We start from the raw sequence: 67649 nt of genomic DNA on the forward strand, positions 1-67649 counted from the left end.
AGAATAACCATGGAGATACCATGTAATAACCAATATGTACTACAACCACATGGTCTCTAATTGTATCGCAACATAATAACCATAGTTCTTATGTTATCTTCTGTATTTCTATAGGTACACAAAAATAACCATGGTGATACCGTGGTTCAACAACAACATATCAATTATGATATTCTTATAGCTTAAAGGGATTGTACAGTATGGGCACTAGTTGAGATGAGGATTCAGGTTTATAACATTTTTTTCTGTCAGATGAGAAACCTCTTTAATATGAAATATGAAAGAGCATAAAACAGCTGTAATTTCAAGAAGGATTCAACGTTTATTGAAGAAAATTCGTCTTGAAATGGCTGAGATTACAAAAACAAACAACAACCCAAAACATACCTAATAAAATTTACAGGCCCCATCTTTTATCAGGAGCTCTTTGTTTTACTTTGTTTTTTAGATATCTCAGTCATTTCACAACCTGTTTTCATTAAATAAACGTTTGAGTCCTCTTAGAATTGTATGCTCTTTATCATTTCAAAGAGTGGTTTCTAAGTATGTCGCAAAACGTTACAAGCTGAATCCTCATCTCAACCAGTACTGCACAGTCCCTTTAAATGTCAAATAACGACAAAAAAAAGTTACATTCTCTACTGGTATATCATATGGAAAAAAAAAACCAACTGGTCCCATTATAGCGATCCGTTTGACCCAACTTGTTCAAATAGTTGCAAACTGGAAGTAGGCCGATACTCGTTCATATTACCATGGTGTGAATTACCATACAATTAAAGATGAAAATCAATACCAACTCACACCATTCCAGGTGACACTAAATTGAATGAGCTGGCACACTCTGAAAAACACTGATAAATTCCAGTTGAATATAGGCTCTAAATTGATTATGAAGTTTTATTTTTACCAATTGGAAACCATGCCACTCAAATGGCAGATTCACTAGATGACTCCACTTAGACAAGTTGACTGAACTTATAAATACTCCAAACTAGTATTTCATTCCCACTGAAACAAATAAAATAAACTGGGCAATTGTCTACAAATTAGAATTCCTTGACATAACTGACAGATTCACCACTTGATTCCAATTGCAAAAAAAGGAATAAAGTGTCATACTGAAATATCAACTACCTGATTCCTGTATAGAAACAGCTGGACATAAATGATCCCGTAATAATTGTATTGAAATTGGATAGACGCAACTGGCAGATTTACCGTTTGATTCCACTGGAAAGCGATGGAAAGGACTGGTACACTGAGAAAACATAGCTGACTCCAGTTTGAACAAATGGACCAAACTGAGTGAGTTAATAACAATACACGTAATAGTAGTAGCATAGTAATAATAATGATGATGATAATAATAATAATGATGATAATTATAATAATAATAATAATAATAATAATAATAATAATAATAATAATAATAATAATAACAACGATAATAATAATAATAAAAGTAATAATGAGGTTTTATCCAGGACAGCCTCTCCAGTGTTGCCACTGCTCTATTCCACAGGGCCGTGCCATGCCACTACCAGTTGAACTGTTCTGGTGAAAATGACAGATTAAAAAAAAAAAAAAAAAGGTCTATCGTGTCAATTGGAACATTAAAGCCTATTGGTTGATTCCAGTAGAAAAAAAATAGACCAAAGTATACCCTTTGACAAAGTGGGATCAACTGGACACAACTGGCAGATTTTCCAGTTGATGATCCACTTGAAAGAAATTTTATGAAATGGCATACAACAACCAGTTGATTCGATCCAGTAGAAACAATGCGTGCACATAATGAGTTCGACACCCACAAATCATACAGCCAACAAATCAAACAACCCATGAATTCGACACCTAGCGAACAAGGCCCATGACCGCGATACTAGGTAAATAAGGCCCACGACACTTTTACAATAAGCCCCATGATGCAATGTCGAACTCGTAGGCCGTATGACTTGTGGGATGACCCCGAAACAACTGGACCAAATTGGTGCAGTTTGAATCGACTGGACACAAGTGGCAAATTTACCAGTTCATTCTACTTGTAAACAACGGTAAAAACTGGCATACTAAAACATCAACTCCATGATTTCAGCAGGATCAACTGTATTGAACCAGGCTCTTTTATACCTGTTGCAATTGACTTGACACAACTGATAGATTTATTCAAATTGAAAGCAATGCAGATTTAACCTGCACTTTGATAAAGTTTAGGCCGTAACAGTAGAACCCAGCTGGGATAAATGGACCAAACTGGGGAAGTTCATACCAGTTCGTCAAATCTGCCAGTTTTACCAGTTGATTCCACTTTTTAAACGATTATAAACGTACCAATACAGCATCACAGTCAAAACTAGTGGACCAGAGTACTTGCAACAAATGGGAAAAATCAAAATATATATCAACTGATCCTAAAGGTAAACCCCTTAAACTCTAAGGGACGTGGCGGGAGGGGGAGGGGCGGCACCCACCCCCTCGACGTTTCGAGTCTGCAATGGGAGAGACGTTGTCATGAGACATGTTGACTTTTTTCAAGTTCAACTTTAAATTCATTTGTTGTTTTTTCTACAGCAAACAATCTATTTGGTGAACATAAATCTCGCTTTCTTCAATGAAAGTATAATGCATGTAATTTGTACAGAGAAAGCAATAAATGAAAACCTAAAATAGGGATACAATGCAATGGTTGCTGAGGTAACAAAAGTGAAATAAATGAAATATGCATTGTGTGAAAAAAGGAGGGACCCACTGAAAAGACAAAGCTTGTAAAGTGTGGTCCCTTTTTCGATTTAAAAAAAATCGATACAAAGGTTGATTGAAAACAGCAACGAAGCAGCACAGAAGGTTTAGGAGCCCATTGAGAAATCGACTGACGGACAAACAGTTACAAAACAACAACAAAGTCTCGCCAGCAATTTTTAAGACTAAATTTGCAAGGTCTGCTCGTACCGCTACGAAGCCACGCTTATTTTTGTAACTGCATGTCACCCGGAACAGCCACAATTTTGTGATTTGTGTGTGTGTGTGTGCATGTGTGTGTGTGTGTGTGTGTGTGTGTGTGTGTGTGTGTTCACCTTATGGAAGAGTATTCTGTCATGAAACTCATTAAAAATCTGATTATTTTGTACCCTTTAATGATTGAAAAGCGCCAATAAACACCACCAACAACAACCCGGGCGGATCCAGGAATTCCGTAAATGAGGGGGGGGGGGGGGGGGATCTGTCATGGTGCCACTTCCGGAATTAAAGGGGGCGCACACGCCCATTTTCATTTTGTTTTCTTTTTATTCACTTATTCTATTTTACCAAAATTAAAGAAGGGGCCCCCTGGATCTATCACTGTTGTAACATTAATCACTGCGATTGATTGATCTTATGCTTATTATGGTATAAAAGTGGTCAATGACAATCTCCAATAAGAAAACAAAGGAACAAATTAAAAAAACAAAGAAATACATTTGAAATTCCAAAAACAATTATATACAGAAAGAAAAAAGGCTTTTGGAAGTCCAGTAGTGTCTGATGCATATACAGTTTAATGTCAAATCAGACTTACAAATAACTAAGAAAGAGACTCTTAAATGCTTTTAATTAGGCTGAAATAAGATGTTGGGCCTAATTTGCACAAATAATTAATTGAGTGATCAATTTAAATTAGAAATTGATAATTAAAAAAAAAACTTAAGACATATAAGACATAATCTTGTAGATTACGATGTGGTTGTCACACAGGCCAAATTTCGGAGCGATCGTAACACTAATGGTCAAGATCTCGTGGGCGGGGGGGGGGGAGGCGAAATTCCCTCCCAAAATGCAGGTTTTAGCATTTATAGCCAAATAATGCCCGGCCCGTTAAAGATAAGCAAACTAATTAATTGTTATATAACAGTTCATTCATTTTGGAACTCACTGACATTGTGTTTCATCTCATACAAATTCCAAACACGACCCAAAATATTATACCAAACCCCTCCGAAACGCACCCTCACAAGGGTGCGTTTCGGAGGGGTTTGGTATGTCTCCCTCTTACGTCAGGTTTGTAGAGGGATCATAATCGGGAGCTCTATGTTTTATGTCGGGATTGAGGACACCCCTACACAAAGGGCCAGACTGGACTAGGCAGTTTGTCAATCAGTTGCAAAATCACAGCAGTACGGTAGTACGACTCCGTAATAGCTGATTACTTATGCTTTTTTTTTTTAATAGATTTTATTGACTCTTCCGACCCCATTCCGGGGTAAGAGAGTACAACACATAAATACAAGATATGGTCATTACAATATTAAAGAATACATGTTTGTGATATATTACAATGATGTATATAAAATAGTCTATACCTACTAAACATAAGTGATATACACATTGGCAAGCAAGGTTAACTAATCGTATGAACCATTCGACCAAACAATCGTAACATACAACTACTATAGATCGAGTATCACTGGATGCTTAATTTTTCTACCACTGCGAGTTACAATATTTTCTTTCTTGACTAAAGTACACTCAACTTGTTCAGGCTTCTGCAAATTTGCAAAATATGACATGATCAGCCTCACTGGCAAATAATACTAATCTTTTAAGCTGTCCTAAATGCGAACATAAAAATAATCTGGACATGTGTACTGAGCAAGGACGTTCAACCAAATAATGATTGCTTAAATATAACTGTCTTTCCTTTTCAAAGAAGGGGCATACGAAAACATAGTGAAATTCATCACCTGTTTCATGTCTATCACAACAAGGGCATTGAACATCCCTTTCATCAAATGACTGTACAAATCTTCTATTATCAACTCAGTGGCAACTGATTTGACCTACATCTAAAACGGCTCAATGAAATTCTATCCCTCTTACTCAACTGGACTAATACCTTTCAAAGCGACTATTCGCCTTAAAAATCCTATAATTCAAACATACCCCGGTACTCTATTTGACCAAACATTTGCCATCAAATCCTGTTTAGACATATCACTTAATCTCAGCTTCAAGGTGCTCAGATCCAGCTATTACTATTAAATCCTTCCCCTTTTCTTATAGCCATACAACACCAAGACCAGCATGGTTTAAAATTTCCTCAATATAGGATATCCAAAGGTCGTGTCCTGTTGACTTATTAATCTTTGGAATGTATAAAACCTAAATGAATATTTAGCAGAAGAACCCTTTACGATCCTCAGCCAGAAGCTAACCATACGATATTTAACAGTATTATAGCCAGTCGTGTTCTCCCAGTTTCTGCATATACCATACAATCTGGTGTAAATTTATTTACACATAACAACGATTTCAAGAATTTCCTATGAACAATTTCGATTTGACTCAAATCTTCAAAACCCCAAACTTCACATCCATACAATAGTATTGGTAACACTAACTGATCAAACAGTTCGCATTGAATATCCACTGGAAGCTTGAGTTTCTGAACATAGAAAAAAGTACTTTCCTTGCCTGTGACACCTGCTTAAAAATAGCCTTCTTAAAACTTCCATTGTAATTAGATTGAATACCTAAATAAACAAAATCATCCACTTCATCAAGTTTGTCTTCACCAAAACTGAACAATGGAAAGTTACGCACTTTTCCTCTTGAAAAAAATCAGGACCTTATAGTTTCTTTTTAACTTCAAATCTTGCATTGTATCCATGAGCAAATGCGGGGAAACTGCAACAAGGCGCATGGAATTTAGACTTGAGAAAAGAACTATATATATTATTACTTTTTTTATTCAAAATAAAATGATTCTTTGGACTAAAATAACCCAAAAATATCTTTTATTACACTTTCTAAATATATAATGAATATATGAGGTATTTTTAATTGCAATTTTATGAAAAATTAGAATTATTACACAAATATAAATACTAGACGGGCTGTATAATGAAGGCTAATTTCGCCCCAAGAATCTGCAGCCCACCGTATTTCATGCATTCCTGCCAGGGAGGTGGAAAGAGCTCTTTCCACATGTACCTCCCTGTTCTTGCCACACTCTCATATCCACTTAGTGCATGCACATGTTCGCATAGAATACAGTTCACACACTGGCGTAATAGCTAATTCACCGATCTCATTCCTGATCTCGTGCGAGAAAAACCTTCAAAGTGTAGAATTTCCTCTCAAAACTAAGCCAAACATGATTTTGGAACAGACATTACAGTGTCAAGACCTTTTCAGTGGATTTTGATTTCGCTATTTGTTTGTTTTAGCTCTTGAATGTACGACTTCTTACGTCCGATTCGTTTATAACATGCCTCGTGCTGCGTGGTCTTTCAGCCCCACGTTTCCCCACACACACACACGCCATCGCGATCGAAGTTTGAGCGATAGCGATAACACGTGCGGAGCAGACATGCGGATTTCAGCACAGGGTAATAGGTGAACGTATCACGATTGTAAAACAAATCTTTTTCTATGTCTCTGCAAATTTGAATTAGGTTATCTAAGTATAGATAGATTATGATACATCATAAAATAGATTAGCAATACCAAGAACTTGCTTACATTAGAGTTATTTGATAACGTTGCAAAATAATAACCCCGTCATTGAATGGAATTGCGCTTGCATACATATCCGTAAATGATACGGGAATTTCACATTCAGTGCAGTCGCCAAAGTCCATCTTGGCTGCGAGAAATTCAGCTTCGGGTCAACTAGCCTAATTTGCATATGAAAGTCGCTTGTACGCATGCGCATCTACTTTCAAGCCATACTTTTTTATGAATATTAATAAGCCCATTGGTTTCCTGCCTCGCTGTGGTACGGAAAAATAGACGCCTTGTACGCCCTGACGTCTTTTTTTCCCGTACCAGAGCGAGGCAGGAAACCAATGGGTTCATTAATATTCATGATGTAGCGATCTTTGCACATGCGCACTACCAGAAGACTCCGGTTGCTCATGAATATACATGATGGTGCTCGAGCATCGGAATAGCATGGCTGTGGCTGAACTGGGAGGCTATATGTATGCCTAACAAAACATCATTTATGCACTGACATAGCAACGCACCTGGCTCATTGCATAACACAATGAATCACCTTATGTTCTTCTTTGTAAGCCCCCCAGTTATGGCCGACATGAGTTACAAATACAGTGTTTTGAAACTGAATGCATAATAATCATGAAACATACACACACATACACATTCGTCGAACAAATAGCTAGCTCTCTCCTCTCTCTCTGTCTCTCTCTTTCCGCGCCAACCCTCCAACCTCTGATCCCCCTTCTTTCTCCCCGTCTCTCACTCTGAACTCTGACTCTCCTTGCATGGTCCTATAATAAAATGAATACATGTAATGGTCTAAGGAATAGACCTGTTTACTAATTTTATGCATGCCTCTTGAACAAAAGTTTTTCTTGACGACTCAAAAGCTTGCCCGAGGCTTGCCTGACATAGCAGCAAGTAATGAATGTAAAATGGATTCCATCCATAGAGATGCCATTATGCATAGCATGTGCACTTAATAGTTGGTAACTAACGGATTCTAGAGAGAAACATGCATAAATTGAAATACATTAACTGGTCTATTTTAGAGTGTAAAAAAGAAAGAAAGAATGTAAGAAAGAAAAATTGTGGAAAGAATATCATAATCACATCACATGTCACATATCACTTTCAATACAGAATAGAAGACAAGTGAAGACAAGTGAAATAAATTAATCCAATGTGTATATGAGGGAAAAAATTGTTAATTTAAAGTAATTACTCTGTGAAATATGCCTGTGATACTTTTTGTTGAGATAACTGCTTCTGTAACAGTACAAACTACTTAAATTAAACATCTCTAATGATACATGTAATTTCAAAAGTCTTATGCTTAAGCAAAGTGAAATTTTTTTCTCTTACCAATTTCAAAAATCATTAAAATGATAATTGATCTCAAACGAATTAAGACGGAGAGTGGAAATGTGTTTTAGATATATAAGCCTAAGTGTGGCATATATTACTCCTGACACCACTGATGACATAACCACACAAACCAATAAAGATACCGTGCAACGTCTGCAATGCAGGTTTATTATGCAATTTAATGAAAACATATAAACATTTGTTTAGTCATATATGTCTCCATTGTTATAACTCTTCTTTCATCATGAACTGATTATGATGTTTGAATTTGTCTTTTTTTTTTATTGGGTAGGGTTATAAAACTATAAACGCCGTCAAGAATATCACATTCAAATTCATAAAATTCTTCCGTCGAGATGCTTTCATTGCAACTGATTGACAAATTGCCCTGCATCGACGTAAATATTATTTACGTCGATGCAGGGGGAAAAAAAAAGACGCCAGGGCTGTGCAGGGTGTCTTTTTTTTCCCGTACCACAGCGAGGCAGGAAAATATTCATGATGTGAAATATTTTTCTTTCAACTCTTTCTTTCATCCAACATTCGGAAAAGTTTTTCTCCGAATGTTTTCCGACAATGAAGCCGAAAACTATTCTTGCGCAATTTGTGCGAACTTCCCACGACGTATGTGCGAATGTCGTGTGTATCATTGCTAAAGTACAGCATGTTACGTACACGAAGAGCACGCGACGGAAATGCGAACAACGAAACATTTTCAATAATATGGGAGAAAATATACCCAAGGAGAGGTGGAAGCTGTATTGAGTTGATTTATTTTTTCTTTCCTCTATTTCTCCTTTCTTTTTCTCTCATTTCTCTATCGTGTGCTTGTCTGCATTTTTTCCTAGGACGTATCTCCACTAGTAAAGCATTTGATCTTTTTTATTTTTTTTTTTTTGCAGTTCCTCCAGCACATAATCTCTATACTTCAAATAAAATTTTACATACTTTAGATTAATTTCAAGTGTATTCTGCGATTTGTTATATCAAACATTTCTTTCTTTGCTAGTCTTTAATTTCTTTTGTTACTATAGTTGTTAATAATTGTTTGATGTTTAGGTGTATGCTACGATTTTTATTTGTAGAAAACGTATAGGTCATACATCCCCCAAACGTGCGCTAAACGTTCGCGAGAATGTCTCAAAAGGTACGCGAACAGTTTGCGATTACGTCGTAAAATGATCGGAAACACTTCGCAGATTTCGCGTAACATACGCGAGACATTCTCCAAAGTTTCGGAGTCTATTTGGGGTTTCACGAACATTTTGCGAATATCGCGCGTGTCTTGCGAAGGTCTTGCGCATATGACGAGGTTTAAAGACACTTTCGAGAACAATTCACGAGCAAATCACGACCAAGTGTGCGGAAAAGGTTCGCAGAAAATTTCAAACTTTTTTGAAATTCTCGCCGAAGTAAAAACGACATTCGCGAACAATTGACGACGCTTCCGAACCCTCACGTTCGTTTGGCGATCTTTTGCAGACCAAAATGCGAATGCTGGATTTTGCCATTCGCGTCCTTCGCAAATCGTTCGCGTGTCCCGTGAAATCCCACCCGTATGGCCGACATGAGTTACAAATACAGTGTTTTGAAAGTGAATGCATAATAATCGTGAAACATACACACACATACACTTTCGTCATACAAATAGCTAGCTCTCTCTCTCTCTCTCTCTCTCTCTCCCTCTTTCCGAGCCAACCCTCCAACCTCTGATCCCCCTTCTTTCTCCCCGTCTCTCACTCTGAACTCTGACTCTCCTTGCATGGTCCTATAATAAAATGAATGCATGTTTGGTCTAAGGAATAGACATGTTTACTAATTTTATGCATACCTCTTAAACAAAAGTTTCTCTTGACGACTCAAAAGCTTGCCCGAGGCTTGCCTGACATAGCAGCAAGTAATGAATGCAAAATGGATTCCATGTAAGAAAGAAAAATTGTGGAAAGAATATCATAATCGCATCACATGTCACATATCACTTTTAATACAGAATAGAAGACAAGTGAAGGAAAATCATATCAATTAAAGAATAATGAAATTCCTTTTTTTTATTCTTCAGTGTGACATGCTATTCTCCAACTTGTTGAACAATATGGAACTACAATAGCAAAAACATTTCAACAGCAATAACAAGAAAATTAAATTTGCTGGACCAATGTCAATACTTTAACCTTCATGGCCATGCAAATTGTAATTTGGCAGTCATTTAGTGTTGATATAACACCGGCAAATAAATTAATCCAATGTGTATATGAGGAAAAAATTGTTAATTTAGAATAATTACTCTGTGAAATATGCCTGTGTTACTTTTTGTTGAGATAACTGCTTCTGTAACAGTACAAACTACCAACCTCTTTAAATTAAACATCTCTTATAATAATTTTAAAAGTCTTATGCTTAAGCAAAGTGAAATTTTTTTCTCTCACCAATTTCAAAAATCATTAAAATGATAATTGATCTCAAACGAATTAAGACGGAGAGTGGAAATGTGTTTTAGATATATAAGCCTAAGTGTGGCATATATTACCCCTGACACCACTGATGACATAACCACACAAACCAATAAAGATACCGTGTAACGTCTGCAATGCAGGTTTATTATGCAATTTAATGAAAACATATAAACATTTGTTTAGTCATATATGTCTCCATTGTTATAACTCTTCTTTCATCATGAACTGATTATGATGTTTGAATTTGTCTTTTTTTTATTGGGTAGGGTTATAAAGCTATAAACGCCGTCAATAATATCACATTCAAATTCATAAAATTCTTCCGTCGAGATGCTTTCATTGCAACTAATTGACAAATTGCCCTGCATCGACGTAAATATTATTTACGTCGATGCAGGGAAAAAAAAAAAAGACGCCAGGGCTGTGCAGGGTGTCTTCCCCCCCCCCCCCCCCCCCCGTACCACAGCGAGGCAGGAAAATATTCATGATGTAGCAATCTTTGCACATGCGCACTACCTTTACAAAAAAAAAAACACTCCGGTTGCCCATGAATATACATGAATGGTGCTCGAGCATCGGAATAGCATGGCTGTATGAACTGGGAGGCTATATGTATGCCTAACAAAACATCATTTATGCACTGACATAGCAACGCACCTGGCTCATTGCATAACGCAATGAATCACCTTTAATTTATTATGTTCTTTTTTGTAAGCCCCCCAGTTATGGCCGACATGAGTTACAAATACAGTGTTTTGAAACTGAATGCATAATAATCATGAAACATACACACACATACACATTCGTCATACAAATAGCTAGATTTCTCTCTCCCTCTCTCCCTCTTTCCGCGCCAACCCTCCAACCTCTGATCCCCCTTCTTTCTCCCCGTCTCTCACTCTGAACTCTGACTCTCCTTGCATGGTCCTATAATAAAATGAATGCATGTAATGGTCTAAGGAATAGACCTGTTTACTAATTTTATGCATACCTCTTGAACAAGTTTCTCTTGACGACTCAAAAGCCTGCCCGAGGCTTGCCTGACATAGCAACAAATAATGAATGCAAAATGGATTCCATCCATAGAGATGCCATGAATGCATAGCATGTGCACTTAATAGTTGGTAACTAAGGATTCTTGAGAGAAACATGCATAAATTGAAATACATTAACAGGTCTATTTTAGAGTGTAAAGAAGAAAGAAAGAATGTAAGAAAGAAAAATTGTGGAAAGAATATCATAATCACATCACATGTCACATATCACTTTCAATACAGAATAGAAGACAAGTGAAGGAAAATCATATCAATTAAAGAATAATGAAATTCCTTTTTTTTATTCTTCAGTGTGACATGCTATTCTCCAACTTGTTGAACAATATGGAACTACAATAGCAAAAACATTTCAACAGCAATAACAAGAAAATTAAATTTGCTGGACCAATGTCAATACTTTAACCTTCATGGCCATGCAAATTGTAATTTGGCAGTCATTTAGTGTTGATATAACACCGGCAAATAAATTAATCCAATGTGTATATGAGGAAAAAAATTGTTAATCTAAAATAATTACTCTGTGAAATATGCCTGTGTTACTTTTTGTTGAGATAACTGCTTCTGTAACAGTACAAACTACCAACCTCTTTAAATTAAACATCTCTTATAATAATTTTAAAAGTCTTATGCTTAAGCAAAGTGAAAATATTTTTTCCTCACCAATTTCAAAAATCACTAAAATGATAATTGATCTCAAACGAATTAAGACGGAGAGTGGAAATGTGTTTTAGATATACACGTGTATAAGCCTAAGTGTGTCATATATTACCCCTGACACCACTGATGACATAACCACACAAACCAATAAAGATACCGTGCAACGTCTGCAATGCAGGTTTATTATGCAATTTAATGAAAACATATAAACATTTGTTTAGTCATATATGTCTCCATTGTTATAACTCTTCTTTCATCATGAACTGATTATGATGTTTGATTTTTTCTTTTTTTTTATTGGGTAGGGCTATAAAACCATAAACGCCACCAATAAAATCACAGTCGTATTTGTTGATTCAAAATAATTATTCTGTGAAATATGCCTGTGTTACTTTTTGTTGAGATAACTGCTTCTGTAACAGTACAAACTACCAAACTCTTTAAATTAAACATCTCTTATAATAATTTTAAAAGTCTTATGCTTAAGCAAAGTGAAAATATTTTTCCTCACCAATTTCAAAAATCACTAAAATGATAATTGATCTCAAACGAATTAAGATGGAGAGTGGAAATGTGTTTTTGATATAAAAGCCTAAGTGTGGCATATATTACCCCTGATACCACTGATGACATAACCACACAAACCGATAAAGATACCGTGCAACATCTGCAATGCAGGTTTATTATGCAATTTAATGTAAACATGTAAACATTTGTTTAGTCATGATGTCTCCATTGTTATAACTCTTCTTTCACCATGAACTGATTATGATGTTTGAATTTGTCTTTTTTTTTTATTGGGTAGGGTTATAAAACCATAAACGCCACCAATAAAATCACAGTCATATTCATGAAATTCTTCCGTTGAGATGCTTTCATTGCAACTGATTGACAAATTGCCCTGCATCGACCTAAATAATTTGTCAATCAGTTGCAAAATCACAGTCGCTCTCAATTACAATCTAACAGGAGCAATACGGTAGTACGACTCCGTAACAGCTGTGATTACTTATGCATTGTATCCATGGGCAAATGCGGGGTAGCTGCAACAAGGCGCATGGAATTTAGACTTGAGACAAGAACTATATATATATATATATATCTCTACATAAAACATTACTTTTTTAATTCAAAATAAAATGATTCTTTGGACTAAAAAATCCAGAATATCTTATATTACGCTTTCAAAATATATAATGAATATATGAAGTATTTTTATTTGCGATTTTATGAAGAATTAAAATTATTACACAAATATAAATACTAGACGGGCTGTATAATAAAGGCTCCAAGAATCTGCAACCCACCGTATTTGGTGCATTCCTATAACGTTCTTACCACACTCTCATATTCACTTAGTGCATGCACATGTTCGCATAATATTATACAGTACACACACTGGCGTATAGCTACAAAACGTAGTTCACCGATCTCATTCCTGATCTCGTGCGAGAAAAACCTTTAGAGTGTAGAATTTCCTCTAAAAACTAAGCCAAACATGATTTTGGGATTTTTGGAACATACATTACAGTGTCAAGACCTTTTCAGTGGATTTTGATTTCGCTATTTCTTTGTTTTAGCTCTTGAACGTACGACACCTACGTCCGATTCGTTTGTACCATGCTTCCAGCGGCAGAGATTCTAGTAAGTGACATTTCAGATCACTTTCCTATATTTGCTAGTTTATCTCTAAAGATGAAACGGTATGAATTATGCAAAGAGTATGTACGAAGTTTCAGCCCTGAGAATGAAAAGAAATTTAAGGACGACTTAGCTGCGGAAGAATGTACCTCTGTTTTCAGTGAAACTGATGTGAACAAATCTTTTGATAATTTCATGCAGATAATAACTTTGTTATTCAATAAAAATTTCCCTGTGCTAGAAAAGAAATCCTGTAATTCTAAGAAAACTCCTCGCATGCCTTGGATTACACGTTCTTTATTGAAATCAATAAATAAGAAAAATAAGCTTTTTATCAATATAAGTACAAAAAACCCCACCAGAATCAAAGCAAAAGTACACTCGATATAGGAATATTCTTACTACTACTTTGCGTAGTGCTAAGAGAGAGTTTTTTTTTTTTTTTGTAACCAATTCAAAGCTACATCTGATGACATGAAAGGAACTTGGAAAGTTATGAGACAATTACATAATACAAAATCAAAACCCACAGGACCCACAAAACTTACGATTAATGGTCTCCAAACTGGAGACAAATTAATTATTAGAGAATCATTCAATGAATACTTTGTGAATATAGGGAAAAGGTTGTCAGAAAATGTTCCACACAGCACAAAGAAATTTTTTGACTTTTTAGAAAGTTAGAATTCTGAAACATGTTTTTGATTCCAGTTACGGAAGAGGAGGTAATTGATATTATCAGTAACCTCAAGATAAACAAGTCCCCAGGGTGTGAAGGCCTCACAAACAAGCTAGTGAAGAAAGTCGCTGCATTTTTCGTGAAACCTCTCACTCATGTATTCAATTTATCTATTTTTAACGGTGATGTCCCACAAAATATGAAAATTGCAAAAGTAGTACCTATCTTAGCTCATATATGTTCGTTTGACCAAATTTTCAAGTCATGTGAAATATTAAATAATGTACAATTTGGCTTTCGTGAAAAGCATACAACATCACATGCGATACTACATTTTATTGATAAGGTTGCCTCGGCAATTGAGAAGAACTTACATACTGTAGGTAGGCCTATATTGTTAGACTATTCTAAAGCTTTTGATACCATTGATCACAATATTTTATTGTACAAACTATCCTATTATGGAATGAGAGGAAAAGCTCTGGAATGGTTTAGAAGTTACCTAACTAATAGAAAACAATTTGTTTCTTTAAATGGTGCAGAGTCTACTTTGCGCTCTATTTCTTGTGGTGTTCCACAGGGGCCGCTGCTTGGTCCCCTACAGCTTGTACAATTTATTTTGTATATCAACGATTTTCCCAACTCGTCACAACTTCTTTCTTTCATAATATTGCCGACGATTCCAGTATTTTCTTCCCTCACAAAAATCCACACCAACTGCTGAATATTATAAATTCAGAACTGAAATCTGTAGATACATGGATCCATGCAAACAAGTTATCTTTAAATTTCTTGAAAACCAACTATATGCTATTAAGCAATTCATTATCATCTTTACCAGGCCATATACTCTTTAATAATGTGCAAATAGACAAAGTCACGAATACAAAAATTTCTTGGCCTACATATAGATGGCAAATTGAATTGGAAAGTGCATATATGCTACTTAAGTAAACTTCTTTCCAGAAATGTTGGCGTTATCAATAATATAGAATCTATATTTCCAAAGAATGTATATTGCGTATACTACTCAACCCTTGTACTAACCTATCTCAATTATGGCGTTCTTGCCTGGGGAAACTCAGCAAAATTATACTTGGATAAATTATTATTACTTCAAAAACGGGCAGTGAGAATTATTTCAACAATTATTTATATTTTGTTCGTTTGTTCCGAAATTGTTCGTTTCATTTCCATCTGAGAAGATGGCTGGATAGCCCATATTCAGCTACAATAGCTGTTCTTCCATGGGGTCCAGTTGGATGTGAGGTGGGACCACTTTACCGGGTTATACACCCTGCTCTTTGCGATGAATAAATGAAGCGGGATCTTTTACGTGCATGAGTTGTGACTCTCTCACACACTGGACCTCCATTTTATGTCCTATCCGAGGGACAGAGTGTTTTGCATCTTACTAGAGGGGACGGTATGATTACACACAACATTGCTCAGTGGGACTCGGGAATCAAACCGGGGCCCGTTGGATAGCGAGGCAGACGTGCTACCGACTGAGCCAACTCACCACCCAAGCAAATAAATGTGTCACAAATTAAGAGTACAGTGAGCTCCCTCCGAGTCACACGAGTATGGAATCCAACAACAACAACAACAACAACAACAACAACAACAACAACAACAACAACAACAACAACAACAACAACAACAACAACAACAACAAAACAACAACAACAACAACAACAACAACACAGCAGTAATGATTTTCCCCAGGTCAACCCTGTAAAAATAAAAAATAAAAAAAGAAAAAACGGTTGGCTGAATTAAAATTTCTGGATCCAATATGACATAAGGTGGAGAACTGTAAGTCCTCTCCATTATTTTGAAGTACAAAATTGATTTGAATTTTGAATTAAACAATAATGAAATCTTGCCAGTTGAACCAGAAACATCATTTTGCCAGATATAACAATCGCCTAAAGTCAGCTAGCGAGTGGGAGTGGCCGTCTTCCCTGTTAGTATGATCACGCAAACATGCATCACACTACCTCGACCACTACACATCACTATCCTTGCCCTATCCTTTGTTGTTGTCGTTTTCATGCTTATGTCTGTCCATTTTGAAAGCAATGTGAAGGATTAGATGGTCTGACTTGAAGCAAATCTTGTAGTGAGGATGTTTGTACATATGTCTTGATATAAGGGAGCAATGCTCATTGATATGTGTATTCGTTTCTGCTATTTGTTTGTTTTTTTCTCGTGTGCCTCCATGTGTAATACTCTGCAGATTTTAACCATGAAAACAATGACTTTCAGATGATTGTAATGACAGCTGGTAGTTGATGAGGTATAGCTCGTTGGGTGTGGTTCGCTGTTACATGTTACTTTGCCTTAGAAAACAGTAATGATCTACAAGTATACAAATAAAACACATCTGTGAAGTCATACTGTAAGTAAGAATTACCCACACAAGTTACATCTGGAACAGATAAAAAGGCCCGAGGCGATAGCCGAGGGCATTTTGACTGTTTGGAAGGTACCATGTGTGGGTAATTATACTAATGCCCAGACAAGATCAGGCTTTCAAGCAGGATAATGTATAAAAGTAGGAATAAAGTAGGAACAAAATCTCTAAAAAAGTAGGAAAAAGTAGGACATGAAAGGGAAAAAGTAGGGCATTAAAGAAAAAAAGTAGGAATAAATCAGGACATGTGCAGGCTTTTTGGAGCAGCTTTCATCGATACTCACCAGAACTCTTGATGTTACATGTAAATCTTAATTTGTACTCACAACCCTGCTGCCTCAGCCTCACTTTTGCTCCTGGGAGAGCCTGAAAAATACAACAAAGGCAGACGTTCGTTAGAACAATGTCAGGAAACAAGCACAAATGCATGTTCAACTGTACAGTCAATATGAATCTTGATCACTTATTACAATACTTATATAGAAAAGACATAATTTTGTGATTGACATGAACACCTACCATATATGTGATCCTGCATCGCAACACCAACAAAAAGTTGCCAAACATGGATTTTTAATTAAGAGCAGATTCTGAAAGAGCAAACTTAAATATGAAAAATGATGTATAACTCGATTCAAATGGACTCTCCAAACCTATTCTTATATTGGAATGAAAGCACACACTCCAGAAAGTGTGAACTGAGAAAAGGGGCTCCAGAATGTTAACCACTGGAGCTACAACAATGAAGAGATTATCAGATTAAGCTGCGCATGCTTTATTAACACATCCTGTAGGTGATCAATGCCAACTTTCAAAGCAGAAGCATCGTCCTTTCTAAAGTTATTAGAGTTGAAAGTTAAAAGTATGGACAGGGTTTTTAAGAAATGAAAAGATGACTCTATGAGAAACACCTAATCACACTATTCTACCAAAAAGTGTTCCAGAAAAAAAAAAAAAAACCTGCTAAAAAACACAATTTCCTTTTCGTTTTATGATCCTACACTTTAGTATAATATTATATAGAAGAAGACTTGCTCTAGAAAATATGAAAAACTCAAGATTGGCGGGATTGGCCCATATCATCTATTTTCAGTCCTAATACTTAATCAGTGCATGCAACCTTTTGTTGGTTTTGTGATGGACGGTCACATATCATCCCACAAAATATGACATAAAAATTCCATGATGTGTAAGTTATACACCTATGCCAAAGGTATGTTATACACTTCCATAATTAAAAGATGGCATCTTTTATCTACATTCATTTGAATGTTTTGAAGTTGTGAAGATATGTGTTTCATTCCAAAATGTAAAAAAGATTGGAAATAAGAATATTTGACAAAAGCAACTTAAAAAACATGACACTTTTATCTACTTTCATTTGAGGTTATTCAAGTGATGCTTACAACAACTTAGTATGCTTTCAGGTTCCAGCTGAATGACCATGAGATAAGCAATATACTTACTTTCCAAAAGACTTTCAATTTCAAATACATGTAAGCACTTAACATGTGTTCAAACATTTCAAAATAACAGGATAATTTAAACTACTTATATGTAGTGCTCAGTATCAGTCTCTGAGAGCATGTGTTATCATATTACATTTCTAGCAAGACATGCATGAAGAATGGGTTGTCTCATGACAGTGAGGCCTTACGAAGTGAAATTACATCTTTCCAAGAGACTTTCACTTTCAAATACATGTAAGCACTTAACATGTGTTCAAACATTTCAAAATAACAGGATAATTTAAACTACTTATATGTAGCGCTCAGTATTAGTCTCTGAGAGCATGTGTTATCATATTACATTTCTAGCAAGACATGCATGAAAAATGGGTTGTCTCATGACAGTGAGGCCTTACGAAGTGAAATTATATCTACCAATGAATTGACATCTTTATTTTGCAAATCCTGACCCACTACAAATCTACACACTCAGATACTGCGAGTTTATGGCACAGTGTCCACAACTGAATTTCCAGTGATATAGATTATCTTCATAATCATATGATATAGATGGAAACACAAGGCAAGCTCAATTTGAAACACTTAAACCACTAGAACACAAAACAGCCACAGAGAGAGAGAGAAAAAAAAGTAAATACTTTACATTTCAGCATTAGAGAAATGTAGTATTCTTGCATGTAGAGTAACATAAGACTGTAATATAACCAAATGACTCCACTTTACAAGATTTGAGGAGCATACATGTACATCTGCTTTTTGTTTCTCACTCACTGTAGTCTTACCGACTTTATAGGTTGCAAAAAATGACTCTATTTTTTGATAATTTTCTGTAGATAACAAATAAATAAGTTTTCATTTCTTTGGTGTTCTGTTGATGCTAGATTCCATCAATATTCTTGAATCAACTTACATTTGTTAATTTAGAAAGAGTTGTAGAAAATAATCATTCTGTACTTTCCAATGACTTACTACTGTTGCAATATTTGCCACATTTACTGGACATAGTTAATAGTTCTTTACATTCAACTTTTTTTCAGCTCATCATGACCCTTTTTGTTGAATACACATACAGCTATTTGACCTTTTCAAGAAGATTCTCCATTTTGCAATTATTCCAGCCACTTTTAAGTTCATTCAATATTCTTGAAATCAAACTTCTTCATATCTTTTGAGAATATTACATCCTTCCGCCTTTGAAATTTTACATGGTTGAGACTCTGCTTTTCATTCTCCAGATATTTTGCTGGCTCAGTATTTCAGCATGTTAATCTTATAAACTACTCTTTGCAAGATCTGGAGAATAAATAAACAGTGACTGTCATTATCATTTTAGTCCTTGCTAGCTTCTCTGATTTCTCTGGTTGTTTGAGTACAAATACACTCTAGGAGATCTGTATATTTACCATGCAGTTACCATCCCCCCCCCCCCTTAAATACAGTGTATTTGTGCCCTTTCAATTTTGATACTCTCTATTGTTCTGTTGGTTTTCACCTTCAACTTAAAGTTTTGTATGTTGACACAATTGGCATACACATCCATCCATTCACTTTTTTTCTTCTTTAAAGGACAAGTTCACCTTCATTAACATAAGGATTGAGAGAATGTAGCAACATTAGTAGAACACATCATTGAAAGTTTGAGGAAAATTGGACAATCCGTTCAAAAGTTATGAATGTTTGAAGTTTTTGTGCAGTCACCGCTGGATGAGAAGACTACTGCAGTGCATGATGTCACATGTGTACAACAATATAAGGAAAATATAGAGAGAATTTCACAAAATTTCATTTTTTGAAAAAAAGTACTCATTCCCTTGACTTGTTACTGACATATGTTATGGGTAATATTATTCCCATTGCATTTAGAAAGAGGCAAGTCAAGTGCTCTTTTATTATGTGAAAATAAGTGAAAATATGTTGAATTTTCTTTACATTTTCTTTATACTGTTGTACTCATATGACATCACAAGCCTTAGTAGTCTCCTCATCCAGCGGTTCCAACACAAAAATTTTAAATTGTCCAATTTTCCTCAAACTTTCACTGATGTGTTCTACTAACATTGCAGCATTCTCTCAATCCTTATGTTTATGAAGGTGAACTTGTCCTTTAAGAAGTTTCCCTGTCTCACATTTTACCAAGACTCTTTCAGATGGTTCAATATTTTTGATATGTCACTTCAAATGACTCATCACACTTTGACCACTTTCATTACCAGATTTCTGTTCTACCATTTTCTCATATCTTGTTCAAACTAGCTGGGTAATAAAAAGATGTTCAGCCTTAACTAAAATTTGCAAGATCTGTGGAATAAAAAGACATCATGGCTTCTAATTTTACTGCAACTTGTTTCCTCCAAACTTAACAAACTGTTCTTGGCGGTTCAACTTAAAACATCCACACACTTGCTCTTATTTGTGGAATATGCATTCATTATCTTTCCTAAATGTTAGGGTTTTTCTCAGGTAATGCTTTAGATGGCTTTTCTCTCTACATATTCCTGATAGTTTGTAAGTGTCGTCAGGAAGTGAACTTCAACGTCTCATGGTTTAAACTTCAATCAATCTTTAAACGTTACTGAAATATTATTTTTGTGTTTGTTTTCTGTGAAGTTCTTCCATTTCCTACTTTCTTTTAAGTTCTTCGAGGTAATGTATGTCTTACCTATGATGCAATTCAACCTCTTATAAACAATACTTGTAAGATGTATACATTACAAGCTATCAACTTTTAAGATTGTCCGTAAAGAGGTTTCTGCTCTATTAGTCTTTATCTTTCACGATGGCTAAGTAATTACTGTTGTTCTCACTCCTTGTTAATTTGTGGGATCTGTTAATTAAACATTTCTTCTTGTTCATCTGATTTTTCAGCAACTAACTTTCCTCAGCTGTTTACCTTCAGATGAATTAAGGTTTCTAGTAGTCATATCTACATGTACCACCTGCCCATGATTCAAATAGATATCACAAGTCATATGCTTCATGTTAAAGGTCCAGTTTACCTTTGGGAGCAGTGCTTTTGATTTAGCCTCAGTAATATGCAAGTTTCATGCCAATGGGTCCCTACTTATCCATGCTTTCTTGGGAATAACTCATCCTCACATCAACCAGATCGAGTTTCTGTGGTGAAAAACTTACTTTTATATTAAGTTTTTCATATTGTAATCATTGTTAATTATTATCAAAACATATATTACTGAAGGATTTCAGGCAAATGGGATCTGAAGGTGTCATTTCTTGTTTTGACGTGACCTTCACGATTTACGTAGTAAACCATATTTTAGCAAAGGAAATTTCTGTTTTCTGAGGATTTGCATGCCAGCACATGCATTAGACATGATATGCTTGAACTCTACATTCATTAAAACTGGCTGTAGGCAGCATTTTTCCCTCAGTTGTATTCTTTGGAAGTCACATGTCAAATTCTACTTTTAAGTATATGGCAAGCTTACCTGGTAATTTTGAGCGATGATGAGAGCTGGTTGAGCACTGCTCTAAGTCCTAGGCTGCAATATCAGTGGGATCAATCACATCTGCACAGGAGCAAAAGCTGAGGCTGGCAGCAGTCTTGTGGTTGATTGGTCTGTGTTATCCCTCTTTCATACTGAAGAGGCTCTCCCCACCAGTAAGAATCTGCAACTAGAGTCTACTTATCATTTCTGAATATAAAATATTCAAGTACCGGGTAGCCTTGCACATTTTTTTTTTTGCGGGATTTTTCACCAAAAAAGTAGGAAAAAGTAGGAAAGAGTAGGATTTTGAGCAAAAAAGTAGGAAAAGTAGGGACAGCAGTAAAAAAGTAGGAAAAAGTAGGAAAAGTAGGGCCACTTGAAAGCCTGCAAGATAATGTGTATCATTTGCTTTATAAAGTGATGAAGCAGATCCGCGTCTTTTGATAAATCAACCTCACTGCGAGTAAATGAATGAAACGATGAAAAATCTCTCCCGTTCACCATCGTGACATGTAAGAGCTAATGATCGGTCATTATACTTTACTTATGACCGGTCATGAGCACAATTACGTGTTGAAAGGCAAAACAAATGCCGGGTCACTTGCATGCTCTCAAAATCATCTCTCTCCCAGGATTTCTCTGATCCTCTCATTTTCACATCAATTTGTGAGGCTGGATGAAGCTTTCCGTACAAACAGAAATTCACAAACATAGCATCTTCTGGAAAATGACAAAGCTTTATTGTTAAAACTGAAGCAGTTCATTTCCTCCTTATTTGGAATACTTACATTTTTACAATTCTTTTTACAAACTGGAAAATATGAATTGTGTTTCGTAACCTGATTGTGTCAGCAAACACTAATTCAACCCGGGACATGATTCTGCTACAATAAACATTTGTCCCTCTTTGACAGTCGTCCCGTTCCCTGCTAGTCCTGCTATCAGCCATACTTACTTTCCTCTTCCAATAGTACTATCTAGTCAGGCCCTGCTATTAATTCTGTCCCTGCCTTACTCTGTTCCAATTCCCGCCTTGCCTTTATTCCTGTCCCTGCCTTACCCAGTTTCCATTCCTGCCATGCCCTGTTCCTATTCCTCTCTTGCCCTGCTCCCATTCCCGCATTCTTGACCCTGTCTTACACCTTCCCCATTCCCGGCTTGCCCTTATTCCTGCCCATGGCTCATCTTATTCCCATTCCCGCCATGCCCTCATTTCTACCCTTGCTTAACCCAGTTCCCATTTCCGCCTTGCCCTCATTCCTAACCCTGTCTAACCCTGTTCCCATTCCTACTTTGCCCTTAATTCTGTCCCTGACTCACCTTGTTTCGATTCCCACCTTGCCCTCATTCCTATCCCTGCCTTACTCTTTTCCCATTCCCGCCATGCCCTCATTTCTACTCTTGTTTAACCCCGTTCCCATTCTCGCTTTGCCCTCATTTCTGCCCTTGTCTAATCCTTTTCCCCTTCCCGCCTTGCCTTGCTCTTGTTGCCTTCTGTCTGACTGATTCCCATTTCCACAATATCTCACCATGGTCCATATCAGAGTTGGACTTTCTATTTTCACAAACTCTGGCAAGTTAGGGTGCTACTTCTGAATTCAACAGCACATGAAAATATCAACCATGCCCTCGACACAACTTTGACGTACAATCAAACAATTCTTTGTTCATTACTGTACTCCTCAATTGCACATTGTGCCATTCACCAAAATTGTCGGGGAGTCCCAACTCGCAAAGAATTTTAGCCTAAATGAATATAAGGTGTATACAGTATCCCTGCCTGACAACAAATCTGCATCACGACAGTCACTGGGTATTTATACTATACAGTGACATACACCTGTACATAACTTTCACTTTTCATCCATTTCCACTTTAACTATACCTCCCTCTTTTCAATCTCTTGCAAGCAGCACTGAGAGCATTGTACCAAGCAATAACTATACTGCTCAGATCTGATTGGTCACTTCCTGATCGCTGCCATGGCAACCACATCTATGGCAGCTTGCAGTAATTGTAAGCCTCTTGAAGCAAGGTGGCCTGAGATTGGTTCCCAGTACGCACTGTAACAACAATAACCATAATAGCAATAATAACAATAATAATACGGTCCTCTTTATCCAGGGTAGCCTTTTCAGTGTTGCCACTGTTCTACCAGAGGACCCTGCCATTATCATTACCCTAACGTAGCTAGGTACCCATTTATACACCTGGGTCGACAGACCCATGGTTGGTAGAAACATCTTGTCTAAAGACATAAGCAGTGGGCAGGAATCAAATTCGGGTCCTCCGATTGGGAGTCGGGAGTCTTATCCACTATCCCACAGCACGCCCAAAGTGCCCCCACATCTTCCCCTCTTTCCTTGACCTCCCTCTCCCTCCCTCCCACCTACCCCCATCCCTCCCTGTCCATCTCCCTTCCAGGACCTCACTCGGAACCAGGGACCTTCCACTTGAGTTTGCGCCCCTCCTCGTACATCTTCTTCAGCTGCCCCTCCCACTCCTTCTCGTCCTGCGCCTGGCTGCGTAGGTCCTGGTACTTCTTGTAGAGCCGCAGCGCCGTGTAGGCGTCCTCTATGCTATCGTGGGTCTTTGACTGGATGATGGAACCTGGGAATAGCAAAGACAGATGGTCACATGATTACCACAGCTGAAAGGGAGGAGTTGAATCAGTTATGGAGGGCAAAAATAGAGTATTTCACACAGCAGAGGAAGCTTAGTCTAATCTATCAACAAGATCAATACTATAAATCCAAAAACATTCACAGCATAAAACTTTCGCAAATTGCCACTGGGATTCATTGTCTTGTGTAGACAAAACCTATCTGATGCATTTTACTTTCGCGAATCTTCACTCCACAAAAAATGTACAAAAGTGTCATGTATGTACATATTCCTACGTTTTTGTTTTTGTTGTTTTTTTGTTTCAGTATTTGGTCAATCATTGCACTCTAATGTGGAATATAGTGGTATATGCTACCACAGTGTGGTTTTAAAACTTTCAGTGATTTGAAAGAATACATTTTCAGCCTGGATGGTACAACTTCTAGAGTGCAAAAAAGAAAAGAAAAAAAAAGTAAATGCACAAAACATATGAACATCATTCAAGCAATACAGAGTAAAAACAACTATGACATTATTGTGCCCAGACACATATCATCCTTAAGGTGACATGACATTTGCTCCTGCAACAATTGCTCATGTCTTACTTTCTCCAAGGACTTAGGGTTGGGGTTGTGACAAGGTTTTAGGTTTAGTTTGATGTGAGGATTAGGATTACATTTAGGGTTATGTTTGTGGGTAAAATTTATGTTTGGCTTACAGTGTAGATATTTCATAGGAGCAATCGTCGCAGGAGCAAATGTCATGGAACCCCTTTTAAACATGCAGAGAACGACAGACGTAAAAAAAAAAAAAAAAAAAAGGTAAATTTTAAATTTCCTGCACAGATATACATAAGACACAAAACAATAACATCTTCTCTGATGGCTGATTACTGGTTCTTACCCAGGAAAAACCAGGCAAGGAATTTCAATGAGACGATTCGTTGCTTTGGCAGATTGTAGAGAGCAGCCGTGTCTACTATTTGTCGGTGATCCACCTGACAAGAGAGAGAGAGAAAAAAAAGAAGAAGACATGTTAGCCTTCTCTTGTGCAATGAATGACACACACTGCATGATGTGTGATGAGCATCAGACACCGAATGACCACAGTAGCTCACTTGAACCAGTTGGCAAAGGTGAGTTAAAAAAAAAAAAAAAAAGACAATGAAACCTAGGGGGTGTTTCATAAAGCTGTTCGTAAAGTTACAAACAACTTATGAGCGACTGGTGATCAGTTCTGATGTGCTGTACGTGTACTTATCAAAATTTCCATAATTCAGCACAATTCTTCCCATAATTTACACCTGATCACCAGTTCCTCATAAGTCATTCGTACCTTTACGAACAGCTTTATGAAACACCCCCCTAAACTCTAAATATCACTGAGGCATAGAAAGAGCATAGACTTTACAAATGCTCGACTGGATGGAATGGTTTTTGATGGATCGCGAATTCTTGGCAAAGGATTCAAAAGAATGACAATTTCACATATTTGCTGATAGTTGCCAGAAAGGAAGAATAAATTGAATGAGCAGCCCTCATCAATCTTCACAAATTTTGTCTCTCTGAGGTCATATACCGATCTTTCTATCAAAAAAAGATTAAAGTCCTCCAGCTAGCAAACTCACCAGAAGATTGATGACGCGGAAGTCTTTCCGCAAACCGTGACCGACGAAAATGGCGCCGACGTCCAGCAAGTATCGCAGCTTGAGGTACGTCGCCTTGAGGGTCGTCAGGTGTTTGGAGGAGATGGTGACGTCCAGGTCCCCAGGCTTGATGCCAGAGAACCTAGTGAGATAGTCTACCACCTAGACACAGCACAAATACGAGGGCAATCAGGAGCATATGAACAGTTTGATTGCGAAACGGGTTAAGCGTCAATGTTAAAGATTCAAGGGCAATCACTATACAGAGAAAAGTAAAACCTTACTTTTGTAGCTGCTCAACGATCAAACAAAACCACAAATTCTACAATACATTATGGTACGACAAAACAGAAAAAGTATGAGGTGATGACATCCTTGCCTCAAAATCTACACAAATGGTTGCGAACACTATTCTCTATTCTGTGACAATGTCGTTTCCTGGTTCTCACCTGTTCCTGTGTTGAGATGTAGTCATCCACAAAAGGCTCCCCCTCCAGGTCACCCTGACCCCGCACACACGTGATCCTAGCAACGGACATCTGGCTGGGCTTGATGGTGGACCGCGTCCCATCGCTACGGATTTCAGCCTCTTCCTGATCCCAGAGAAAGGAGGAGAGATAAATAATAATAATAATACATTACATTTGTAATGCGCTTAATACAATGTTTCATAAATGCATTATGAGGATAGTTACTGTGCGCACAGCACGCAAACAGTGGGCAATAGCATCATGTGAAGAGCTTCATTGTAAAAATGAGGTAACTCCATTCTCGTTAAGTTGAGATATTTGTGATTAAAGCTGAAAACAAGGAAAAAATAAGAAATTATGGGATATTCTTAATCACAACTTCAAGAACATTCCTTTTTATGCTACAAAGGAGGTATCACTGCAAATATTTCATTTTGCTTTATCTGATGATGGGTTTAGTTTAAAATGTTTAAAATTGGCACTTAGCCCATTTTGCAATCAAACTCTTCACATGTTCATATGACACCTAGAAATATTTTTGGGAATGGCTCTACTATCAAGACAGGATAAGCACCTATGAAGGTCACCAAACAAAAAGCACAAATAATCTAAATCAGAACACTGTAACAGCAGCTCCTAGTGTACAATGAATCCTCTCCCTTCTCACAAAATCACATTTCTAAACAATCTATTTCAGCGACTTCTGACAGTTTTGCCTTGAGGTACTTGCCCAAGTCCTAATCTGGAGCATACCAATTTCATTGTTCTACTTTTCTCCACATTAGAGAAATTTCAAACAAAAAGTCATATCTCAACTCTGCAATCTTTTGGTGTCTTAAAAGTCTAGAAAACATTATAAGTGAAATTCCTTAGGTAAAAGACACTACTGTAAACATGGGAGTATATAGACCCATGTATTCATTTTCTTTATTTTATCATGCTACATTCTGTGCCACTTTTCTTACTTGTGATCAGTTTATCAGACATTTTCACTAAGCTTATGGGATGCATGAAGATCATACTGATAGATTTCATAAATATTTGATAAAAACTAGAAGATGATTGATAGCAGATGACATCCATCCTCCTCCCACCTGATTAAGAGAGACAAACTCTGCATCCAGTCCAACAAGATACTTCTCCCCTAGATCCTCCTCTGTACTGAGGGGGGTAAAGGTCACGTGAGGTTTGAATCCCGTTGCCTTGGAGATCCCGCTGGGCTGCAGCACGGATGCTGTGATAGGACTCTGGACTGGTAGTAAGAATACAACAGGGTGAAAGTGAAACATTGCTCCAACCATAGCAACATATATAATCAGGCTTTTTCTGTACTCTTTAAATAAATACATCTGCTCTCTTTTGTTCATTGTTATGACTAGGCACCTGCTGTATTTTGTTAAACGCATAACAAATCACTTTGAAGAAATTTTTGAAAAGGACTAAGTTATTCCAATCATGTTTATCACATAAGATCTGTACTATGATACCATACAGATCTCTGTAATATCTTATTTCTAATATTTTGTAAATATCTCATTTCTGATAATTGTTAATGTGGTTGGCTTTATCAAGTGTGCACTGTGAAATAGCCACCTGGCTGAGATGCTCCCTGGGGAGGGGAATGAAGGTATAACTTTGACTCCTGTGATTAAGGTATCAAAACATTGACAACCACTTCAAGCACCACCGGGTAGAGGGGTGCTATTGAGAAACAAGTATTAGTGTCCATATCCATTGGTCCCTGCTGGAACACCCCTGCAGTATCCCATCGGATCAGGACAATGAAACCCTTGTGGGAAAATAAGCCTCCAGCTAAATGGCGCCACTTAGTGATAGGGCCAAAGTGAAAATTAGAGTTTGGGTTAGAGCTAGGATCAGTGTTGGGTTCAGGATCATGGGTATGGTCGGGTCAGGGGAAGGGGGGGGGGGGGGATGTAGTTGTCCAGGGGGTAATTTTCACAGAACCGTATCTCACGATGTGCCATACATGCATTATACATGGAATACTGTTATAATACTTTAATGTGTAAGGATTCTTACTTGTGATGTCATAACGGCTGGTGACATCATTCCTCATGTAGTACAGCACACAAGGCACCTTCCAGTCCAGGTTAAACTGAATGGCGTCCATCTTGTCAATCGGCTGGATCGAGAAGTCGTTAAAGATGTACCACTGCATGTGGGTCACACCCTGTGATCACAAGGACACACAATATGAAGATGTAAAGCAAAGATGTTCTCCAATTCATAATATGGTAAACCGTCAAAAGAAATCACATAGGCTTGATAATGGCTACGTGACTAAATATGACTCCAACTATAACTTAGCTTCATAAACATTAAGCAAAGGAGAACGCCTAATTTCTCATAATAATTCAGAGCCAAAACTAGAAATGTCGCTACGGCGACTGGTGTATGCCTCCGCCATAATACATGGTTCTCCTAATAGGTCTATAGTACAATGTCTTGACAATGTGTGATGACAGTTTCACACAATTGGCAAAATATTAAAATGACAGGTTTGCCACAAATGTGCTGAATGTTCACTTTCCTAGAACTAGGTTCAATTGGATGAATGATTAAAATGTCAGAGTGCAGGTATTTGGGGGAACTGATGATTTTCACTTGACTTTTGACCCTTTTACAAGTTTATGCATTGAGTAATTTTCAAGGTATTGAGAAAAAGTATAATTTCAGTATCAAATGGTAAAATAGTATTATCGAAACCTGGCCTTTGACCTTTGACCCCACAGTTCCAAAGAGAATCACTGTTAGGTAGAACATGCATAAATATGTAAGTTTCATAACAATACCTTGAGTTATTTTTGAGATATGGAGGAAAAAGTGCAATTTAGCACTTTCACTTGACCTTTGACCTTTTGACCTTTGACCTTTTGGCAAGAAACTTCCCACAGAATATATATTGGGTTATACATGCATACATCAAGTTTTAAAAAAATCCTTCAGGCACTGCATAAATATAAGGAAAGTAGTTATATTTTGAGGAGTTGACCTTGACCTTTGACCCATGACCTTTGACCCATGACCCCCAACTTCCCTAGATAATCACTGCCCATCGGTATAAGCATATATACTAAGTTCCATGAAGATACCTTGAACCATTTGCGAGATATGGAGAAAAACATGAAATTTCAATTTTTTTTTCACAAAATAACCTGTGACCTTTGACCTTTGACCCTGTGACCCTAAAATCCACACAAAGTATCATCCCCCAAGGATATACCCTCATACCAAGTTTGATGCAAAACCACCACACGGTTCTTGAGATATCGACAAAAACAAAACGGGACGGACGGACGTACGGACGGACGTACGGACGGATGGATGACCCGAAAACATAATGCCTCCGGCCACTTCGTTGGTGGAGGCATAAAAAAAATAATAATAGCATCATATCATGTCCCTCATACTTTCCAAGTTTGCCTTGCAAATTTTTTTCCCTGTTCATACTCACATGATTGTTTGACTTTGAAACTATATGGCAAAAATCCATAAAGGTAGTTTCAAATTACTTGTAAGTCCATGGACTATGCAAATTTTGCCTTTGTAATTGTGCAGGATAGATCACGTATGCCACCAGACATCCAATGATGAACACAAGGTACAATGTAATAGGCACCTGTGAAGGGTACGCCTATTGCACCTTTGTTTGAGTCCATGTACAAGATCTACACCATGGATTTGATATACCGTAAACTACCCTGGTGAATTTGAGCCTACACTGCAAATCTCATTGGCGCTGCACTCTCTCCCCTTGAACCAAAGGTGGGGGTGGGGTGGAAGGTGGGGGAAGGTTGAGAGGTGGGGTGGAGGAAGGGGAGGGGGTGAAACTAGTCTTACCTCTTTCCTCTTGTGGTAAGTCTTGCCAACATTGATGTGAGCCACCAGGTTACCCCCTGTCCTCGGATCTCTCACATGGCCGACGCTGGCATGGAGGTAATAAGTAGCATACCCCTCCTCATCCACATCGTCTACCCTGTCACTCTGTCAGACACAATATGGAAATCAGAATTAAGAAGTGGTTGAGCCTATTAGTTTACAGTTGTACATACAGTACGCGCAATAAGAAACGCCTCCGTCAATTTCGTTTTCCAACGAAAGTTCGTTATCGATCGAGTAGCAACGAAATCTGGACGAAATTTGGACGAAATTTCGTTATCGATCCATTAGCAACGATTCTGACGCTTTGTGGACGCTTTGTGGACGCATTTCACGCACGACCGCCCGCTCAATTCCGTTCGGCAAATGCGTTGCTCGTTCGGAAAATGCGTGTTCGGAGCTCGGCAGTTTCGTCCAAATTTCGTTAGAAGCGTCCGTGATCCAAGGCGCACATGGAATACAGTACACACGTGAATCACTGCAAGATTAGACTCAACAAGTAGCACAGCGGTCGGGAATGAGAACAGTAGACAGGCGTGGAATTCACCTGATACACATAATAATATTAAAAATGGTAACATGTATACATATATCGATGCCGTTTTCATTGAAGCAATTTGTAAAAGTTTTAGTTTCCCTTACCCTAGCTGTAAGTACGGCACCGTTAGCAGATTATTCACTGCATTTAGTGAAAGTCACCTGATACATCACATGGTGGTATGCGGGCTGCATGTAACCAGGGAATGTGCACGTATGGGAAAGGCGAGTGCGCCCTATGTGCGTCGCCATTGCTATGGCATGGCTCGCTCGGCTGAACGAAACAGAGATGTTATACGATGTAGTAGTTCACGTGTTTTGTTTTGTTTTTTACAAGCAGAAAATAAACAACTGTTGATCATGAAATAGACTAAATTACCAATCAGAGATCATTCGGGTTCATAGTATTTAAGAGAAATCACGCAATTTTGGCGAGGGTGAACCCACAGGAACCCACAGGAACCTTATCGTAGAATGCCGACCAAAAAGAAAATGGTTTCACTAAAATTGCGTGTACGTAAAATCCATTTGAGTATAGAAAGAAAATTAACCCCCAAAAAGAGGAAAAAAGAAATTAGGATTTGTTCGCCGTTATTTGGTCATTAAATATTTTGTTTTTCTTCAGCAATTGCGCGTTATATTGCCCGTTTTTTTTTTTTATTGAATCAGGGCCCTGTTGCATAAAACCCTTACCGCTGGACTTACCGCTCCTTTCTAGCGGTAAGTCTTCAAATCAGCGGTAAATTTTATAATCCTTGATGCTGACTGGCTGTGATGCCTAATTTTGACGGTAGTTACCATTGAAATTCAATGGTGAGTTTTATGCAACGGGCCCCAGAAAAGCAAAAAAAAAAAAAAAAAATATTCAAAACAAGACAATACGTTTAATTCTTAGTTTGATATCGTTTATTTCTGTATTGGACAGAGAGATAATTCAGACGGTACGTGGAATTTTCAAAGCGACTAATTCAGACTGATTCTTAGTTTGACTTGGCTCTTTCTTTCTTTCTTTCTTTTTTTTGGGGGGGGGGGTGGGGGTTGAGGGTCATGATCGTTGTACCCATGCACCCATAAGGTTCGTTAGTACGAAAATGAAACATTCAGATATACACGCGACTTCCCTACACGAAAAATAGATGTTCGTAAATGTGATAGTCAAATTATGATTCATAATCCGAAAATGCACGAATGTTTGTGATTGGATAGGTGCGTTTATTGTCTGATTAGCAAACCTTCGGAGTACTGTAGTATCGAGCCTGTTGTATTCACGGATAAACGAACTTTTGGAATAATGAATTTTATATTCAGAGCAAGACAATAAGTTTAATTCTTATTATAGTTTGACATCGTTTATTTCCTAGTTGTGAAGCGGGAAGCGAGAGATAATTCTGAAAAGAAGTATACAGACGGAACATGAAATATTCAAAGCAGCTATGAGATTAAATCTTAAGTTGTTTATTTGTTTGTTTGCTTGCTTGTTTGTTGTTATGCTCAAGTGTTGGTGTAATTATATATACATTTTTTTTATTTTTTATTTATTTTTTTTTTTTTAAAAGGGGGAGGCATTTTTGAAGTACCCACTGCACGTAAAGTTCGCTGATGCGAAAGTGATAAAATGTTCCGTAACACGCAAATTCCCTACACCATAGATGTTCGTACCTAGTGTGAAAATAAAATGTATTACTATTATTATTTTTTTTCCCCATTGTTCGATTAGCAAACCTTCGGAATGTCAATCCTTTCGTTTTCGGATAAACGAACTTCCTTAACTCACAACACCACTTTCAGAGTAACAAACTAGTCATTATTTTATTCGGGCATTGAGAATACACGTAGTTCAGGAAAATCTTTAAGGCAAGAATTACGATGGATTCTTATTTTGAAATCATTTTATTGATTTCCGTGGTGTTCATTATTCCGAAAAAGAAAACGGGTGCGCTATTCCGATGGTTACGGCGTTATTTCGAATCCGAAACACGCATATTCCTTGTGCCTATCCATGTTTGTTGATTCGAAAATGAAATCATGCTGCGGGTAATTGCTATAGGGCCATATATTGTTTTATTTCTGTCTATTGTTATATTATTATTAATATAATTCTTATTCTTATTCTTATTATTATTATTATTATTATTATTATTATTATTATTATTATTATTATTATTATTATTATTATTATTATTATCGTCTTTAACATTATTAACCAATATTTTGATTAACGAGCATTTTGTTGGCTGTTTTTTTTTTTTTTTTTTGGGGGGGGGGGGGCATTGCCCGATTAGCAAACCTTCGGAGTGTCAATCCTTTTGTTTTCGGATGAACGAACTTCCTTTCCTCAGACGAAGAAATCAGAGTAACAAACTAGTCATTATTTTATTCGGGCATTGGGAATAGTTCAGGAAAGAAATAGAAGGGAGGAATCCGAAACACGCATATTCCGTGTGCTTATTTATACGTCATGTTTATTGATATGCTGCGGCTAAGGGCCTATTGGAGGTCGTTATACCTCTCGTTTGGTGTACGATTTCTTTCGTTTCATATCACTTTATTTGTTCCCTTCATATTCTTAATCTAAAGGTAATTCTTTCAATTGCCTCGCACTGTGTACATGCATTTTCGTAACGGCGATTTCCCGCTTTGCTGCAGTATTTCGAAGGGTGTTTGATGCCAGCCGCTTCGGTGTGCTCTGTGGTAATGTTTATGTAGTTGTCGGGGAGGTTGTTGATACTTTGTCTGTTGACATTTATTTTCGTACAGGCAGGGGCGGATCCAGGAATTCTGTACAGGAGGGGGGAGGGGCGCAACTAATTTTTCTGGTGCCACTTCCGGGTTTCACTTCTATTTTTTTTTTACGATAAATAAAGGGGGCGTGCGCCTCATGCGCCCCCTCTGGATCTGCCACTGCTACGTGTTTATCTCGAGTGATGGTGATCGTGTTTCTAAATGTTTATAAAAAAAGGACATTATCTGAGTGATGCCTGATGATAGTGCAGGTGATGATAATCAACGATGCTGATGTAAAAGACGGCTTGCTGTGGATGCTGAGCGTTTATACGTGCCCTTCGTTTATTTAAATAAGTTTTCCCTCTTTTACTCTTCTTTCCCCTCCCAAGAATGATAAAAAAAGAAAATACTGTACCTACACCTCACAACAAAAGGAACCACGTGTGAACAACCATCGTTAAGTTCAATCGAAACGTTCATTATTAGCAAAGAATAAGGGGAAAACACGAGTGACGGAAAATGATAGAAGCGACGAGATTGTCTTCTTGTGTATAATGCGCGGTCTCTTGGGATTGGAAAAACCCCACCCTCGGATCCCTTTGTGGAAATTTCCACAAAACCAGGTGCGTGCCAGACCCCAGGTGCCAGACGAAAGAATGCGCGCACTGGTGTAGTATATCGATCGAAGAACTCGCTGGTGAGTTGAGTTAAAGCAATCATTGCAAAGATGTTCTGATTCTTTCGCCTTTCTTTAGGCGCATACATCGAACAGTCGATTATTGCGTACTTGATCTAAGTACAATGTATTTATATGTTCCCGAGCTGTAAAAAGGAATTGATTAATCACTCAAAAATGCAATCACAGATTATGGAAGGTCTCATATGCCTAGACAAATTCACTGAGATGTCCTATGTGAGATGCAGCCACCACCCGATTAAATAGCAAAATCATGACAGTAAAATTTCACGCTCACCAAAACTGCCTATTACTTTTCATATGAATTTTGGTTATCAACACTCGTTCGTGGATTTGTTTGTTTGCATGTTTTGTGTGTATTATTCCTCGATCCTGAAAGACGTAATAATTATTCGCATCGAACGTAAACTGTTTACCGTAACTAAGCCTGTGGCGCATTCGATCCATTCAACTAGCAGTAACCTCTAAGGCAGTAAGTTAGTAGCACATGGTGCATTCCTTTGAACCACGTGTTTCGCATATCGGCACATCCAAACACATTAGCGATCGTCGTTATGGCAAACTTTCCGATTACAGTCAAGGGAGAAGAAATCGTAATACTGTACATGTACTTACGAAAGTGATTATGCTTAAGATCAAATAAAATGAAGAAGTTTGAAAACAACTTGGCAACACTCAATCAAGTTTTTCATTCTCTCACACAAAAGCTCTCTTGAGAAAATGAAAGCATTCCCCCTCCCCTGCTAGATAATGGAAGTTTTCATTACTAGCCCAGCAAGTTTTGGGAGTGTACATGAATGTTTTTAGGATAGAGTCAAAAGGGACCTAAGCTTTCGATTATAGCAGAACCTTCGTCAGAAGCAAAATGGCAAATAGGCAGAAAAAGCAACCACACACATGTAAAGCGACTTCACACAACAAGAACAGTCAGGGCAAAGGGACACGGAACAAAGAAAACAAAAGGAGAGGGTAGGAAGTCATGGGCAAGGAGCCCAACAGGTAAAGGGAGGGGGATTAGAGCAGGAGGATGGACAGACAAAAGGCAGGGGAAGGTTAGTAATGGTCGCCGTGAGGGCCAGGGGGCAACCATTGAAGGAAAAGGATGAATATGGAGGCAACATCAAACAAGATAAGGAACGACAGAGAGATAAAGAAAGGTAAAGCGTGAAATAGCAACAGCAAAGGGGGGGGGGTGAGCAAACAGCAAGCCCTAGAAAGGATCTGTACAAGTACCAAAAGGATGCAACAAAATGAAAGTGAGAGTCAATCAACAAATGCAATTAACCATATCAAAGTATGGTAATATTAATACAGTAATAACGATGATATTGACAAAACAAATTAGAATAATAATCATTAAAGCACATAAAAAAGGGGGACACAAAGTCCATGGGAGAGAAAATGTATACTTGCAAAGCAAGTATCAATAGGCAAAATAAATACATTTCATAGAGCTGGTTCATATGAAATCACCTTTGATTTATGATTTTACAAACAAGAATTTTCATCGCTTACCTATTTCTTTTATTACTTTCGTAATGTCATGATATTTCATGATGGCATGTGTTCTGTCTTTACATGGCAAGATAAGTTTTTTTTTTCCATCCAGGGTCAAAAGAAGAAAGTGATAGAAAGATAATTGAAAGGATAGAATGAAACACCTACTCAGCAGGCTCTTGATATAACGCAAAAGCAATTCATCAGAAATGCAGTACAGTTCTAAATAATTTATCAGTGGAAAAAAGAGCAAAGAAAATGGGATTTCGAGTTCAATAGGAGTAGGAATATCGCAATTTACAGACTTGGACCTGATGCAAACATATTGTCTAGCTTCTGGTTGAGTTTCTTCAGAGACATAAATTTTGGTAGCAGTAAACCAGAGTGAACAAGCAAAAGGATACAATTAAGTGAAAAAATAAAATGCAGGTCTCTAGACCACTCCAGTGCACGATCGAGCGAACAACACTAAAACAGCCCCCAGGGCCAGGCCATGTCGTCAGTGTCACTCTCGTCTTAGATATAGATCATACAGGCCTACATTGTACATACATCGTTTCGTACTCGTCATCGCCAACGTCATGATGGTCGGTCACACGAAATAAATTGCATCATCATAAGAGCTCTTATATCAACACCACTAGATAGTAGAATCATTATCATTATCACTATCATTCCAGTCAATCTCATCCAAAGCGAAACCCTCAAAATCCTCAAAATCATCGTGGTTAATACTCTCACAAAACACATCTGTAAACGATTCAGACATCGCAGACCTAGCTACACATCTTGCACACAAAAATGAAATGGAGGTGGAAAATTACGATGAATACACAAAAAATATCGACGATGGCATTTTACCGTAGCAGAAAATACACAGAGTATCTTGCACCGGAAAAAAAAATGGATGTGGAAAACTACGATGAGGAAAACTAGGGTGAAAACCCGATGCGTGAAGACGAACGATGAAGACACTTTTACGGTAAAAATACTTACACGGAAACAAACGAGTGGGTACGATATTCTCGCACACACGAAGATAATCGACACATCGTTCAATCGAAAAACTCAACAAACACTCGAACAAAAACTCACCCCAAATTGTGGCAAACAGGGTAATCACTTAATAAAAATGAGAAAAAAACACTCTCAGAAGTATGATTGTACTCTGAAGAGAAAGGGATACAATGATACGGAAGCAAAAGAGAGAAAATGAGAGAAATGGACGGGAAACCTAGAGAACTTCGACGAAAGAAGAGCTAGCGATTCGCGATTAGAGCTAACTTTGTATACACTGTAGCTAGCTGTGTGTGTGATCGCGCGTACAAAGGGTTGAAAGCGTTGAAAGCGTTGAAAGCATTGAAAGCGTTGAAAGCGTCCACAGCTTCGGAAAAGCGTTCGGGGATTTCGTTGAATTCGTTGAATTCGTCCAAAATCCGTCCATGAAGTCTGGACGCAAAAAGCGTTGAAAACGTCCCAGGCGAAATCAATAACGCTAAAAGCGTTGGGACGAAATTTGGACGCACTTTCGTCGGGCGTTTTCTATTGCGCGTACTGTACTTACTGTAAAATGCACGCTAAATATCTTGTCTCAACTATATGCATTGAATGTAAGAGGCAACTCGTGAAAATTTCATGCCGCAAATAAGGCTGTCATGCCATGAAAATATCATGTTTTACAGTATTATTGCTAAAGGGCGCACTATGGAAAACTTTTGTGATCATAAGGAGCACTGTCCACCATTACTAAGCAGGGCAAGATCACTGGGTAAGATTTATGCTACAAGAAATGGTCATGTAGGTGTAACCTCTTTAAAGCGACCCCACTTTGCTCATTTTCAGCCATGCTCACAGAGTTTGCCTACATACATTGTAGTCTCAAAAGTTACTGTCTGTAGCAAGAAAGACATTTAAAAAAAAAAATGGGTCAGCTCATATAGTTTTAAGACTGATGAGTCACACACACACTTGGTTTCTTCCAGAATACTGAAATTATCTGATGCATATAAAGAATTTAAGTTTGCATGAGTAATCTCTTTAACCCTTCAGACTCCCAGTCAAGTATCTGATTGAAGAGACTGATCGATCGAGAGATAAAGTCAGATGATTGCAGGATCCAAACCCACCTCTGGCTTCAATTCATGGATGTCCACCTTCTTCTCATCCGAGAGACGGACTTTGATGTAGAGCGGAAGCCAAGATGTCATCTCTGGCTCAGACCTAGATGAGACAAATGTAATAAACTATAAAAATTGAAGGAAGAAAAGTTTGAAACTAAATCTACTTACCAACAATGTCACTTTGTTTTCCCCCTATTAACCTTTTTGTTCTTTAACTCTGTCTGTCTGTCTGTCTGTCCCTCTTTCTCTCTCCAATTTTCTGAATCTCACACACAATTTCTTAACATTATGTAATGCCAGTGGACTTTCCCACCACATGGATTGACTTAGGGTTTGTACAGTTTTGGTTGAGACCTAATTTCAGGTTTCTCACATTTTTTGGTGAAATAATGAGAAACCTCTTATAAAATATGAAAGAGTATGTAATTCTATAAGGAATGCAACGTTTATTCGATGAAAATTGGTTTTGAAATGGCTGAGATATCAAAAAAAGAGTGATTCTAATAAAGTGTGGGACCCACACTTTGTTATGATCTCTTTGTTTTACTTTGTTTTTGGATGTTTCAGTCATTCCAAACCCGATTTTCATCAAATAAACTTTGAATTCCTCTTAAAATGGTATGCTCTGCACTATATCATAAGTGTTTTTTTGGTATCTTGCAAAAAGTTAAAAGCCCAATTCTCATCTCCACCAATACTGTACCATCCCTTAACCCTGAATGAAACATCCATATTTCAATTCACAAAGCACAGTGTCTATTTCTGGACAGTATTTCTTGACTCAGCCATATTACACAACTTTCAGTTATATTCATATCATTCAGGCCAATGACAGAATGTTGTTTCTACAGTTTACATGGAAAATGGTCAACACCTAAAAATAATATGGTCAACACCTGAAATTTGCATATTCATGGACCACAAAGTCTCCAAGCATGCGAACTCACTCAGTGCTGCTCTGAACATCGTGTCTGAATCGACAGTCTGCCCTGGTGCAGTTAGCTCCATAGCGACACGGCTTGACCTGGCTCTGGCTCGATTCCTTCACATCATAGTTCACGCCTGCCAGCTGTGTCATACCCAGACAAAATACGGCAATAAAAAAACTTTGCTTAATAGTTGATGGGCAGGATTTCATGTCGCATAGTAAGAGCATGTTGATGTACATCACATTTTAGCAATTACTTCAAGGGATTTTGTTGTACATAAAAGCTGACATATTCATCCAATTTTATAGGGGGAAGGCCAAAGAGGAAATCGTCTGTTGAGAATGAGAAGGGCGTTAAGTTGTCTTGAACACTATGGGTTTTGTGGCAACTTAACGCCCTTATCATTCTCAACAGATGAAATGAAATGGCAGGAAAATAGAAGGAAATGAAGAATTTTCTACACAAATTCAGGCAAAAAAAGGCCTGCATGATTCAAAATGTTCACTGAAAAACAAGCACACACCAACATGTATACAGAGACAGAGGATTCTACACATTCTGCCTAAATTCTAAAGAAAGCAAATCAAGCTGTCAAATTTACTCCAGTGAAACTACTTAAAACTAGTTTAGAGGAATATGTCTGCAAGACAAATTTACTCTTGTGACACAGCTTAAAGCTAGTGAAATGCAGTATGACTGCCTGCTGTAGGTATATGTATGCCTGAAGATGGCCCTCTGTTTTTGATTTCGTTTTTGAAGGTCTGAATTTACTGTATACTTCATATATTTAGTGAGTCTAAATTTTTGGGAATCGAAACTTCCCGACGATTTCGCGAGTGGTTAGATTCGCGATCGTGGAGTCCTGTACTGAACGGAGAAATACATACAACATGTAAGTGTGCATCACATTCATATTGGGATCAGAGTCATTATTTTCACAGGTTTTTAATTTCTTGAGTAGCACCTAACTAGCGAAATTCGCAAAAATAAAAACCTCGTGAAATATTTGGCGTATACAGTAGTTATTAAACCGCTATCCACCCTACCTCTTCCTGTTTCCTCCAGAAGTTCTCATCGGACTGCGTCTCCAGGTTACAGTTGATGGTGATGACATCGGGCAGTCTGTTGTAACTACGCACCTGCATCTGTATCACCAAAGTACACACATGATGCCCATTAACACACATCTTATGCCACATGAACCCGGAGAAGTAATTTACACCAGTGCCTCATATAATTATGCATATCCCAACACATGACAGCCAGTGCATTGAAGGATATGATGACATCAATGTTATAAAAATTGCAGTCTCCGCCCATCAAAGATACCAAGTCATTTTCAATTCAACCATAGTTCGAAAGAGATGAATTAACTTCCTACAATTACTGTAAATAAACTGAGGAGATCTATGTAAATGCATTAACAAGTATACCAGGTACTAGAATCTTACAGGACTGCTTTCATTATCTTTAGGGTGGAGTGGAGGCAAATAAAGGCGCAGAATCTTCGGTTAATTAAGCAAAACCTTCACATCATTAAGTAGTCACAAAGTTTCAACATCTTGACCGACATACACTTGTAGTGCAGGATGGCTGAGGTGAGATTAATGATCAACAAAACTCCTTATTCAGGCGATGACATGAGTTAGAACCACCTTGTATACATGATAGTCAAACAACATGAATGATCCCAACATTTTAAATTCAAACCATCAGCTACATATGAGAAGAAAAAGAGATAAATGAGAGTCAAGATTTCAATCACACACAAATGCACACATTTTTTTCAGCCCAGTTTTTATTTCTCTGGTCCAGCTAAACTCCAGGTCATCAGGCAATATGAATGTGTCATACAATTCACTACAGGGCTTAACACTAACATCTTTCTCTGGTGGCCTGTTCAGGCCATTAAAATCTTTAAATCAGAGCTTTTGGTGGCCCGAATTACAAGGAAACATAACATTCTGTTTTGAATCTTAACCCTAAAAAGACTGGGGGGGGGCCTAAAAGGCCCCCCCCCCCTCGACATTTCGCGCGATTACTCTGCAACACGCAATGCTCTCGCTGCGATGCTCTATGACTTTTTTCTTTCGAGTTTCCCGCACATTTTGACACCAAATTTGTGACGCCCGGGGGTACGGTTCTGAAGTTACATAACTTTTTGTACATGCACGTGAGGCCGAAAATGGCTCAAAAATGTGATTTTGTGTACAAAGTCAATGCAAATTGAGTTTTTTCACATGGTTCATATAAATATGCTTATTTTTACTCTCAATGGCTAAAATTAATTTGTTTTAGGAGTATTACGCTTCAAAAAGTGTCTGCCAGAAATTTTGTTAAAAAAACAACAGGAAACAAAAGGTCGAAAAAACAAAGAAATACATAAGAAACTCATAAAACAATAAAATACATAAGAAATTTATTTTGATACCGAATTTTTTTCAAGTACATTTGCTAAGAATGCCACAAAGAATAATTAGACCAAAAATGAGCAATTTTGGAGCTTTATTTACTGATTTAGATCAAAGAGTCTGATTTCTCGCATAAATTAGCATAATTAATCAAAATGAAATAAAAGAAGACTATTTTGGAAAATTTAAATATACGATCTTGTAGATTACATCGCACACTACCATTGTGCAAATTTCCGCGGCGATCGCGCGATCCGTGGCCGAGATCTTAAGGGGGGGGCCCTTTAGGCCCCCCCCCCCCAGTCTTTCGAGCTACCAAAATAGCCCAGTCTTTTTAGGGTTAAGTGCCCGATCGGGCCACCAATAGATAGCTTTTCTTTTTCTTATTTTTAAAGAAATTTTGTGGCCTGACATCATTTTTTAGTGGCCCCAGGTCTCTGGGCTACCACTAATGTCGAGCCCTGCACTAGACATCACATGATTGGGGGATAAATTTGACCCCTGGATCATTGGCTGCCTTACCGATGGCTGGTACCTCTGGCAGTCATCACACCAGGCCTGAGTGGATTGCTCAATGTTCATACTGGCTTGTAGGACAGATACAAAGCTCTGCTGTCTAACCTCCTTACCCTGGGCAGCTGGTAACAAATGAATACAAATGAAATATCAACTACTGCATGTCACACATATAGGAAATGTAATTGATATGTCATCATTCTCTGATATCATTTGAGAAGAAAAAAAAAAAAAGCACCAATGAAGTCAATCATGTTCTTGTGTATTTAGAGTATTAAAATATTTTTGATGTTCATGTACAAATAATTCCTTGCTGAGAGAAAATTCTGTATAAACCAAATATAAGTTTCAACAACTGTAATTGATAGAAATCAAGTTATTTCAACAGTAGTCTCGCCAAAGTATAAACGAATGAATAAAAAAATTTTATCATGTTCTTGACAAACAGACAAGTAGATAAATTGGAGATGAGCTTTACATGCATAACAGAACAAGAAAATATTCTTTGTGACATGAGTAAAAGAAGAAAAAAAGACAAAAATCATACATCTACACTATGTTACACTGTCACCTTGGTTACAACACTTGGTAGGGTCTTGCCTGAAGATTACAGGGCACACACAGTGACTTAGCATTCTGTGATTTCTACATAAAATATGAATCGCACAGGGTGACTGTGAAAGGAATGGAAATGCAGTCAACAGCCCAAAACACAGGCTGGTTCTGAAAGGGTGGAATCCCCACTCTGGCTTACCCGCTGCATGTGCCTCAGGGTAGGAGAGAGTGACCACCATCGTGGACGCCTCCCTGAAGGTCTCCTTGTTGCACATCTTACACATGTTGGCATTGGTCACCTTGGCCTCAAACAGCCGGCTGACCGCCTCGCCCAGGTGGGCAAGAGGAGAGGGCTTTTTCTCCGTCTTCCTTTCTGAGTCATCGTCAGTTTCCTGCTGCCCACTCTCGTCATCGTCGTCCGTTGCTGGGTCAGACGTCTCCTGTCAAACAGCATGTCATAGTCACCAGAATCATCACAGATACAATCACTTTTTTTAGTTCCATAAAAACAATGTGATGTCACCCACTTAAGTCAATTATACCAATGGGAATGTCAACCTCTGTCTATCTATAAAAAAACAGACCCATGCAAAGAAAATAACAAACAAACATACAACTCCCCCCCCCCCCAAGAAAAAAAATAGCAATAAATAAATAAACATATTTTGCAGACAATATCATATTTTGGGAGTGAAGTGGAAATATCGCATGCAATAAGCATCCTCAATCACATGTCATTTTAAAAAAGTACATATTTTTTAATCTCAAAATATCTTTCCATTTTTTATGAAAAAAAAAACCCACTTAATATTATAAAACTATTGTCAATAGCAATTTTGATATTTGCTATCACAGATATCAAAAGGTTCATACATCCTTAAACTATACTTGATAATGAATACCATACCGTTAAAGGGTACCTCCGGATGATTTTCAGACTTTTACATTTGAACAACTATAAATTAGTCAAACTGAGTACACAGTTTCAGAATTTATAGTGATTGGGATAAGGAATGAGAATATTGTAAAAATTTATAACAAATTGCAATGAACAAGGATGATGACATGACAGCCTCACCATAAGAATGCATGAGTTGGGGCTCAAGGTAGCAGAACAAAAGAAGAAGGCATGCATAGATTTTTCACAGGTGAACTTGTTGAGCAAGTGGTATTGTAATGGAATTACACTGCTACATTTCTGAAATATATGAGGCTCTGATGTCATCAGCACTGTTCAGTGTAATTTGTGTAAGATTTTCAATTTATTGGTTTCTCTGCTCTAGGACCACAATAAATCCCACGAATCTATACATGGAGCTGTTGAATTATGTACTACATGATGTGAAATTATGAAAATCGTCCGGAATGCCCCTTTAACTTGGACCATACCTGCAGGACCTGGGCAAGAACAAACCGGTTCCAGCTCTGGATGAGTCGAGGGAAATTTGCTTTGCCTGCAGACTCCTCCGCGTCGCCTAGCAACAGCTCCAAGGCTGATACTTCTGGGATGGTGCGGAATGCCCTCAAGAAGTTACTAGCCTAGAAAGTCAAACCATTTACTCAGTATTAACAACCATTGACTTGTAGTATCTTGCTCTGCATAACATCACAAAACTGCATGCTACAAAAGCTGTTTTTATGCTTCAAATTCAGCAAATATAATTTCACATGATCTCATCTATTCAAGCATTACTGGAGTTGTGCAATCTTTCCTGGATGGTGTTACAGCAAAAATTTCAAGAGGGAAAAAAATCCATCTACATGAAGAACATCATTTAATCAGCCTATTGGCATACAATGCTAATTCAAAGACCTTGTAGCATGGGGATTCGTGGGCGTCTTGATCAAATTGTATCTACATGCAAAAACTCTGAATCGTGCCCATCACCGAATATGTGCATCGAAGCACACGCTCATCAGTAACATTTGACTCCAATCAAGATTCTTTGGCTGAGTGTGAACTTACATATTAGAGATCAGTGATAAAGCCATACACATATTCATTACAGGGATTCTTGTATATATGTGAGCCCGGCCAACATTTCCACTCCCTGCTATCCCCATGCCATCAGGTCTTTAACCCGTTAAGGACAGACTGATTTTGCTACAAAATGCATTTTCCACAGACCCCTGCCCGAGTATACTCGGGACTCGTCCTCAACGGGTTAAGAGGCCCATGTAAGCGATCTGCAGGTAGGAAGGGGTGTGGTCTCACCTGGCAGGTCTGTCCCTTAGACTGGTCCAACATATGGAAGAGGAAACTCATCTCACAAGCCAGACAGAACTCCTTGCTGCAGATGTGAGTCTCCAGAGCACACCTCAAGGGCTCCACAAAGTACAGGACCTAGCAGCATCAGGAGGAGGTCGGGCATGAGGTGGAAATAAAGGTTATTCCAATTTTCAAATTCAAAGTCAAAGTCCAATGCAAATTCAAATTTATGCCATTCAAATAATTGAAAAAAAAAATCAACATGATGTGCAAACAAAATAATGTGTTGCTTGAAGGTTTGCATGGTGAAGTAAATGAGGGAGAAAGGTTTGCGGTGACACCATGTGTAAACGATCCGGTTAAACGATCTGGTTAAGGACTACATACACATGGTGTCACCACAAACCTTTCTCCCTCAAACAATATAATGTAGGTGAATGTATGCTGAAATACCCACCTGCAACATGGAATTGCAGTAGGCGTTTGGAATGTGAGGTTCGAGTCCTGCAAAGTTCGTCCTATTGTAGTGCCGGAAGTCGAAGTCATCGATGCCCAGTTTGGAGTATTTGATCTCCACCTTGCGATACGGCTTGGGAACCATGAACATGAGTGGGTCTTCCGCTGGATTACAACAAGACATTATGACAAAAAAAAATTTAATGAAAAATACAAACATAATGGATAGATATACAAACAATGGTCAATGTGAAATTGTTTTTTAAGGATATTCTTCTTCTTCTTCTTCTTTGCATGGTATTGGTGCCTGGTTGATACCATTTGCTAACTATTACTAGTCACCTGGGATGAACCACTTCAACCACTTAACACAGTACTCTTTGGGAGGCAGTGGGATGTTTTAAAGGCATCATTTACAATTTGCAGATGAAAATAAAAACCCAGCATTAATGCGTCCAGCATTAATGCGTCAAAATAGTTCTAAAATGTGAGTTTGGGATAAAAACAACCAATGCAAAAAATTTGAATTAGTATAATCAATGTTAAGTACTGTTGAATACACAAAATGTGAACAATCGTTATAATGAAAAATTTTCCAGACTAAACCGTCTACAGTTATGGTTTATTGAGAAAAATAGTGATATATCCGTATATTTCAGGTTCTATCGCAAAATTCTTATGTAGTAGGATGTTTTGTGATACAACTGACCTACATATAAGCATCAAATGTGATATCTTGAACATTTTTTGAATCAATGCTCCCAAAGGTAAACAGGCACTTTGAAAATTGAATGCATGAGCCATGAGTTTCTCACACACAGAACTACACAATATATATATATATATATATCATGCGGATTTAATTTGAGACTTACTCCTGCCCGAGGGGCTCTCAGGAACCAAATCTTTCCCAGACTTCTTGCCTCCGCCTATCACCTCCTTGTAGGCGACCTGGTTACGCCTCTTTCCCCCAGGGTTTGGGGCGTAGCCGATGAACTGTACTAGCTTCATGCTGTGTAGGATCTCCTGATCGATGGGTGGAGGTTGCCTGAAATAGCAGTCATCCTCTTAATGTTTTAGTTATATGTCTCAACTTAGAAATGCATTTACAATCCACTTTCCAATACCCTGGTTTGAATCACAACTTATCACCTGAAGTATGCTTCATTCTCACTATAATCATTAATATCTAACACATAGGTTCTCTTTTTCTTTCTTTTCCTCGCAAAGAAAAATTAAAGACATAAAGCTGTTGATGCCCTCCAGGTAAACATCCACGATTTCGTTTTGTGCTACTTTAAATACATTCAAAGCGTTTATGATCAGGTCTTCCTGGACATCACAAGTTCTCATAATTATAATCCACACTGAAGAGACAACTTCAAGGAATTAGTACAGGATTTCAAGATGGAGATACACATTTTACAGCTCTGCAGTCATGAGCTGCTATATTTGCATTCAAGATTTAGTGTCATTGTTAACACCTTTCATGAAAATAAACTATACTATGGTGGGAAATTGATACATGCAGCATACATTTTTTTTGTTGTTGTTGTTGGCTTGTGTACAACCATTTCTGGTGTACGCTCTTTAAATTTGTATAATCTTGTGTTTGTGTTTCCTCTTTGTTATGTTGTCTGTAAGTTTGTGTTTTTTAATCAAATTATATTTTGTATGTGAAGCAGGGCCCCTTGGCAGAGCAGTTCCGAGCTGAAAGGGTTACCCTGCTACAAGAAAACGGAATAAATGAATAAATAAACAAGAGACCCAGGGGACACTTGCTCACCTGAGTATCGCATGTTCACCTTCCATGCATTCTTGCAGACTCTTACCTTGCTTTCAGCAAAAAGATGAAAATTTAGGCCCACATTTGGACACCCCCCCCCCCCCCATCCCATCCCCCTTCCTTGGGTCCCAAGGGGGTTTGGGGGGGCACCCCTAATTTTCCCATGAACAAACTTGAAACAACAGTCATCAATATACTGACTCATTGTATCAACTAAGCTCAATCACTTCTGGTTCCAGAGAAAATCTGTAAAGATTCCTTACAGGGGGGGTTGGGGATGGGACCCCTGGGGCCCCCAGGTGAGGCATGGTGCCAATTTGATGGAATTGAGATTCTATCCCCCTAGGGATGCTACCTGCCAAGTTTGGTGAAAATTTGTGATAGGGTTTTCAAGAAAAATATGAAAATTTACAATTTCGGTCCAAATTTAGGCTCCCTGGGGCCCCCCAGGTGGGGCATGGTGCCCATTTGATGGGAATGAGATTCTTTTCCCCTAGGGATGCTACCTGCCAACTTTGGTGAAAATTCATAATGGCATTTTCTAGAAAAAGATGAAAATGTACGATTTGGGCCCCATTAAGACCCCTCCCCACCCCCCTCCCCTGGGTCCCAAGGGGGGAACCCCTGATTCCGCCATGAACAAACTTGAAACTACAGTCATCAATGTACTAATTCATAGTATTAACTTAGCTCTATCACTTCTGGTTCTAGAGAAGAAGATTTTTTAAGATTCCTTAATTTTGGGGGGTTTGGGCCCCTCTGGGGCCCCCCAGGTGGGGTATGGTGCCCACTTGAACAAATTGAGATCCTATCCCCCTAGGGATGCTACCTGCCAAGTTTGGTGAAAATCGGTCAAGGGGTTCTCAAGAAGAAGATGAAAATGTAAAAAGTTTACGCACGACGGACGACGGACGACGGACTCCGGACGAAGAGCGATTGCAATAGCTTACTTGAGCCTTCAGCTCAGGTGAGCTAATGAATGAATGAATGGATGGATGGATGGATGGATGGATGGATGGATGGATGGATGGATGGATGGATGGATGGATGGACGGATGAATCAATGAATGGACGAATGAATGAATGAACGAACGTACGAACGTACGAACGAACGAATGAATATATAAATAAATAAATAAATAATTAAATAGATAAATGAATGAATACATAAATAAATACACAGAGAATGTTGATCATTGGCTGATTACCCATGAATCATTGCTCACATCCCCTGGGAAGAATACAACATTATCTTTAAGTTCTTTGTGGCCCCCTCACCTCAGGTTGACCCGACACAGATCTGATGGCCAGTCAGAGAGAAGTGGTTCCTCTTCACAGTACGGCATGGGAATCGTGGCGAAGGATGCCAGCTCATCCGTGAAGGAAATGGGATGAATGGGCTCTACCTGTGTGTGAAGAATGACCAAATACACTAAGTCACATGACTTGCCAGTCTCTAATGCACCAATTCTAAAGCATAAAACGAGCACAAACCAATCATGTTAGTCTTCTTTTTCTTCGTATGTACTGTCCAACACAGGGGCCAACCGGACAGGGGGTCAATCAGTATAAAATGGGTATTAGAGATCTCTCATCCAGAGTCTGTATTCCCTGAGGCCAACCGGACAGGGGGTGCGCTGGTGTTAAATAAGTCGTGATACTCACAACTGATAAGAAGTTTGTTTGTTTGTTTGTTTGTTTTTCTTTTATTTGTTTGAGTGGAGAAGATTCAGCACTCTAGTAGGCAAAGGTCCCAAATTTCTCATGAAAAACACAAAAATCAGTGTTTCGAATGACCTGGTTGATATATTGTAAATTAATGGCAAAGATGTTATGCTAGTTCTACTAGAAAAGTACAACATACTGACTTTACGTACTGACAAACACAGAGTAAATCATTATGTCTTGCTAGGAAATGCCTTTTACACCTTGAAGAGTATTCCATTACATTACAGAGATGGAGGTAGCAGGAGGCAAGGAATCTACAGAGCACAGATCATACAGCAAGGCCACACACAAATCAGTCAGTATTTTACAATGCAATCTTCTTTTCCTTTTTGTCGTAATGTAACTGTCATTTTCACAGTTGTTGTTTGGATGTTATACCTATGTTGAAACATGACAGCCTAAAATTCCAGGCACAAAGGGGATGGGGGATTCAGTAATTTGAGCTAGAACTTACTGGATCGGCAAACTCTGTCTCAGCTGAGAAGTCATTGAATGTCACCTCTTCTGTACTGGACCACAGGTGGACATAGCCTGGTGGAGACATACAAAAATAGACCTATTCAGTTTTAAAACTGTAATTCATGTCAGCCATAATGGGGGGGGGGGGGGAGGGGGGGCTTCCAAAATAAGAAGAAAATATGATTTGATGGGTTATGCAATGAGGAAGGTGCATTGCCACCTGTATGTCAATTTCAGTGCATAATCACCTATTGTTGGGTATAATTGAAGTTCCCAGTTACAGTTTAAATAGACATTAAAATATAAAAACAGTACTAAATGTGACTGGGATTTCAAAAAAAGAGTAGAAATAATAACACAAACATTAACAAACAGACATGATAATATGTTTTACAGCTCACACGACAAATAGTGTTAGACAAAAGCATCGACACCTATCTACACTATAATGACATTTTTGCAATGTTATCTTCCACATCAAGATAACACAGAATGACTCGTTTTGAATAGCTTTTCATCCTTCATGTCTGAGCTTGTCCATACACTACCAGCATTGCTTCTACTTTTCCACATAATGTGAAGCGTGACATTTCCTTTCCCTTATGCCTAGCAAGCTGCAGAATGGCATTTAGGCCAATTATTATGTTTAAGGCACTCATAAGGCAACACTGTCATGCTGTTGTCATGAAATCGGGTTCTGACTTGCCTCCCGAATCTCCAAACGCCAGGCAGCTGCAGTTGCTGGACACATCAAAGTCCAGCACCATGTCACCTGCAATGTTGACCTGGTAGAGAAGCATTGTCTCGGGAGTGACCAGTCCACCAGGGTCAAGCAGCTGAAACTGACCACTCTGGGATAAGAGAATAGAACAGTCATAAACCCTTTGTGTGCCCGGACACTCAGCTTAACTTGCTAAGCTTGTTCACCAGCATTCAGTAATCCACCCAAACTTGACCTAGTTGTAATGTTAGCAAACCCACTCAAGTGTAGCAATGGGCCTCAGTCCAACAGGAACGCCATGGTGACACGATAGGGATTAGGGGGATTAGGTAATCTCAATTCACTGACAAATAGTTTCCAAGACCTCTGTGCCAAAGAAAGTACTCCAGTACACATGCCAATCAGCAAACAAAGCACAAGTTTAGTTGGTTAATGAAGGGTTTGATGACTAACAGCATGATATAGACTGAACAGAGAAAACAGCCTTCCAAAACTTCGGCATGGGGGAGGCCTACAAACACATTGTCAGCATGCAAGAGTCTCTAAACATGGTGCGTGTATGTGCCAACTTCAGTTGTTTGAAATATTTTATAGTACTTCAATCACCTTCCTAATTTCCTCGGAAAAAGAAAAAGATATAGATATCGGCCAGATATTTATGAATGAAGTACCACATCAAATGAGTCGTTTATTTTTTTTTTAACTGTTGAAAATTTTCAAAAATGGCTATGCATGATCTTGGTCAGAAAATAATTGGTCCATCATTCACTTTGAATCCATTACACAGAGATATTAAACAAGAGGAGCCGACTTCAAAAGGGGATAAAGGGGCTTGTATTGCGCATGAGGTCATGACCTGTGACCCTTAGTATCCACCCAAGGATGCCACCAACACTGGTAGTCACCTGATCCATAATGATGATACGATTTGAATACGTTGTGACGTAGCGCAGGAAGATTGGCTCTATTGGGACGTGGAGGGGAGCCACGGGTCGCATGGTTCGAAGGTCAAAGATCATCAGGAACCTATCCACAGTCAGCGTGCCGAGTCTGGGGTAAGAAAGAAGAGAGTCTTCTAGTGAAGTGGAAAAATCAGCTTGGCTGGCTTTGATGCTTTGGTTCCAACATACTATAAATTATTATAAACCAGCATTCACTCACAGCAGGGGGCTAGTGTCCTTTTGTGACTGATAAATCTTTACACAGAAAAACCTAAAACCAACATCTTATGTAAATAATATCTTGCAGATATTATATCTTACGTAATGTACTCCGAATATCTGACAGACACATACTACTTTTGCGCACTCAATAAATCCACTTTGGAGTGTCCTCACTGGGGGAAACTACAGTAGCCTCTAAGGGTAAGAGGACTTGTATGTAATGCAAGTAATGAGGAAATGGGTGGAATTATAAATAGTGTCACCATTGTGAGGTGAATACAGCATCTAGAAGGAGCTGTTCTGTGCAAGATTCAGTAAGTTTGAGAAAGTCCACAGGGATGGACCCCAAAGTCAGCTACTGCCTAGTCACATACAAAGTCTTGTTGAAGTTCAAAGAGCTTGTAAGTCAATCTGGCAAGTACAGGGCGTCCACAGGCAATAGTGACCAAGTTTTACAAGATGATAAAACAGACACCCACACTAGCTCACCTTTCTCCAAATCCACATGTGATGAGTTGGTTGCCGTTGACATCAAAGTCGGAGAGCGCCCCCCTGTGGGCCTCCAGAGTGTGCTCAATCTTCATGGTGGCTGGGTCTCGCAGCTGCACCTGTAGCATGTGTTGGTGTTAAAAGTGAGGCTGAATGACTCACACTATCTGAAAATACCTGGACATCAGTCCAGTTCTCTGCTTTTCTGCATGAAATCTACATGTAGCATGTGCATTGCTAACAATTTTAGTACTTATCTAATTGAACAACAACAACAACAAAAACAACAACAAAAACCTAGTACACAAACACACTTAGCACTACATATACACATACATGTATGAACATTATGCAAAACATATATTTTATTAGAGGTTACAATCACTGAGTACACTGGACATTCAGTGGCTCAACAGAAGAGAAGCCCGATATCAATTGGCCCTTCAGAAAAAAAAAGGGGGGAGGGGAAAAAAGAAGCAGTCTCTTCTTGAAATTCAGGAGGAAAAGTTTGGAAGAGAGAAAACTTGTGTCTAGATTACCTTTCCCGTTGGCTCCCCGCAGCAGACGAACCTCTGGTTTGGCCTCATGATGGCCACTCCCACCTTGTCGGTAGGATGGGTGACGGTCTGCGCCCCCGAGGCCAGGTCTACCTCCACCAGCCGGTCCTGATGGCCTCCAAGCAACAAACGGGTATCACTCAGGACCAGCATGCTTTGCATGTTCTGGAAGTCAGGGCTCCTGGATGGATATGAAAATATCAAAGGTCAAAGGTTAAAATATGTCTCGTGTTTCCTATTCTTCTGTCAGGACTCTTAAAGTCAAATCAACCTCAGCATTCCTGACCTTAACACAAAGTGCTTCACTTAATTCATCTACAAATGAATGAATATAATAAATCCTCTATTAGAAACATACATACAAGTACACATACACAGACACAATACTATGTAAAACAATAAGAAAAGAAGAATAGCACACTCATACACTTGACAAATATTCAGTTGTTAAACTGTTATAAAATAGTAATAAGCTCTTTGCTTACATCTTAGGATGCATATATCATGTTTGTTTAGTTTTTTGTTAGTTTGTTTTTTTTTTTGCTTTTATGGTCATTTGTTGTCACTTAGGGAAAGGGATATGATTTGCCATTTAATGCAAGGTAGACAAAATTTTGCTCTTTTAACTTGTTTTACACCCAAATGCAAGACAAAATAAATAAATAAATAAATAAATAAATGGCTGCATCGAGTAATACATCAGGGGTATTTGAAAAGCCACCATTCCTGCATGACTGAAAATTGGTGACTTAAAATTGCCACTTACTTATAGATTTAAATACTTGTCCTTCCTGCTTATGATAAGCAGGGCACACTCAAATTTAACACCAAGCCCTGAGGCAACATAGCAAACAATTATCTCTAGCATCACTTGAAACTGTCACTTTAGCTCAATCAAAATCTTGTCACTCACTTGCATTCGAATACCCGCAGGCCTTGCCTGGCATTGCACCGCAGCCCATTACTGTAGAGAGACAGCACCCCTCCGGGAAAGGTGCAAAGCTCACGGATCTCATTGGTTGGGTGGACCTGGAATGAGGTGTATTTCTGCAGCTGGGGACCGTAGTATGACACCACATGACCCTAGAAGAATGGAAAAGGAGTGTAGCAATCTGTGTGTCAATTCTTTGAAAGAAAAGTAGATATATAGTTGGATTGGTGTGTGTTTTCATTGAACCCATTGCGGACGAGTCCCTAGTATACTCGAGCAGGTCTTTGGACAATGCATGTTGTAGCAAAATCAGTCCATCCTGAAAGGGTTAAAAGAATAACTACTACTAACCTTATTAGGCTTCCTGCTTTCTGCTGTTAATGTTTCCTATGCTTTCACATTGTATATCAAACTTGTTTAGTCAATGATGATTTATAGTGACTCAGATGCACTGTTGCTAAAGACAGGCTGGGAAAAAAAAAAAAAAAATATATATATATATATATATCACCTGTTCTTATCATGTGTGTTTAAGTAAAGCATATCTTTGGCAATAGGTTGCATCAAAAAAAAAAAAATCTCCCTATTAACTGATCTTTGTTCCTGAGAAATGTTTGCAATAGGAACAAGGATAGTATAAAGCAGAGAACAAAATTAAACCAATTAAAAGACTAGAAAAGCACTCGGAGAGCGCAGACCTCTGCCAAGCAGCTCATTTCCACCCATACACACATGCTGAAAATCGCCCAATTTCCCAATGATAAAGAAGCCCTCGATTACTGTATCAGCTTCCTGCATGCTGCACAGTGCCTCAAGCAAAGCATGCACTTTGAACAGAGCACATGCTTTAGTGCGCACACACAAACCTCAAGAACACGTGTCTTGAACTCCTAAGTTCATTGACCCTATTTGCCAAAAAGATTTAAAAATCCTTCAAAAATTAATAAAAATTCCCTCATCACTACCACAATTTAACCTGCTGTTCCTTGTTCCATTATCAACTTTTCCTCCAAGTTTCATCCAAATACTTTCACAACTGTTTGAGTTATTTTGCACACAGACAAACAAACCAACACCAACAAAGACATAACCTCCTTGGCAAAGGTAAAAGTAAGTATAAAAAGGACTTTAGCGCTCACCCCTTGGTTGCCAACCCACATGAGTTCCTCCTGTGTGTCCAGGGTGACAGCGGAGGCACCGAACCGATCCCCACCATCAATGAGGACGCTAGTGATGTCATGATACAACCCACTGTTGCCTAGATGATGCTGTCCGTGGCCTCCTGGAAATGGGAATGACGAAGGTGATGATGATATTGATGATGATGATGATGTTAATGATGATGATGATAATGATAATGATGATAATAATAATGATGATATTATTCATTGTTGTCATTATTACTACATAGATATGAGTTCTACCGATATCATCATCAAAATTAGCAGTATTACTATTGCTAATACTATTACTTTTACTACATAGTATTACTATTGCTAATACTATTACTATTACTTTTACTTCTTTTTATCAAGCTATAATTATTAAATACCAATTATAATAATGAGGATATACACAATATCATCTTTACAATAATGATAATATCACTCTAAAACAGAGTATGTAAAGTGTGAATGTGCAGTTTTAAATTCTTTATTTGTCTACATGTTCAAGAAAATTTCACACAGATATAAAACTTTGCTTTTGGTCAACATACAGCTACAGACAATTCAGTCAACTAAGAAAAGCAGGATGGACTTTAAAAAAAAAAAATTTGGGACAAGTTTTTCACAAGGAGTGACAGATTTTCAGTAGCAATTAGAAAAACATTACACTCAGTTTTTACAATGACTCTACAAGTGAGCATGCAGAATTCCTACCATTCAATCTCTTCAAATCACTCCAATGGTCCTGAAAAGTGGCTTACCGTTCACATAGTCCTCGACAACAGGAGGAGCAACGTCTTCCCGAGGATACTCCATCATCATTTCCGGTCCAACCGCCCCCAGGCCATACTCTGCTACATATTCGTGGGACGGCCCGTATTCCTCGGCTCTGGGAAAATCCATCCGGCAGGATGGGGGTGAGATCTTTTGGAGTCTTTTCAATAATTCAATATCATCTGTGAAAAAGAGATGGATTAAGTATCAAATGAAGTATTTACAAAACAAAACCCAAAACATTTCCCAAGATCTATTTATGTGACAGTGTTTCCCCAGAGACTTTCGATGGATCAATGATTCCGAACTGACAGTCATACATTTTGTATTCATGCAGCTGAACAAAAATCAAACAATTTCTTGAGATTTCAGTTATATATATAAAAAAAAAAAATGTTAAAGGAACTGTTTCTATCAACATATTTATTATCCACTTAAACTTAAAAAGATAAAACAAATGTACATAATGTATTACTACAAAGTAGTATGGTAGTATGTCCATACCATGGCTTTACACTTCCCCTACATACAAAACTTGAGTTCTTATTTTCTTTTGTTCTTCTTTTTCTTCTCCTTCTTCTTCTTTAGTTACTGGTACAGACAAGTGTAGAGTATTGTCATAGTCACTCATACATTGGTGAGGTCACAAACCACAAGAACAGGACATGACTAACGTTAGGTGCAGTATAACAGAAGTTGAGTACACTGTAGGTGCAAGTAAAAAGCATCTCCATTGATGAGCAGTGCTACTGCTAGGTCAAATAGGTGGTTCCGGAAAGAAGCCAAAATCACGCAGAAGAATGCGTTCAAATGCCGCGCATGCACGATTCGCTGCTACACTCGCTCATGTTAGCACGACGTCATTTTTCATTCATGAACTGGGAGCTACAAATTGTACACCGAAGCTGCATCATCATTGGCTCTTTACCCCCGTCATTTACATATTTTCCCACAACGTTATAACATATGTGTGCGACGATTTCCAGCGCAATCGACTGAACAGTTTGATACCAAACTCGGTATTTTTACATCAAGTTTTCGACTTTCGGCAACATATTTTCCTCCTTCGGTGTAACCATGTATTTAGCAAAGCTATCGTTGTGTTTGAGATTTGATAAGTCATATTTTTACATGATTTTAACGTATGAATTTGTGAAGTAGTTTGATGTGTTCGTTGGTGTGTGTGTGTATTGATCAATACAGCTGTACATGCGATTTGTATGGTAGCGACATGTACGGATGTGGAGCGACACACATAATAAGCTCAACACCACAATGCAAATTGGTCGCCATATTGTGTGGTTTGTGTAGCGTTACGTGTACTCGGGAGCTCTTCAGCCGAGCTCGCCGCCATGACCGCTACAATACGTGTACATAACACGACGGGAAGCACGCATGTTGAGTGCAACGCATTGTGTACATTGTATGGTAGCCCTACTACATATCGACCACCCTTATTGAAACCGACCGCGTAAAATTCGCGCACTGAACACTTAGTACGCACTTCTCTGCGCGCAAAGCACATAAAAATGGATTGGCTTTGAATGTAGATGAGGATGGTGTGGGAAGACGCGATAATTCACTGTTCATTAATGGTTTTAATCAAGGACAAAATTTCGAATGAATATTTTCACCGAATCGTAATGACAGCACAATGTAATGTCTATGGAAGTTTCTAAAAGGCTTCTAAAAAGCTTCGTACAACACGGTGTTCAATACAACTCGGTTTGCGTGCATTGTCAATGCAAAAACAGCGGTCGATCCTAATAACGCGATTTACCGCGGGGAGCTGAAACGAGGCCACGCAAGTTCGTCGGCGATATTTTTGCACTGAAACTTCGAATCGAAAAGGGAACAACGGCATTTGATAGAGCTGGATTTTGTCAATCACGTAGGTCAAGTTTTTTACGTGAATTTCAGTGTTAAATATTATTATCAAGCAAATAAACATTAGGCGGTCGATTAGTAGTAGGTCCAACCATACACCACACCGATCCATGGAGTAGTGAATCTCGCATACCACACAGTGCGGTGAAGCGGACGGCCGGACGATCAGCCAATCAGCGGCCCGGCTATCTGTTCATGGCTTTCTTATTTCTATGGGGATTTTTCTACATGAAAAAGTAGAATCTGGCCGTACAGCATTCTGTCCTGTTGAATTGAGATGTTATCGTTGACAATTTGGCATGGGGGGGGGGGGGTCCAGATATACCACCTCAGATTAGATGCACCCAGTGTCTAACAGTTACAGCTTTGAAATTGGTTTAGGGCCGAGACCTCAAGTTTTGGAATGACAAACCTATAGTATCAACACCTGATCGAGTTCAACGCCACCCCACCTGGCCAGGCATGAGACCCAGCTTAATTACTTCAAGCAGCTAGCAGGACCAAATCTGGACCTGAATACAGAGACTTTAATAGTTAAAGTCCGCATTCAGAATCATCCATACAGTACTAGTTGTAGTAGGCCTAGGCATCAATGGATAGGCCTATACTGATTAAGAATATTCATTGATCAGAGCAGAGAGAGCCAGAGGCAGGAGCTGCAGCCGCTTAGTCCCACACGTTGAATCACCTGCCTGCATGTTTCCGACTTCACTACACTACGCCTACTGTCATTCATTTCTCAATTTCTACATGAAGATCTGAACCATTCTAATACTCGTACACATAGAAATTACGCTAAACATTGCACCGACATACACCAAACAAGAAAATTAGATAATCGTCTGTCCCCAAACAGAGGGTAAATACCTACCTCTTGCTCAGGCAGCTCAGCTCAGTGACAGTGTGATATGCAATGCATGCAGCACGCACTCAGATATCAGGCAGATGCTAACCAGAAGCGTAGCTGCCGCCGTATACGATGGGGGTGAAGCTGCTATACTGCGCCGCACTCGTGTATGTACGTACAGCCTGGCCTTTCGGGCAGGTACTGGAGTAGATTGACATCAAATCGAAGAAAAACAAAGCCAGCTTTTACAGACAATGAATGTCGCCCTCTAGTGATTCTTCCTTGGGATCTAAGGCCTACTAACTCTTCAAAGTGGACAGAAATGAAACAAACACGAATGATATATGAAAAGTATTACTCACATAATATGAGAAGTGATGTACAAAATTGTGCAATATGATCCATCTTACAGAAACTGCCCAGACAGAATACAACTGGTTATATGTCTATCGTATGGAACGTGATAAAAATCTATTGAATATTAAACTCTGCATGATATTTTCAAAATATGAATGTAGATGTACGAACGAGCAAGTCTTATATTTTTTGGACACACTATAGAACTCTATCTTCATTTTCATTTCATTTCATTTCACATGACCAGAGTGCTTGTTTTTGTTTTTTAATTCAAATAAAAAATGCTGAGATTATGATCATGATGATGATGATGATAAGGCTTACATATTATATGTTTGTATTATTTCATCATCATTTTTTAACGAGGATTATTGTATTAATACTGTGGAAGATGATTTATTATACACTACTGTTGTTATTGTAATGCAGTAATATTATATGCGTTGATATTTGATTGACTGATTAATATTTGACAGTTTGTGAGTGATATGGTATGTATTTTGTGTTGTGGTAATGTAAACTTCAATTTATAGTGTTTTCTGTACCCCATGTATGTGTCTTAATAACCTGTTGAAGACGAGTCCCGAGTATACTCGGGCAGGTGTCTAAGGGAAATGCGTGTTGTAATGAAATCAGCCCGTCCTCAACGGCTTAACCTGCCATTCGTTTTGAATGAAACGGTGGACCTGTTTTTTTTTTTTTCTTTTTGTATACATACGTCATTCTAACACTTCCTTGAACTTGAATAAAGTCATGATTAAACAAAAACATTACCGCTATGGAAGATCTTGAGTGAAAGTTGTCGATGAATGCAGAGATCAAAGGGAGCATGCTGATAGAGCTACGGTTAATGTTACAGTGGGGACTTTATAGAGTGCTGCTGTGTTTAGGAACTTATAGTCATTTATTAGACAGATATCCAACAGAATCCAATATTTATTAAAGGTAGAAGTATCCTGGAGTGGGCTGCTGACCATCTTTCATTCCCCTTCCCATTTCCAAACAAAGGTGTATTTTTGAAGTTATGGTCAAAAGAAGCAAAAATTTTCTTATTATTCTCTTTATTTTTCTTGACCTTTAATCGCAAATATCTCCATTTGGCAAATATGGACTTATCGGTTTTTGCAAACAAACTCTTCATATGTATGTCTCTATGGGTAGGCCCCTACCTTCTCTATTTCCAGGGCAATTGACTGCATTTTTTCTTATAGGGATAGTATAGTTTTGGTTGAGATGGGATTCCGATTTTAAGAAACACTTCTGAAATATTAAAGGGCCTACAATTCTAAGAGAAATATAAAAGTTTATTTGATGAAATTTAGTTTTTAAATGGATGAGATATCCAAAAACACTGTGAAGCAAAGTGGTCAAAATAAAAAGGTAGGTCCCATTTTTTTAGGGCCTATATTTGTTTTTGGATATATCAGCCATTTCAAGACCAATTTTCATCAAATAAACTCTGAATTCCTCTCAGAATTATATGCTCTGTCATATTTCAAAAGAGGTTTCTCATGATCTCACAAGAAAGTTGGAAACCTAAAGCCCCATCGATCTCAACCAAAGCTACTATAAAGCTTGTCGTCCCTGATTTCCAAACCATGTTCAGGTTACTTCAAAATGGAGTGTAATCCTAGAAACACAATTGCAGAGGTTTAATCAAAATCACATACTATTTAAATCAACATTTTTTTTTTTTAGTTTTACACTTCAGATCTAGATTTTAAAATGTGAAATTAGATTTTCAGCTGATCTTACTCTACTCATTTAATTCAACTTGAATTTTCGTAGCACCGGTACCGTGTACTGCACTAAGTTTTTAACTAGTTGCTTTGCCAACTCCAATCATTAAAGCATACACAAGAAATTATGCACAAATCACAATTTTACACATGTAGAAGTCATGATACAAAACTAGATTTTATTATCCACAAAAGCCTCTTCTTGCTGCCCACCTCTTGCATTTATGTTTAGTAAAGTATTCAATACATTTGCAATCAAAATAATATACACTATTTCAATATATATTCACTACACACAATATAATTTGATATAGATCTGTTGGTTGGTTAACATCGTGCTAGAGTCCCTTGTCTGACTGAGAGTGACATCATTTCTTGCAATGCATAGAAATCCTTGCCAGTTGTGGACACCAAATGTAAGTGGTTCTAATTAAACCACCGGTAATTACAAATGTAGTTTGCAATACAATATAGCTGTGACTTGTCTCACATAATTTGTTTCCAAACAGATATATTCCATGTTACTTTTTAGTTCATCACCACTGCTTTCAGTTGCTCATCATCATTATGTGCATACAATAGACATGGATAAAAAGAAATAATTGTGAAATACTACATGCATTGTCAGAAAAGACTAATACATGAAATACTGTAAAAGTGGATATTTTCGCGCGACTAATTTTTCGCGCTAGGCCGGGTCAGAAGAGTTTCGCGTGTTTTTAATTCCGCGGGATCAAGACATCACGCACAGGAACGTATGGCAAGCAAAAATATTCGCGTGTTTTTATTTTTGCGCTAGTTTCTGGTTGCGCGAAATGCGCGAAAATTACAACACCGCGAAAATTTCCACTTTTACAGTACACCTCACTTTGGCCTTTCCTGGGTCTAATTTGTTTTATTTACTAGGAATGAAATACCAGAAAACACCTAACGTATCTTCTGGAGCACTCTAAATGACCCATTTATACAGTGTACAGGGCATTGAGAGTGCTCCAGGAGCGCTCCTGAACCCCTCTGAACTCTCTATGAACAGTCTGGACCTGGAGCACTCTAAAGTTATGCCACTCTCACGGCTAGTTGCATGAGTGCTCCTGAAGCACTATAAACTCTTTATAAATGGCGAAATGGTCAACAACATTTAGAGTACTCCATATAAAGTGGAATGTGGGACACATCCCACACTGTGCATACAGTTTGTATGTTAGAAGATCTCATACACTCCAAGGTTACCATGGCAGTGATGTCCCGGCCTTTCAGCCACTTAGTGTGGTCTCAGGGAGCAGTGATCCCCTGTATGAACAAACTCAGAGGGGCATAAGTTGAAGCACTTCAGGAGCGCATCTGGGCCCAACTTTGTGTGTACGTGTAAATGGAGTATACATGTAAGTATGGTAATCCAGACTGTGTCTGCAAGAGTGGCTGTTTGTACAACACAAGGGATAAAATCATATGTACCTGCCATATGATATGTACCTGTCATCAGTATTTTGTGCTGAAAGTCGCACCCTGAAAAGTGTGGAGTTGCACAAAACTAAAACAAAAGATACACTTTTGTATATCTGTTGGCAAGTACAACTTTAAATACAATTTTAAAATCAACTTGATAATGCGAGTATTACAGTACTACAAATGTATTGGTAAGATGTAAGGATTTCATACTGACAGCAATACCTGTTGCTAAAAAAGTGAATCTATCTTTGTATGTACAGAAAACACTAGCAAACACATATCAGACAAAAACAAAACAGTGTTGAACATGAGATTTAACCCTAACTAGGCGGGGGGGCCTCCGAGGCCTCCCCTCGACGTTCTGCGCGATGTATCGGTATACGCGAAAAGCTATCGCCGCGACGTTTCACGACTTTTTTCTTTCGAGTCTCCCGCATCTTTCACACCAAATTTGCGATGACCGGGCACGCGGTTCCGAAGTTGCGCATAAATATGTATGTGCATGTCAGACCAAAAATTGCTCAAAAACGTGAATTCTTGTACAATTTCAATGCAAACTGTGCTTACAGGCAAATTTCATAAAAGTATGTTTATTTTAGGGTTTTATTGATTAAAATCCATTAATAACATATTTTCTTGATCGGAACAATGTCGCGGACAAGTTTCATCGAAAAAACAAAGAAATACATAAGAAATTAAAAAAACAATAAAATACTTCAGAAATTTTTTCTGATGGCACAATTTTTTTCTCTTATATTTGCTCAGGACAATAAAAAAAGACATTTACATAAAAAATGTGCCCATTTTGAGCTTTATTTAGTGATTTATACCAAATCGTCTGATTTCATGTATCATTATGCATAAATTAGCATAATTTAGCATAAATGATGATTTTTTTTTAAATTTAACTTCGTGGTCCTTTAGATTACATCATAGTTTATGTGTGTGCCAATTTTCGTTGCGATCATGCGGTTGACGGCCGAGATCTGGAGGGGGGGGGGGGGCCAAAAGAGATACAATTTATATCACATGACATATATTGCTTATCTTTAATCTCTTGGTGGGTAGAGAAGTATATTGGTGTTAAGGAATAGATAGTACTTTTAATGTTAAGACAAAATTGTTATGCAAAACTCACTATAGCAAACATTATTAATGTCTATCTAATCCTGAAAAAAAAAAAAAAAAACTTTTTGTTAACATTTCACGAGTGGTTACATGTATGTGTTGTCTTCACTGATACCAGAATTGAGGGGCTTTGCAAAATAACTCACTACTCTCATTTAAGGAATTTAAGGAAAGCATTTAACAAACACGGCGTTGGATTCATCGAAGATAAAGGGCTACCTCAATCTCATGAAGACGGCCAACTTTGTTCTCTACATGGCTGGTTACATGGACCTGCAAGAGATTATGTCACGGGTATCACTGACATTCCAGAGGGACGATCTACCAGTGTCAGCCGTAGGTTAGCCTGGTCATTGCCAAAAATGCTTTGGCCCAGATGAAAGAGAGGCCAGGGGAACATCTGACGCCTGTGGTGAAAGCAGTGGCTGATGCCATAGCTCATGATGAATCGACTATCACTTACAAGGACGTCATCATCAAAGTCAGCACATCTAACAGCAGCTTCCATGAAAGATGTATGGGCCAGATTGTGCAGTCGATCACAAGTTGCTTTGATGATAGACTATCAACTTTTGTTGATAATCTATTAATCCAGGCGTCAGAGATCCTAGATCCCAAGAATCTGCCGATGGATCCAACTTCACTTCTGAATTATGGTGAGGAAGCCATCGACCACCTGTCACAGCACTTTCAGCCCCTGCTGTCTTCAAATCATTGTGACATCACACAACTACATCATGAATGGGCACAGCTGCGTGACATGCTCGCCAGATACCACCGGCATGATAAGTTCACAGATCTACGGCAGAGCATCTTGAGGCAGGAGGAGGAATATCCAAACCTCCACCATTTGGTTCAAATTCTCCTTCTGCTTCCTTCATCTACTGCTCAAGTGGAAAGGCAATTTTCGACAATAAAAAGGTGCCAGGGAGACTGGTGGTTAAGCCTCAAGAACTCCACAGTTGAGGACCTCCTGCGCATAAAAACCAAGGGTCCATATCCACAGCACTTTGATCCACGAACAGCCGTAGAGCATTGGTGGGCAGAATGTGTGAGGCGTCCCAACACCACACCATATGGCATCAGAAGTGCAAGGAGCAGAGAAGAATCAGCCTTTTCTGACATAGATTAGACTAGAGATCCAATGAATGTGACTTCAAAGGTAGGGAATCCCATTTGCATGCCTTAAATGAAGAGTTGTATAAATACAGTGGTATGTAGAAGAGAGTATCATTTTAGAAATTCCCATAAAGTTTTGAAAGTGGAAGGTAACATTTAGTACATATTTTTTGACCATTAGATTTTGAATCGATTTTTTTTTTTTTTTTTTTTTTGGGGGGGGGGGGGCTCACCGTACATACCAGTACATTACTAGGCTACCTTTGCAGACCCATGCACTGCATGTGTGTCCATCATGTATATTTTGTGAAGAAAGTTCATCAACACTTACAAACATTTCTATATACATTCTTGCCACACTATATGCTACTACAATTCAAATTTTAGATAACTGTTGACTTTCAAATTTCTAAGCAGTGGCCTAAGCAAGTCCCCTGAGGTTCATATTTAATGTTTTGCTGCATTTTGGGAGGTGTGTAAAAGGTATCCCCTACCTTTAAAGACATGCTCTGACCACTATGGAGGAGACCATCAACACTTTCCATCTCCTCATGTAAACTTATCTGGAAGCTGATGGCTGGACCATTTCAATTTGTCTTGGTTCAAGACAGCTAAAGATATGGTGCTCTGACCACTATGGAGGAGACCATCAACACTCTACATCTCCTCATATGAACTTACCTGGAAGCTGATGGCTGGACCATTTCAATTTGTCTTGGTTCAAGACAGCTAAAGATATGGTGCTCTGACCACTATGGAGGAGACCATCAACACTTTCAATCTCCTCATGTGAACTTACCTGGAAGCTGATGGCTGGACAAATTGTGTACTTCAATTTTTCTAAAATCAAAATAGGTAGAGCCTTGGTTGGCTCTGACCAGAATGGGAGAAACATGAACACTTAACATCTCCTCATATCAACATAACTGGAAGCTGATGGCTGGACTACTACAATTGGTCTGTAATCAAGATACCGTAGCTAAGCTAGAGCCCTGGTGTGTGCTTTAGCTTATTTGTTTTTCTATGGATCATTAATCAAGATTTATAGCTTCAGACCTGCCAAGCTTGCTGAGGGGGACACTGAAGTTGATGACAGATGTTCAGTTAATGAAAACAGATTACTCTAATAGAAGCAATTAAATTGGATACATGGTAAAGAATTTATGTGAAAATTCAAGGAATTCATCAGAATTACACTTTCGTGGCTCTTTGCAAAACAAAAGTGAAAAATATTGATGTCATACTTTCTTCATATTTTTAACACATCTTACAGTACAAGTACATATTGTTGACATGCTTCAGCTTTATACAGTATACATTCAAGGATAGTAATTCAATTGGATGGCGAATCTTGAGCTATGTTAATCTGTAACTCATCGTTTAAATAGATGGGTGATTTGGGGATTTGTCTTGAATGGACATAAAATTCTTGCAACGTCGCAAAAATCACCCTTTAAAAAAACACCCAACATGCCCTTTTTAATGTGGCCTTGGTGCCCCTCTGACTGACCTAAGTGCCCTTTCATGGCTGGCTTCTTGGAAAAAGTGCCCTTTTCTAAATGGCCTTGCCCCTCCAAAATCCTATTTCAAGGCCTGAAACAGCATGATTGTCAAAAGTAGAAGCTCTATTTCACTGCATGGAACATAAAATTTGAATATCTATAAGTACTGTATCACAATTTGGTATTGTAAGGCTTAAGAAAAAATGAATACACATACAAAATACTACAACAACAAAACACCATTCTAGGTGACATGGGTACAGAGCAATAAGCCTCAAGCAGAGCCAACACTGATTTGCTGACTGTATTTGGATTCCTTCATTTGAATATCACAGGTATAAGAAACTTTACATGCAATGAACCTTTTCTACAACAGCAACAAAAAGCATAGCACAGGCAAGTTAATTTGTTATTGTAAAAGCCAATAAATATAAGAATGAGCTCATAATTTTGTAATACCAGATCTCTCACTATATCTGGCTGCTTTATGGCACTGATAGTACACTAATTTCTAAATGCAGACATTATAAAGATACATTTTAACAGTGGAGCATGAGCTCCATGTGTACTTCACATTACTATATCAGAATTATGGTCCCCTATATGTTCACTGTGCAGATCCAACATTACTTCAAGCTAATGAAGGGTATGGCTGACCTATTGCTTTATACATAGTATACATAGTACCTTCACCTTCTACGTACATGTACAAATAAAAGGATTTACTGTCTGTTAACATCGTATGTGCGGTAAAGTTCTCAGGAATGGATGTGTTTAAATACAATGGTCAGTTGTAAAAGTCAATCGGTGGCTCTCTGTATCACCCTACCTTACCATTACATACTGGTAATCACTCTTTCAATTACAGTAAAACCATAAATTTTCGCATCCAATTTAACTTCATGAATTTTGCGAGTGCCAAAATTCGCGGATTTAAAATGCACATGAGTGTTCTTGTCTGCACTATAATGGCACTGGATGTCAGTGGCAATTCACAAAAATTTTTGCACTGCAAAAAAGGCTGTCGGCTCCAATTACCAACAATTTCATGCTGTGAATATTCTTGCTATACAGTCCTGTGCCTATGCGCAGTATCCTTTCTATATCCCCCTGATTTCCTACACCCCTTTCTTTCAATCCACACTCTGGTAAATTCATTAACAGTTAGATTGTCACTCCACGTCCTCTACCACATACCCTTTTCATCTCATACCAGTGACATTTCCTTCCCAAACACTTGTCTCTTGAGTCATTCTGTTACCAAATTCCACAACACACAAGGAATTTGATGTCAGGGGACAGAATTTTGTGTTGAGAAAGTGTATTACATTGCAGAGGCCTTGTGTGCCTGTAAGGTTGATACAGAGTCCCATATATAGTACAGGGAAACAAGCAATCTGTTGTTTTGGGAAGAGACATAAAAACTGGCTAGTGGCAGTTGTTGGACCCCTGTGAAAACCAGCTTTTAGCTGACCAGGGCAATCCATCCCATGAGTGGAGAATAAATAAATAAAATAAAAATAAAATGAATAAAGTACAGAGTTTAAGGGGCTGGACCAGAGACGGTACGGGAAGCTTCTCTGAGAGCAGTGATGGGTCAGGAGTGCAAGGACAGGCTTGCTACATTGCCGATGAGTGATGATGAGAGAGAGAAAAGCCTGAGAAAATTCTAGAGAAACTGAGCGAACATTTTGCACCTGTAAGGAATGTGTTGTGTGACAGATACGTGTTTCATGGTGCAAACCAGCAGCAGAATGAGAGTGTTGGGCAGTATGTTGTGCGGTCCAGACAGCTTGCAAAGTCCTGTAAGTTTGGAGCTATGGAGAAGGAGGAAATCATTAGAGACAGATTGGTCCTGGGATGTAAAGATAAACAGGCTCAAGCATGCCTCTTCAGAGAGTATGATACAGTATGTACTCTTGAGAAAGCCATTGCAACATTGGAAGTGAGTGAGATGACACAGCTTCAGCTGAAAGTTATGAAAGGAAAGGAAAACATACACCTTGTGCGAACCAAATCAAGAAAAGATGAATCTGGAGGGAAGCCTAGGTCATGGACAAAGCAGAAGCACAAGGACAGGAAAACTTCTGGTAAGAATCAGTCAGCACAGAAAGATGGGTGCAGATACTGTGGTGGCAACCACAATAGAGGTCGCAAAAGATGTCCTGCATATGGAAAGACCTAAAGAAAATGTGGGAAATCCAATCATTTTCAAAATGTCTGCAATGCCAGAGTCCAGAAGGGAAAACCATCAGTACATATGATGGAAGGTATGGCAAGCAGTGATGAAGAGATGTTCTCCATGGAAGAAGTTGGGTCGCTGAACGTACATGGTGGGGGGAAGAAATTACCACTACCATTGACATAGTCATGGAAGAAAACAAGCATGTGCCAGTCGAGTGTCAGATAGATACTGGGGCAACCTGCAATGTGTTGTGGTACTGGCAGCTGTGTGAGCTGGAGAACTCGGGGAAATCGAACATCAAACCAAGCAAGGCAAGGATCAGACTTTATGATGGCAGCATCATGCCAGTGAGAGGGAAGAAAACGTTCACATGCATGCATGATGACAAGAAACTGAGTCTGTCCCTTCTCTCAGTCAAACCTTTCATGATAGAGATCAGCTGGATGGTGAGATGCTAGCGGATTACAGCCGCGTACTCATGCGGATGTATGACAGGATGGTAAAGGCAGCAGCTGAAGAGGATGACTGGAAAGCATTGGAGTGCTTGTGTGATGGTTCGCTGAAAGAGAGATTTGTCAGAAGGGTTTAAGAAAAATGGGTTCAGCGTGAACTCAGGAAGATCAAAATGGCTGCAAAAGAGATGACATTCTTGGATATGCGGGAGGAGGTGCTGAGTTTCTTTCAAGGTCAGGAGCCAGTCAGGAAACCCAGAGTGAATGAGATCT

The 67649-nt window shown here is 38.4% G+C and overlaps 1 protein-coding gene and 1 pseudogene across 1 annotated transcript; both read right to left on the reverse strand.

Moving 5' to 3' along the window:
- Positions 1 to 4358: 4358 nt before the first annotated feature.
- Positions 4359 to 5592, reverse strand: LOC140243985 (uncharacterized; annotated as a pseudogene).
- A 16801-nt stretch (positions 5593 to 22393) lies between these two features.
- Positions 22394 to 57496, reverse strand: LOC140243904 (PAN2-PAN3 deadenylation complex catalytic subunit PAN2-like). Its single transcript, XM_072323573.1, has 26 exons — positions 57470 to 57496; positions 54699 to 54893; positions 53911 to 54053; positions 52754 to 52923; positions 51823 to 52021; positions 51284 to 51402; positions 50537 to 50681; positions 49617 to 49761; positions 48906 to 48982; positions 48002 to 48129; positions 45813 to 45985; positions 44939 to 45102; positions 44488 to 44616; positions 43662 to 43811; positions 42472 to 42712; positions 41724 to 41839; positions 39837 to 39935; positions 38809 to 38930; positions 37868 to 37961; positions 30248 to 30391; positions 28427 to 28577; positions 27481 to 27638; positions 26366 to 26509; positions 25899 to 26078; positions 25175 to 25268; positions 22394 to 24277 (listed from the first exon to the last, which is right to left on the reverse strand). Exons 2-26 carry the CDS (start codon positions 54838 to 54840, stop codon positions 24096 to 24098), a joined length of 3609 nt encoding a protein of 1202 aa, XP_072179674.1. The 5' UTR covers positions 54841 to 54893; positions 57470 to 57496; the 3' UTR covers positions 22394 to 24095.
- Positions 57497 to 67649: the final 10153 nt, after the last annotated feature.

Source organism: Diadema setosum, chromosome 20, assembly GCF_964275005.1.
Source record: "Diadema setosum chromosome 20, eeDiaSeto1, whole genome shotgun sequence".
In the NCBI taxonomy this organism is placed as follows: Eukaryota; Metazoa; Echinodermata; class Echinoidea; order Diadematoida; family Diadematidae; genus Diadema; species Diadema setosum.

What these genes read in the sequence shown, in the direction of transcription:
- LOC140243904 (XM_072323573.1), bottom strand. Translation starts at nt 54,840, where the DNA reads ATGGATTTTCCCAGAGCCGAGGAATACGGGCCGTCCCACGAATATGTA. An exon ending in TGTGGGTTGGCAACCAAGGG is followed by an intron (nt 52,924 to 53,910) that starts GTGAGCGCTAAA and finishes CCATTCTTCTAG; the next exon opens with GGTCATGTGGTGTCATACTA. An exon ending in AGACAGAGTTTGCCGATCCA is followed by an intron (nt 48,130 to 48,905) that starts GTAAGTTCTAGC and finishes CTTCACACACAG; the next exon opens with GTAGAGCCCATTCATCCCAT.